The 71,062-nt window shown below is 36.2% G+C and overlaps 8 protein-coding genes across 8 annotated transcripts in view; 3 read left to right on the forward strand and 5 right to left on the reverse strand.

Moving 5' to 3' along the window:
* Positions 1-3,632: 3,632 nt before the first annotated feature.
* On the forward strand, positions 3,633-25,833 carry LOC133337996 (uncharacterized). The gene is made up of 9 exons (XM_061546185.1): positions 3,633-4,118; positions 4,196-4,396; positions 18,689-18,761; positions 23,497-23,710; positions 23,786-23,926; positions 23,998-24,406; positions 24,743-25,278; positions 25,355-25,433; positions 25,639-25,833. Exons 1-9 carry the CDS (start codon positions 3,633-3,635, stop codon positions 25,831-25,833), a joined length of 2,334 nt encoding a protein of 777 aa, XP_061402169.1.
* Positions 25,834-26,673: 840 nt separating this feature from the next.
* On the reverse strand, positions 26,674-29,020 carry LOC133337995 (large ribosomal subunit protein mL62-like). Its single transcript, XM_061546184.1, has 4 exons — positions 28,856-29,020; positions 28,604-28,789; positions 27,916-28,085; positions 26,674-26,767 (listed from the first exon to the last, which is right to left on the reverse strand). The coding sequence occupies exons 1-4, from the start codon at positions 29,018-29,020 to the stop codon at positions 26,674-26,676; spliced, it is 615 nt and encodes a 204-aa protein (XP_061402168.1).
* A 1,905-nt stretch (positions 29,021-30,925) lies between these two features.
* On the forward strand, positions 30,926-34,116 carry LOC133337987 (tRNA (guanine(26)-N(2))-dimethyltransferase). The gene is made up of 5 exons (XM_061546177.1): positions 30,926-30,959; positions 31,213-31,691; positions 31,775-32,321; positions 32,381-32,913; positions 33,924-34,116. Exons 1-5 carry the CDS (start codon positions 30,933-30,935, stop codon positions 34,114-34,116), a joined length of 1,779 nt encoding a protein of 592 aa, XP_061402161.1. The 5' UTR covers positions 30,926-30,932.
* A 137-nt stretch (positions 34,117-34,253) lies between these two features.
* Positions 34,254-34,829, reverse strand: LOC133337988 (cilia- and flagella-associated protein 276). Its single transcript, XM_061546178.1, has 2 exons — positions 34,439-34,829; positions 34,254-34,376 (listed from the first exon to the last, which is right to left on the reverse strand). The coding sequence occupies exons 1-2, from the start codon at positions 34,827-34,829 to the stop codon at positions 34,255-34,257; spliced, it is 513 nt and encodes a 170-aa protein (XP_061402162.1). The 3' UTR covers position 34,254.
* A 5,456-nt stretch (positions 34,830-40,285) lies between these two features.
* Positions 40,286-42,222, reverse strand: LOC133337989 (serine/arginine-rich splicing factor 2-like). The gene is made up of 3 exons (XM_061546179.1): positions 42,148-42,222; positions 40,797-40,927; positions 40,286-40,691 (listed from the first exon to the last, which is right to left on the reverse strand). Exons 1-3 carry the CDS (start codon positions 42,220-42,222, stop codon positions 40,286-40,288), a joined length of 612 nt encoding a protein of 203 aa, XP_061402163.1.
* Positions 42,223-48,820: 6,598 nt separating this feature from the next.
* LOC133337990 (serine/arginine-rich splicing factor 2-like) lies at positions 48,821-50,785 on the reverse strand. Its single transcript, XM_061546180.1, has 3 exons — positions 50,676-50,785; positions 50,354-50,484; positions 48,821-49,226 (listed from the first exon to the last, which is right to left on the reverse strand). Exons 1-3 carry the CDS (start codon positions 50,757-50,759, stop codon positions 48,821-48,823), a joined length of 621 nt encoding a protein of 206 aa, XP_061402164.1. The 5' UTR covers positions 50,760-50,785.
* A 2,774-nt stretch (positions 50,786-53,559) lies between these two features.
* Positions 53,560-59,886, forward strand: LOC133337999 (eukaryotic peptide chain release factor GTP-binding subunit ERF3A). Its single transcript, XM_061546188.1, has 7 exons — positions 53,560-53,968; positions 56,789-56,977; positions 57,051-57,820; positions 57,888-57,974; positions 58,045-58,221; positions 59,524-59,692; positions 59,757-59,886. The coding sequence occupies exons 1-7, from the start codon at positions 53,593-53,595 to the stop codon at positions 59,798-59,800; spliced, it is 1,812 nt and encodes a 603-aa protein (XP_061402172.1). The 5' UTR covers positions 53,560-53,592; the 3' UTR covers positions 59,801-59,886.
* An 8,146-nt stretch (positions 59,887-68,032) lies between these two features.
* LOC133337992 (solute carrier organic anion transporter family member 74D) overlaps positions 68,033-71,062 on the reverse strand; it is a 4,170-nt gene continuing 1,140 nt past the window's right edge. Inside the window, exons 3-8 of the mRNA XM_061546181.1 lie at positions 70,076-70,328; positions 69,690-70,007; positions 69,132-69,483; positions 68,934-69,072; positions 68,245-68,875; positions 68,033-68,178 (exon numbers count right to left, since the gene is read on the reverse strand). Of these exons, the coding sequence (XP_061402165.1) occupies positions 68,033-68,178; positions 68,245-68,875; positions 68,934-69,072; positions 69,132-69,483; positions 69,690-70,007; positions 70,076-70,328 (1,839 nt within the window). The remainder of the gene's footprint in view (positions 68,179-68,244; positions 68,876-68,933; positions 69,073-69,131; positions 69,484-69,689; positions 70,008-70,075; positions 70,329-71,062) is intronic.

Below are 71,062 nucleotides of genomic sequence, written 5' to 3' on the forward strand. Positions count from 1 at the left end.
CTCCACCTTGGGGAACTCTCCGCTTAATTCTATGATTTACTGGTGTCATGAGGAGACAGTCTGTTGCAGTTTTCAAGACGTCATTGGAGCAAGTCTGAACTTCATTTCAGCCTCCCAATGGGTTTGAAATTTCAGAATGATAAAGGTTAAACAGTTCCGGAGAATTAACTTCACATTGGGGAATTTCCTGCTTAATTCTACGACTCATTGAGTCTGGATTCCAAATATGTATTGTTGACAGTATCTCAACTACCCGTGGATCTGAAAGGGTAATGGACACTTATCTGAAGCGGTGATAAGAACTTCTCGGATATCTTGCCAATCAGTTTTTTCATGGTTCGGCGTTCAGAAATGATGAAATCGGAAATGCCTTCCAGCTACCCGAGGATGTGAGGGGGATATGGGCAGCTTTCTGAAGCGGTGATTGGAAGCCACTTTGATTGCTATCAGTTTTTTTCATGATTCTGCGTTCAGAGGTAATGAAATGTGGTGATCTATTTAGTGAAATTTTTCTCAGCTACCACAGGATCTGAGGGAGGGTGGGCAGTTCTCTGAAGCGGTGGTTGAAAAACACTCTCTGATACCTTGCCAATAAAATTTATCATGGCGTTTAGAGGTAGTGAAATAGGCTGGTGTATTTAGTTACTATTTTCCAGAAATTCCTCCGAGCTATCTGGGGATCTGAAGGGGAGTTGAGCAGCTCTCTAAAGCGATGATTGGAACCTCTCTTATATTTTGCCAATCAGCTTTTTCATGATTCGGCGTTCAGAGGTGATCAAATCGGGTGATTTATTTAGTGACAATTTTCCGAAAATTTCGGTCGGCAAGTTCTCTGATACCTTGCCAATCAGCTTTCTCGTGATTTAAGAAAGTTCGGTATCCAGCGGTAATGAAATCTGGTGGTATATAGTCACTAAGACTATTTTCTGGAAATTCCTCTCAGCTACCCGATGATCTGAGGAGGATATGGACAGCTCTCCCTCTCTCTCGCTGCGTTTAAACGTAATAAAATCGGGTGGTCTATTTACAGAAACCGGTCCAAAGACTACGCAATTTATCAGACCCGGTGACACTTTAGTAATGTCTGACGAGCTATGTTAACATCCGCTTATACTCAAAGTTGAGCTATTAATTGCATCGGCCACCGAGGTCACCGGAATGAGATAACTCATAATGGGCATTGAAATCACCTTAGTGACAGGCGGTTATTACCTTCCAAAAAGAATACGTTAAGCACCTCAATCTCTACAGTTCCACAATTGACTGCTACCCTTATCAATTGCATGTATAGGTCGCTAGAGTCCAACTCTTCGCTTCTGGTACGATTCTTCCGCACAACGTTTTAAGCTACATTTCTCGGTCAGCTTTGTTCCCCTGATCTCACCTCAGTTGAACTGCATGAACGATGTATTTTCTAGCCTCGGAACAGCAATGTTTGGTATTTAGTGCTGCGTGTTTTGCTGTAGAGGAGTGTATCGTATTCCTACCACGACAATCCATGAGACCCGCTATAAGACGTGCTTGCGCAGCATGACGTGCTAGTTCTCCTAGATTCGGTTTAGTCAAGAGGAACCTCGAACATGCACCCATTCCACTCTTCCATCGCATCTCTCCGAGACGGATCTGTGGTAGATTCGATTCTGACATACACTACAAAACCAAGGGCCGGGCTTTTTTCTCTATCCCAGCACGGAACAAAAGTGTACTTAACAGGCGTTCTGGGATACATATAATGCCGCAACCGTAACAAAAATGAACTCCACATACTTGTATTTGTTGAGGTGGCAGACTCTGGTCGAAGTTTTCTTTAGAACCAGCTATATTCCCATTTGGTCATTGGAATCGTAGGCACCTCTATTGTGCAAAATAAGTAAGTTCAATTGATGATCTTGGCGCCCAACTTCACGTCAACAGATCCTCCCTATGAGCGGACATTTAAAGCAGCTGTAATCGTTCGGCATCTTTATAGATATCGTGAGCTGTGGCATGGTAAATTTTTGGTAGTACGTTTTGACACACGATGAGAACGAAATTACAGCCAATTCGCGTGTATCGTAAAAAGTTTGAATTCAAAATACCATATTACAGTCAATTTGTACCCAAAATCCCCAATCCGAATATGTGGAGGTACCGTTATATGAAGACTATACTAATAATACAGAATAAAAGCCAGTATTGTTATATGGGGTCTATCGTAAAAAGTTTGAATTCAAATTCGGGTGAAAAACGCCAAAAAGCCAATTCGGTTTAAAAATGTACCAAAAATTCCTAAAATTCGAAATATGTGGAGGTACCGTCTTTTGAAGGCTATTCAAAAGAAAATTGACCAATGTTGATATTGTTCTCGTAGGAAGATGTGTCACTCAAAACACAACATACCAAATTTCAGCCAATTCGGTTGGAAAACGTGTTAGAAATGCCCAAAATACTGAAATTTTGGAGGTACCGTTATATGGGACCTATACCAAAATTGTAGACCGATATATCCAATATATATATATACAATTTTCTATATCAAACATCCTTTGAGTAGTAACAATGTATGTGCAAAATTTCAAATCTCTATATTCAATATTGCGAAATCTATCGTAATTTCGACTAACAGACGGACGGAAATGGTAATTTTTTTATTCTGCTCCATGTAAACATACAGACCTATTAACAAATCAAAGTAATTCTAAAATTTTAACTTCAATCGACCCTAAATTCTGAAATTTTTTCAATCTGAATTGATCACCATTATTGTTCGATGCACGTTCTCTCACGTTTCCCTCTCTCTCTTTAGGAGGATTTTTAATATTGAAAAATAAATCTATAAATATGTATTTCTTATATGTATGTGATAATTTTTTACTCTCACTGTATATGATTCAATAAATTTATTTTCTATTATTTTTTTATAGATTAAAAATTCAAAAATATGTCAAAATCGCTTTTATTATTATTTTGTTTAGTGGCGGCGGTGTTGTAGCACCTACTCCACCGCAGTACTCTCACTCATTCACTCCCTCTCTCCCACTTTGTTATTCCTTTGCTCTCTCTCTCTCAATGTGATATCACACAGTTGCGAGTGAAGACCGTTATCTGTGTTGGCATTTGTTTTCATTTCGTATGACAGAGGTTGGCGGGCAGAGCAAAGCAGGTGGCATTTGTTGTTGATTTTGTTGTTATTGTTTGTGAGGAAAAGAAGAGTAAAATAAGCAGAGTCGTTTGTATTACTATTGGTGTTGTTGTTTTGATTTTTTGCGTTTGGTTCTTTCTGTAAGTGTTGATGGCTGTCTAGCTGGCTGGCTGCTTGGTTTTGTTGAATGCTTGCTTGAACAGGCGGCATCGGCACGCTGGCTATTCGAAGAGCGCCGACCCAACAAGCATTTCAGTCGGTGTTTTTCTTTGGTTGTGCGGACAGGCAAAAAATATTCATTCGAAAACCGAAAATTTTGAAAACAAAACAAAAAAATAAATACTAAAAATGCTGGAGCATTAAATTGTATGAAAGAAAAAAAAATAACGAAACACACAAAATAAAACAACAATTAAATTTTGTTTAAGAAAAAGTGCATATTTTACATAAAAATAAAATAGAGAATTTTAAAAGAATAAAAGCGGAAACTTATATTGCCTACTAACCAACCATGGCCGCGGTATTATTTATTGTGACTATACCCACCGAGGCCGAGGAACAGCGTCTGAAACAGGAAATATTAGCCCATAAATATGATGCGAAATCGGAAAAGGCCGAAACAGCCACCCTTGCTGGTGGTATTTCTCTGAAAAGTGCCACAGGAGTTGTGGCACCCAGTCGGACACCGTCAACGGCTGTCTTGACACAAACACCCACTGGTACCAGGAAAACAAATGGCAGCAGTGAAACGGCCACAGGGGATAGTGCAAGTGTTTCCATTGCCCTGGAACAACAACAGACGATGTCCATGAAATCCTATAATAATACCAATGCCACTGCCAGCGATGATCCCAACTCAACCCCAAATCAATTTGGTACATTTCCCAAACGTCGGCGAAAATCGGAATATCTTATCAAGACCCATGGGGAGGGTAGTTCTCTGAAATCCAATGGCATTGGTGGTAGTTTGAAAAGTATTAATAAAATACACACTCCAGTAAGTCCGGAGACGAGAATGAATCCCCTGAAACAGATCTAATGTGTTTCTTATTCTTCCTCTATTCGTTCTTATAGAGTTTCCTCAAAGAAAGACTTGCCTCTGGCCAGGATAGTTCAACGACAACAAAATCAAAATCCAGCAAAAAGAAAGAACCCTCCGCAGATACGGCCTTGACCTATGACACATGCATGGAAACGGTGTTGAGGGTCATACTCAAACGTTGTCAAATATCCAATGCCATGTGGGCAAAGGATGAAAATGGTCGCATGTATCAGGTAAGTCAAAAAATTAACACACACAAGGCCACCCTCACTCCCAAATTACAATAATGAATGTGAATTATTATTAGGAAGTAAAATCTTCGTTAAGTTCGGTTAAGACGAAGTTTTGATACCCTCCATCAAAGATGGGCATTCAAAAAAAAACCTAATATCAATCAACATTTTTCGTCAGTGGGTTAGGTTGGAAAATGGAAAGACCTTCGGTAAACCGAAAATGAATCGGGATTTTTATATATTGAAGCTATGACAAAACAATTGCAAAGAAGTTTAGTACCCATCAGCGACCTGGAAAATGAAATTTTAGTATCCCTATTGTAAAAAGTTTCTAGTTTCTTTATATAGGTGGTCTATGCATTTTTTAAAAAAATATTAAACCTCTAAAAAGGCGTGGATTTTGAACTATTTTTTCAATGACCAACTGAGGCTTGGTTTTTTTAAAGAATAATTTTTCAATGAACAACAAAGGCGTGGATTTTCTAAAGAATGTTTTTTCAATGGTCAACTGGGGCGTGGAGTTTTTAAAGTATTTTTTCAATGGTCAACTGAGGCGTAGTTTTTTAAGAATATTTTTTCAACCGTCAACAAGGCGTGAATTTGTTAAAGAATATTTTTTCAACCGTCAACAAGGAGTGAATTTGTTAAAGAATATTTTTTTAACCGTCAACAAGGAGTGAATTTGTTAAAGAATATTTTTTTAACCGTCAACAAGGCGTGAATTTGTTATATAGGCTATAAGAACTTATATAGGCTTCTAATGAACTCCAGGCCACCGATGCGGATTCACTACTTCCGAAACGGAACTTTATAAATATCCCTACTACTTCAACACCAATGTTGACTCCTCTAGAGCACTTGATCTTTCTAAAGCGATGCAGAACTTAATAGAGCTATTCACCTCTTATACGGACCAAGCTTAAGCAACCTCTAATGAGCTCCTAGCACCCGAAACGCACCTTTGTAAAGTTTCTTTCCCTCATTATATACATTGACCATTGCAATAAACCTCATTAGCGATGCGGAACTCTATAAAGTTACTCAATCTCCATAAAAGATATCTAATGAGCTCCTTGCCACCGAAATCGCTCTCTTTAGAGTTGTTTCTACCGATAGGAACCTCTATAGGGTTCCTAATCATATTTACTGGCCACTACAAAACATCTCATTACCGATACGGAACTCTAAAAATATACTCAACCACAACGTGGGCTTGTAATGAGTTCCTCACCACCGACGTGAGTCTATTACCTCAGAAACGGATGTCTATAAACATTCCTATAACCTTATCACCAATATATGGAGCAATATTGGTGTATGACTGACAAATACATGGCTTTCGACTTTATTATCCTTATCATATATATACTCACCACGATAAAGAGCCAGGCACATATACGGACATATATAGATTTCCAGCTAACCTACACGAACCCCTATAAAGCACCTTATTACCGATATGGACCTCTATTAAGCTCCTCAACCCCCAAATATGGACTTCTAATGAGTTTCTCACCATCATTGCGAATGTATTACCTCTAAAGCGGACCTCCAGAAATATCTCTACCACCCCCAAACCGATAATGGCCGGCATAGAAAATTTGACCAAATATGGACTTCTTATAAGCTCCTGATAATCTTAGCAAAGTTATATTAAATATAACGTTGACGCAAGAGAGCAATGTGCATTTGGTATGTGGTACTCCGGGACCATCCTTCGTCCAATGCAGTGAAAAAACTTCAGTTACAAATTCAAAGGCGAGCGATTATAGCCCAGTTAAGAAAAGGCTAGTCCAACACCTCTAATTTCTTTCAGTCAAATATTTTGAGGTTTTCCAAACAAAATATCGACTCACTGTACCTGGTGGAGGGTGTAACGATTGAAAATTTAATTAAATGGGCAAGGGGTCATTATTATGGACTTTCACTAACTAAATTACCTAATTACGTTTATATTCGTTTGCGGGTTTTTCAGTTCGTTTCTTCTATTTTTACTTAATCCGCATACTAAAAATAAAAAATCATTTACTAATGTGGTTGTGGTTATGTTGAGATTATTACCGTGCTTTGCAACAATCGAACCAAAACAAAACTGCACATACAAACCAGCAATAGTTTATTTTTGCGTGCACTGTGTTTTTCTTTTATTATATCCTCCTCCCATAATTTTCTTGTCTACCCCTTTCTACCCACATAATGATGTCATCCTCGTAAATGTCGTCATTTGCACAAAAATTCTGCAAAAAAAAATGCTCTCATGCTGAATTGCTTTTCAGGGTCATCATCAACAAGAAGCGCGAAAAAGCAATTTTCCCACCAAAAAATCGAAACTAAAAAGAAAAGTCAGAAACAAAAATGCGACAACAAATCAAGTGTGACAGGCGACTAGTACATATTTTCAAATTCCATAGCTATTTTATTGGTATGTTAATAGTACTTGTTGGCATGTTTCCGAAGCGCCAAATACGCATTTTGGCCAAAGAGAATTTTCACACATTTAAATATTGTGGCGTTCAATTTAAAAACATTTTATTTTTTAAATCAAAGCAAGGCTTTTGTGAAGGAAGTATTACTCAAAAAAATTACCCCTTCCTGTTTATAACGACATTTTTTACCCTATGTAACAGAACTACTCAACACCAATATTTTGACAGCTATAGAGCTCTTGATCGCAATGCAGACCTCAATAGCTAACTAACCAACTATATGGATCACATTCGCACATATAAGAATCTCTATAAAACGGATCATAATCGATACAGGGCTCCTAACCCAATATATATACCTATATATTGCTCCTCTCCACATATATGAATATCTATAAAGCGTCTCATAATCGATGCAGAGCTTCTAACTACTTATACGGACCTATAAAGATCTCCTCCGCACCCATATGAACCTATATAAAGTATCTCAGAAGCGATGCACTTATACGGACCTATATAGATCTACCCCACATCTATGAAGTACCTTAATACTCCTCCCATAACTAAGTTTTATTTGCTAGAGTTATATTGTGTTATAGAAATCAGCTCCAATTTTTTTATTTTGTTTAATGGGAAGCTACTTAACTCCAATAAGGACCTCTATGAAGTCCCTCGTCATCGAAACTAACCTCTATAGAGCATTGCACCGCTTATACGGATCTGCAGATATACCAACCGCGATAAAGAGTCACACAACAACATATATCTCACCCATAATGAATCCCATATAGCACCTTATTACCGATATAGCACATTATTACCGATATGGACCTCTATATTAAGCTCCTCAACCTACAATATGAATTTCTAATGAGCTTCTCACCATAATTGCGAACATATTACCTCCAAAACGGACCTCTAGAAATATCTCTACTACCCCCAAACCAATAATGCCGCCCATTATTGACAACATACATTGACCTCTATATAGCGCTTATAACCTCGCCACCGAAACGGACCTCTACAGAGCTTTTCGCCGTTGATTAGAATCTTTATAGAGTTTCTCACTGCCGATATGAACCTTAAGGGAGCTTTCCTATCATATATATACTAAAAACTACAATAAGGGCTATAAAGCTGCTCACCCTCCAATATGGACTTCTAATAAGCTTTTCGCAATATTTGCAAAGCTATTAACTCCAAAAATCGAAGTATTCCTATCAACTATAGAGCTTTTGATCATATACCTTGACCTCTATAAGACGTCTCCTAACCGACACAGATCTCCAAAGAGCTCTTCACCTCTTGTATGGATCCATATAGATTTTCTCCTCACCAATAAGAACCTCAATAAAATAACTTATTACGGACTCATCCCAATAAAGGACATCTAATGAATTCCTAGCCACCGAAACGGAACTCTATAGAATTTCTAATATCAGACATGAGTATCTATAGAGTTTCTCGCCGCCGATATGAACCTCTATAGAGCATCTCATCTCTCATCCGACCACTACAAAGCACCACCTTACCGATATGGACTATGGACAATGAGCGACTCACCATTATTGCGTACCTCTTACCTCCAAAACGGACCTCTATTGAGATCTCTTAACCGCCTCATAAATTTAGTCTTTAAAGCGCCTGAGAACAGGTACAGATCTCAATAGAACTCTTCACCACTTATGAACGAATTCCTCTTTACCTAGTTTAACCTCTATTAAACCCTTTATAACCGATACGGACCTCTATAAAGTTACTCACATCCAATTAAGGATCTCAAATCTAAGCAAGAATGTTGTAACGGAAATAACGACATTTATTGCACCCCCAGTATGTGGCTAATGATACGACAAAAATGTGCCTTATCGAAAAATTGATTTTAGACCCCATGTTTCTTTGGACCAAATCCGTTTTAAACAATTTGGAGTCAATTTACAAAGTCCGCCCGTCTGTATATCTGTCTGACAGGATTGTGCACACGATAATTCTCGAAGCGAATAACCGGTTTCATCCAAACTTTGAACATCGTAATATTTTTTCTCAACTTAGTTCAAGTTCGAAGATGGGAAATATCGGCCCAGTCCTTCTGGTAAAAAATTAAAATCATTCGAAACGACTGTTCGATTTGAACCAAACTAGATCAAATTCAAAGATGGGATCCATTAGTCCACTCCCTTGGTACCTCCCCTACAAACGGTCAACATTTTCAATATTCATAAATCGAATATCTAGCGAATGGAATGTCCGATTTGAAGCAAACTTTGTCCAACCTATTATCTTTACCAAGCCTTGACAAAGTCCTCCGAAGATGGGACCCATTGGATTTTTAGGGACTTTGAAGGAAGATTTCATAGCCGTTAGGTGTGGATTTTTTAAGGGACTTTGAAGGAAGATTTGATACCCATAAGGCGTGGATTTTTAAGCAACTTTGAAGGAAGATTTGATAGCCGTAAGGCGTGGATTTTCTAAGGAACTTTGAAGGGAAGACTTGATAGGCACAAGGCATGGATTTTTAAGGAAATTTAAAAGAAGATTTCATAGCCGTAAGGCGTAGATTTTTTAAGCCATAAGGCGTGGAAATTTAGAAGTAATATTTCTTAGCCGTAGGGCGTAGATTTTTTAAGGGACTTTGAAGAAAGATTTGATAGCCATAAGGCGCGGATTTTTTTAACCAACTTTGAAGGAAAATTTCATAGCCGTAAGGTGTGGGTTTTTTAGGGACTTTGAAGGAAAATTTCATAGCCGTTAGGTGTGGATTTTTTAGGGACGTGGATTTTTTAAGGAACTTTAAAAGAAGACTTGATAGGGAAGACTTGATAGGCACAATACTTTGATTTTTAAGGATCTTTGAAGGGAAAACTTGATAGGCACAAGGCATGGATTTTTAAGGAACTTTAAAAGAAGATTTGATAGCCGTAAGGCGTGGATTTTTTAAGCAACTTTGAAGGAAAATTTCATAGGCATAAGGCGTTGCAGTTTTTTATCTCACACTGTATATCTGCCGGCAACATAGACTGACACTTTTTAAATTGTTTTTATTATTTTTTATTATACCCTTCACCACACTGTGGTACAGGGTATTATGTCTTTGTGCATATGTTTGTAACAGGCAAAAATAATCGAGATAGACCCATGGTTCCTTTTGAGAATATGCATAGAATCACTTTCTGAGTCGATTTACGCATGTCCGTCTGTCCGTCCGTCCGTCCGTCCGTCCGTCCGTCTGTCCATGTTAAATTGTAAACAAAGTACAGGTCGCATTTATGATCCGAATTGGATGAAATTTGGCATAGGTCACTTATTTGGCCCAAGGACGAACCCTATTGAAATTGGGAAAAATCGGTTCAGATTTAGATATAGCTCCCATATATATATTTAACCGATTTAATGTAAACAGTCCCTATATAACTTTCGATTTGCACGAAATTTAGTACAGCCTAATCATTTAGGTCTAGAATGATGTCTGCCAAGTTTCGTGAAAATCGGTCCAGATTTAGATATAGCTCCCATATATAGTTTCGTCCGATTTCATGTAAATGGTGCCCCAAAGTCCCTATATATCTTTTGATTTGCACGAAATTTGGCATAACGTACTGAATTAAGCCTAGAGTGATGTCTGCCAAGTTTCGTGAAAATCGGTCCAGATTTAGATATAGCTCCCATATATAGTTTCGTCCGATTTCATGTAAATGGTGCCCCAAAGTCTCTATATATCTTTCGATTTGCACGAAATTTGGCATAACGTACTGAATTGAGTCTAGAATGGTGTCTGCCCAGTTTCAAGAAAATCGGTCCAGATTTAGATATAGCTCCCATATATAGTTTCGTCCGATTTCATGTAAATGGTGCCCCAAAGTCCCTATATATCCTTCGATTTGCACGAAATTTGGCATAACGTACTTAATTGGGCCTAGAATGATGTCTGCCAAGTTTCATGAAAATCGGTCCCGATTTAGATATAGCTCACATATATAGTTTCGTCCGATTTAATGTAAATGGAGCCCCAAAGTCCCTATATATCTTTCGATTAGCACGAAATTTGGTACAGCCTAATCATTTAGGTCTAGAATGATGTCTGCCAAGCTCCGTGAAAATCGGTCAAGATTTAGATATAGCTACCATATATAGTTTCGTCCGATTTCATGTAAATTGTGACCAAAATCCATATATATCTTTCGATTTGCACGAAATTTGGCATAACGTACTGAATTGAGCCTAGAGTTATGTCTGCCAAGTTTCGTGAAAATCAGTCCAGATTTAGATATAGCTCCCATATATAGTTTCGTCCGATTTCATGTAAATTGTGCACCAACATCCATATATATCTTTCGATTTGCCCGAAATTTTGCACAACGTACTGAATTGAGCCTAGAGTGATGTCTGCCAAGTTTCGATAAAATCGGTCCATATTTCTATATAGCTCCCACATATAGTTTCGTCCGATTTCATGTAAATGGTTCACCAAAGTCCCTATATATCCTTCGATTTACACGAAATTTGGCATAACGTACTTAATTGGGCCTAGAATGATGTCTGCCAAGTTTCATGAAAATCGGTCCCGATTTAGATATAGCTCACATATATAGTTTCGTCCGATTTAATGTAAATGGGGCCCCAAAGTCCCTATATATCTTTCGATTAGCACGAAATTTGGTACAGCCTAATCATTTAGGTCTAGAATGATGTCTGCCAAGCTCCGTGAAAATCGGTCAAGATTTAGATATAGCTACCATATATAGTTTCGTCCGATTTCATGTAAATTGTGACCAAAATCCATATATATCTTTCGATTTGCACGAAATTTGGCATAACGTACTGAGTTGAGCCTAGAGTTATGTCTGCCAAGTTTCGTGAAAATCAGTCCAGATTTAGATATAGCTCCCATATATAGTTTCGTCCGATTTCATGTAAATTGTGCACCAACATCCATATATATCTTTCGATTTGCCCGAAATTTTGCACAACGTACTGAATTGAGCCTAGAGTGATGTCTGCCAAGTTTCGATAAAATCGGTCCATATTTCTATATAGCTCCCACATATAGTTTCGTCCGATTTCATGTAAATGGTTCACAAAAGTCGCTATATATCTTTCGATTTGCACGAAATTTGGCATAACGTACTGAATTGAGGCTAGAGTGATGTCTGCCTTGTTTCGTGAAAATCGGTCCAGATTTAGATATAGCTCCATTTTATTATAGATTGATTTTATGTAATTGACGCACCAAGGAACCAATAGGAACAAAACGTTCTAAAGTTAGTATAACCTAACTTGTGACAAGTTTGTTTGAAATCGCTTAATATGTGGATATAGCTTACATATATTTTTTCGCCCGATATCAAGCAAATTGGGCATCATACTCCTCATGTTAGTCAGATTGACATCAAATTTTGCACAACGTACAAAATTGAGCATAGAATTACGTAGTTGCGTTTTCTAGAAGTACAGACATAGTCAACCGGATGACCTATTTATATTTGTTTGAAGTCGATTTACACACTTTATGGACAAATCTAGGTAGATTCACATTTAGATAAATATCATATATTTTATTTCATCCAATTTCATGTTAATAGTCCTGTTTAATGTACCCATAGTGGTGAAGGGTATCCTAGAGTCGGCCCCGTCCGACTTTACTACTTTCCTTACTGGTTTTAATTTGAAATGAACTTTTTTTAGTAACAACAATAATTGATATTTATATTTGTTAAATATCGCACTTTGTGTTTACTAACAATTTAACTATTTGGCTTAGGGGCCAATTAAATAAATGATTCCATTCCTTGGCTACATCTGAGGCACGTGAGTGATTTTGACGCCACCGCCATTTATTTATTTCTTTATTATACCCTTCACCACACTGTGGTACAGGGTATTATGTCTTTGTGCATATGTTTGTAACAGGCAAAAATAATCGAGATAGACCCATGGTTCCTTTTGAGAATATGCATAGAATCACTTTCTGAGTCGATTTATGCATGTCCGTCCGTCCGTCCGTCCGTCCGTCCGTCTGTCCGTTTGTAGATGTTAAATTGTAAACAAACTACAGGTCGCAGTTATGATCCGAATTGGATGAAATTTGGCACAGCTCATTTGTTTGGCCCAAGGACGAACCCTATTGAAATTGGGAAAAATCGGTTCAGATTTAGATATAGCTTCCATATATATTTTCGCCCGATTTAATGTAAACGGTCCCTATATATCTTTCGATTTGCACGAAAATTGGCACAGCGTAATGAATTAGGTCTAAAATGATGTGTGTAGAATTTCATAAAAATCGGTTCAGATTTAGATATAGCTCCCATATATATCTTCGTCCGATTTAAGGTAAATTGTGTAATAAAATCCCTATATATCTTTCGATTTGCACGAAATTTTGCACAGCGTAATGAATAAGGTCTAGAATGATGTATGCCAAGTTTCGTGAAAATCGGTTCAGGTTTAGATATAGCTCCCATATATATCTTCGTCCGATTTAAGGTAAATTGTGTACCAAAGTCCCTATATATCTTTCGATTTGCACGAAATTTGGCACAGCGTAATGAATAAGGTCTAGAATGATGTATGCCAAGTTTCGTGAAAATCGGTTAAGATTTAGATATAGCTCCCATATATATCTTCGTCCGATTTAAGGTAAATTGTGTACAAAAGTCCCTATATATCTTTCGATTTGCACGAAATATGGCATAGCGTACTAAATTAAGTTTAGATTGGTGTGTGCAAAGTTTTGTGGCGATCGGTACAAATTTAGATTTAGCTCCCATATATAGCTTCGCCCGATTTTAGGTAAATAGCACACTAAAGTCCCTGGAAATCTTTTGGTATAGCGTACTGAATTAAGTCTAGAATGATGTGTGCAAAGTTTCGTGACAATCGGTTCAGATTTAGATATAGCTCCCATTTATATTTTCATCCGATTTAAGGTAATTGGTGTACCAAAGACCCAATATATCTGGCATTTGGGTCTATAATAATTTGTGCTAAGTTTCATGAAAATCGGTTCAGATTTAGATATAGCTCCCATATATATTTTCGCCCGATTGTAGGTAATTGGTGCACCAAAGTCCCTGGAAATCTTTTCATTTGCTCGAATTTTGGCATAGCGCACTGAATTAAGTCTAGAATGCTGTGGCAAAGTTTCGTGAAAATCGGTTCAGATTTAGATATAGCTCCCATATATATTTTTGTCCGATTTTATGTAATTGGTGCACCAAAGTCCCTATATATCTTTCTATTTGCACGAATTTTGGTATAGGGTACGTTGGTCAGCTAAGTAATTCGCTTTGTTACAAGAGACATTTGGGTTTGAAAGGTTTTTTGTATAGAAGCAATAGCTTCTGGGGAGAATATTTCAACAAAAAACTAAGGGAACTGATGAGGATCAGTGGCGTGATCCGAAACTATAGTCTTCCCTGCCTTTCCCCTCGGCAATCAATGCCATACATTCCCCACTAATAAATAGTTGTTTTTTATAAAAACAAAACACAAATAATATCCCAAATAAACCGCCAACACTACTGAAGTACTGAATTAAGTCTAAAATGATGTTGCTAAGCTGCGTGAAAAGATCCATAGCAAGGCCGAATGACACAACGTACTGAGGTAATATATATTAGTCTCTGGCAATTTTCCCTGAAATCGGTTCAGATATAGATATATAACAAAAACGCGTCGCCTGTTGGGATACATATGTAGAATATACCCAAAGTGGTGAAGGGTATCATATAGTCGGCCCAGCCCGACTTTACTACTTTCCTTACTGGTTTAATTAGGAGTATTTCTGAAGTTTCTTAGGTTACCATTAGTATCTTTTGAAAATCTCTACCCAAATTGGTTACATTATCATATAGTCAGCTCTGTCCGACTATATGGGCCTTTCCTATCTTATTTCAATAAATATTAAATTCCAGTCATTTCTAACCTTTTTATTTATTTTAATAGAATTCATAATCGTTCTGACTGCTTTAATTTCAAATATATTAACTTCTAAATGCAAAATTCTCGCCACAAGGATTTGCTAATTAAAATAACACGAAACTTGATATTGAAAAGCGAAATTGAAATTAAAATGGCATAATAAGGCGCCAATTTATTTTGCCATAACTGGACATATTTTTATTAATTAGCCATTGGACGCAACAATTTGCTTCCCCACACCAAATTTAAAACAACAAACAAATCTTAAATGTTTTCAAACTGTATCTAATGACTACTTTTCGAGTACCTGTCATTTATTCCCCCAAACTAAAAAAAAAAAAAATAAACAAAAATAAAACCCCCAAAACATATCGGAATAAAATACAACAAACATTGAACTTGAAATGCTGAAAAAAAAACAAATCGTTGATGTTGATTATCGTCACATTAGAGTTTCTAGTTTTTTTATTTTCTTGGGTAGTAGTAATACATAATTGATATTTATATATGTATATAGCACATATGTACGTACGTTCGCTTGTGAATCTGATTAAATAAGCAATCGCGGGTATGAAAGTTAACCACACCAAAAAAAAAACCGAAAATCAATCAACCTGTTTATTATCTCTCTTCTTTTTTTCGGACCGGAGTATAACCAAATAACAACAAAAACATTATCTTAGTTTCCAATTGGCATCACACTTTACCTTTTTTTTTTTTTGTTACTTAGCTCTCCTAGCAGTATGTTATTTCAACATTAGTCTGAATTTAGAATAAGGTAGACGGGGGGACTGTCTATTTAATTTTAAATTAACAAAATTATGTTAATTGAAATTTTTGTTTTGCCATTTTTTTCGATTCAAATATTTGAGTTTTGTTACAATTATTTATTTGTTGGCGACAAAAATATTTGCGGTTTATGAAAAAAAAAATAGTTTTGTTATTAGTAACATAAATATACCAGGTTTCGTATTTTTTCAAGCAGATTTCATTGATTTTTTGCAGAACAACGGTTTCCATTGTTGCAAAAATTCAATCTCGAAATGGAGGTTACGGTTTCGATATTAAATATAAATATTTGTCAGTGAAAGTCTTGACTAAATTCGCATTCCTATACGTCAGTTTAGAATGATATGATTTTAATTTGAAATCATTAAGGGAAAGATTGAATGGAAGATTGAATGGGGCCTCAAGGCGTGGATTTTTTAAAGAACTTTGAGGCACAAGGCGATGATTTTTTAAGGAACCTTGAATGAAGACTTAATAGTCACAAGGGTAGGTTTTTAAGGAATTTTGAAGGAAGCTTTGATAGCCGTAAAGAGTGGATTTTTAAGGAACTTCTTTAAAGGAAGATTTGATAGCTGTAAGGTGTCGATTTTTTAAGGAACTTTGAAGGAAGACTTGATAGCCACAATGGAGTGGATTTTTTAAGGAACTTTGAAGGAAGACTTGATAGCCACAATGGAGTGGATTTTTTAAGGAACTTTGAAGGAAGATTTGATAGCCATAAGGCGTGGATTTTTTAAGAAGGATTTTATAGCCGTAAGGAACTTTAAAGAAAGATTTTATAGCCACAACCCGTGGATTTTTTAAGGAGGATTTTATAGCCGTAAGGAACTTTTAAAGAAAGATTTTATAGCCACAACCCGTGGATTTTTTTAAGGAGGATTTTATAGCCGTAAGGAACTTTTAAAGAAAGATTTTATAGCCACAACCCGTGGATTTTTTTAAGGATCTTTGAATGAAGACTTGATAGCCAGAAGGCGTGGAATTTTTTAAGGAACTTTGAAGTAAGATTTTATATCCGTAAGGCGTGGAATTTTTAAGAAACTTTGAAGGAAGACTTAGTAGCCATAAGGCGTGGATTTTTTAAGAAAATTTTGAAGGAAGACTTAGTAGCCATAAGGCGTGGATTTTTTAAGAATTTTAAAGGAATATTTGATTGCCATAAGGCTTAGAAAACTTCATAGCCGTAAGACATGAATTTTTTAAGGAAGTTTGAAGGAAAATTTTCTAGCCGTAAGGCGTAGATTTTTTAAGGAACTTTAAAGAAGACTTTATAGGCGGAAGGCGTGTATTTTTAAGGAACTTTGAGGAAGATTTGATAGGCCGAAGGCGTGGATTTTTAAGAAATTTATAAGGGGCGTTTGATGGAAGATTTGGCGTTTTTATTGGATCGTAAATCTTTCTACCAAAATTGATTGATATCGGTACACGTTTATGTGTAGCCTCCGACATGCAACGTACCTCCAATTTTCGAAAAAAAATTATCAATATCTTTCCATAGACAGGTCCCAAAATTTCATTATGTGGTTCTACGAAATATTATAAGTATCGTATATACATATAGGCGTTTAAATTGGCGCACTTCTAGCCCATATGGCTATATTTTGTCATTACGGTTTCTTAAGGGTAAAAAAGGGTTTTTTTTTTGTAGAAAATTACCACATAGATCCATTTTTCAAATTAAATTAAAATGTGTTGATGGTCCTTGGATCATTTTCCTACCGCATTGTCATTAATATTTATATCCTTCGCCACACTGTGGTACAGGGTTATTATTTCTTTGTGCATATGTTTGTAACAGGCAAAAGGTATCGAGATAGACCCATGGTTCCTTTTGAGAATATTAGTAGAATCACCTTCTGAGTCGATTTATGCATGTCCGTCGTCTGTTGATGTATTTTATGATACGATTTGTATGAAATTTGGCACAGGTGAAATTGGACGGTTCAGATTTAGATATAGCTCCCACATATATTTTCGTCCGATTTTATGTAAATAGTTCACCAAACTCCCAATATTAGACCGATTGAGAGGAAATTTTGCACAACGCATTGAATTTGGCCAAGATTGATGTGTGCGAAGTTTTGTTAAAATCGGTTTAGATTTATATATATCTCCCATATATACTTTCGTTCGATTTTATGTAAATGAAGCACCATATTTCCAATATTTGTCCAATTGGAACAAAATTTTGCACAGCGCACTGAATTAGGCCCAGATTGATGTATGCGAAATTTTGTTGGTTTAGATTTAGCTCCTATTATTCGTCCGATTTTATGTAAGTGGTGCATCGATGAGGCTATGTTTGTTATATATTCACGTATGGAATTTAGTCTAGAATTAATTTTATTAAGTTTAAAATCGGTTCAGATTCCCATTTTATATAAATGGTTCACCATAGATCATGTTCTATTTGCTCGATATTTTGCTGTTGAAATCGTTTCAAATGTAGATATAGGTCTTACATATATTTCAGTACGATTTTATGCAAATGGAGAAGCCTACGTCTGTTCGTTTTCGGAGCACCTGAAATGGGGAGTAGGCGGACCGCTGTATACTGTCTATCTTGGCAACAGCGTTTTTTTCAAGCGCCGGCCACCATACAAGACAACCATAGGTGAGGGTGGGAAGTACAACTGTATCATACAACCAGTACATGATTTTTGGTTGCAACTCCCAACTTTTCCCTATAGAATCCTTGTATGAATAGAGCGTCATGGGACCTCCCTTTGTGCGTTCTTCTACGTTCCTTTTCCACTTTAATTTTTGTCAAGTATAGTTCCGAGGAACTTCGCATCAATGGAGAGTTCTAGGGCTATTCCATACTGTATTGGTAGGGGGACATTGGAATTTTCAGCTTTCTCGTTAACTGTACCAACTCTGTCTTCGTGGGTTTCACCCCTAGCCACTCCGATAGCAGTACCAGTGCATTTTAAATAATGTTTGAGATCGTTGGTAGAAATGTATAGCCTATCAACACGGCCACATCGTCAGCATAAGTCACAATGCTTGTACGAGGCGAGTCAAATTTAACACGAATCTCATTTATCACCAGGAGCCAGAGCAGGGGTTATAAAACTCCACTCTGCGGTGTACCCCTGTTGACAAATTTCCTTATGAAACTCTCTACAATGTTTGCGTTGATTATTCTGCTTCTTAGCATCACATCCAAACCCAATCGACCAGAATAGAGGAGATTCCTGTGATTACGAGAGCTTTGTGGATAGATTCAAGTTTGACATTATTAAAGGCTCCCTCTAAGTTAAGGAAGGATGCTAATGTAAAGTCAGAGTTATTCAAGTTTTTCACGATGCATTCAACCACTTCGTGTAGGGCTTTATCGATTGATTTGCCCTTGTTGTAAGCGTGTTGCGAATTACTGATTTTAAGGGGATCCAAGTTGGTTCTTTTTTTTTTGGGTAACATACAGTCGGCCCGTCCGACCTCATGGTGGAGGAATATAACATCGTTTTTACTTATTTATCATTAATTTTATCTAATTTGGTGTCATTTGTACGTCTCAAGGTCTGTAATTTTAAGTAGTTTTTAAGTTCGTGTATTTTTTTCCTCTCTCTCATATTACATTAGGATTGCGTTTTCATTTAAATCATGTTCAACACGAAAATGGTAACAAATTAAATGTGCAATATCCAAAATTAGATTAAAACAAAGCAACAAATGTAACTCATAGACAATAGGTTTGTTCGAATACATTTTTTATAAAAAATACTATTGAAGGTTATTTCTATAAAAGAGTAAGTCTGTAAAGAAATTGACTGGAAATATTTCATGTAAACAGCTGATCTGTATAAGCCAAATGTAAACTGATTATTTCTTTAGTGATAAATGACACATTTTCAATTAAAAAATTCATTTTTAGATTTTCTACATATGGTAAATTAATTTTGGGATTGAAAAAATTATTTCGACTAAATTACTATTATTTATCCAACGTCCAATATTTTTTTATTATTAATCACGGCATCATTGAACACACCTATTGTTATTTATTAATTGTTGTTTTTCCCATTTTCGGCATCAACGATGACTAGCTGACTGACTAATTTATGTGACTTTTATGTCGTATGTCGGAAGTTCTTTGATTTGATTTTCGTATGCGCTTTTCCACTAATTCACTCTCGTGATTGCATTTTGTATTTAAAATTACATTGGGCACGACGATGACGATGGGGAAATGTGAAATGGATTTTCGGTCGCTTACACTCAAAATAAAATGTCTGTTGCAAAATTAATAGGCGAACAAATGACCTCTCAGTCAGTGGCTACCTAAGAGATTTTCCTGTGACTCAATCTGTTTCCAATTTTTCTAATGCGGATAATAATAATTAAAAAAAATGTTTTCTAGAATTTTTCAGTAGTATTTCGACATAAAAATGGCTTGGGGGATTCTCAAGTACAAATACTAAAATTTCCAAACAGCTTTTACTTCATTGTGATATGACCAAATTGAAGGCAGTAACAGGAATTTTAAAAAATCACCAAGAAATTAGTCATCTCAAATTTGATAAAATAATGTTGTCTCCGATATAGTCTTATAACCGATCATAAAACCCCCGATGAATACTTAAAAAGCGAACATAAATGAAATCTTTATTTAGCAAAAATACAATTCAACTGATAAAATATCATATTTCCTAATGGTATTTGTTTTCATCACATACACAGCTGACAACAGATGGCGTAAGTGATTATTTTTAAAAATTCCAAGCATCACTTGAATTTTTGTCGAAAACCCCTTAGAGATAAATTTTAAAAAAAATTTTGTTTGTTTGATTTTGTCAAAATTATTGCAGTTCATAAATCAAGCTTGCCTCTTTGATAAACGCCACACGTATAGACGAACTTTGTTGTTAAGACATATTATAATCACAAATAAAATCTCAAAACATTTCAGACAATCTGTCGGAATGATATGAAAAAAAAACACACACATAAATGACAGGTTATATATACATATTATTCAGGTTCTGAACGTCATTCATATATCAAGAAAGTGTTTATACCGTTAACACAAAAAAATATCTGAGCTAACAAAATGTTGGTACCCAAAAATCATGTTTGATATGAAAGTAGCCCATAAATTAATAAAAATGAAAATATTTCTTGTTTTCGATTTTTTGACCACATTTTTCGATTAAGATATTGATTATGGATAATGTGAATTTTATTGGCATGTGTTATTGAAAATAAAAGTTAAATAACTTAGCGAATAGGGCGGAAGATTTTCAAATGTTTATTTGTTTGGATTTTTAAATGAATATTGGTTAGGCCGGAGCTTTTTGGTCAATCGTGTATTTTTAAAAATATTCATGATCTAAAGATAGAACAGAAGTATTTTTTGCAATGTAATCCTCAATAGGTGGCCTAACAGACTTCCCAATCTGCAGATCGCCCGACTTGGAACATAACTAATTATAATATTTCCAAAATATAGATTATGATTGTTGAAATCTGTATACATACACCATTGATTTTTTGATATTTTGATTATATTTTCAATTTTGATAACTATATTTTAATTTCTAAAATGGATTTTGTATCGGTCATAAGACCCCACTAATCTATTTTTAGACTATTATTGCAAAAAATCTAACATTACTTATGCCACCTACTACCACCAACCTATAAACAAATATTGGGTATTCTCAGCATGTTACCAAGTGTCTGATATTCTAAAAATGCAATTTAATAAATGAATTATTATCTCTGTTTATTATTCATTAATTATAATCTTAATTTAAAATACCGCGTGTGTATATTTGTTAAGATAATCTGTTGGAAAAAATCTTCCCCCTATTGTCAGCCATATAAATATACGTTTATGCTTAAAAAAATTATGCATTCTGTTTATGTTATCTTCAATTGCTATGTTTTTATAACAAATTGAAATAAATACTTTAATTTTTAGTTTCTTTATTATATTGCTGTACTCTGTAAATCGGTCATAAGACGTCGGTCGCATGACAATATTAGTTGGCAGACCCTGGAGAGGTTGTAGGCTAATGGGTCAGGATTCACTGTTGGAAATAATTATTTTGATATTCTCACTGTTGATGTTTCGCTAGTAGAGAGGGGTTGGCGTCTACTGTGAAAGGCTAGACATTGAGCTTACCTACAAGTCGATTCTGGCCGACTCTGTCAACCAAGAGAACAAACTCACTGTTGCACCTGAGCAAAGCTGAAATTAGAGTAATGACAGGAATCATTACGTGTCATTGCAATATCAGTGCCTTTACCAGTAAATGGGACCATGATGTTACTGATTCCCGCAGACTCTGTGCTGACGAGGAGGAGACGGAGACAATTGAGCATATCCTGTGTCGCTGTCCAGTTCTGGCCTACAGACGCACAGATTAGCGGGTGCTCACTTTCCACAGTCTCTAAGCTACTTTTCAACTATGGAACCTAAAATGAAACCTAAAATGGTTAGGAAATTGCAACCTTACCACATAATATATTTCTATCCAATTTCTTTAGCCATCGAAATTATTCCTACCATCCTCCTAATAATAATAGCTTCTTATTCTTAAAAAGCTGATGTTATTAGTTTTGTTTATGCCGGTACCGAGCTATATAAAATAGTTCACTTATCTCAACACTCAAAATGTTTCATATCTCAACACTACACAAAGTCAGGCCGCAACAAAAATCTAGCTCTATATTAAATTTCTTATTTCTAATACTAATTCCAAATTTCATGATTCGAGCTCTATAGGTTTAAGCAAATCCAAATTTAGTACCATTTAGTACACATTGATATAAATGTCCATAATTACCAACATCAACCATAATCGACTCACCCAAATCCAAATTGTACCAAATTTAGTGCCATTTAGAGAACATAAGTACGAGTTTCCAAAACTTCCTACATACCCAATCCTCCAATAGTAATCTTAATTCCAAATTTTTGGATTCCAGCCCTAATGTTTCAACTAAATCCAAATTTAGTACTAATTAGTACGAATTTCCAAAACTTCCTACATATCTAAGTTCTACAATGCAGTTATTTTCAAATTTCAGCATTTCAGCTCCATCGATTCACCCAACATTCAAATTGTCCCAAATATAGTACCATTTAGTACTTTTCGTACATATAAGTACACATTTCTAAAACTACCTACATATTGCGATCCTATACTCCGATGGTAAAGTTAATTTCAAATTTCAAGATTCCAGTTCCATCTGTTCCTCCAAATTGAAATTGTACAAAATTAAGTACTTTTGATATTTCAAATTTCAGGATTTCAGCTCCATCCGTTCCTCCAAATTCAAATTGTGCCAAATTTAGTACTTTTCGTATTTCAAATTTCAGGATTCCAGTTCCAGTCGTTCTTCCAAATTCAAATTGTACCAAATTTTGTACTGTTTAGTACTTTCGTATTTCAATTTTCAGTACGGTTTAGTTCTTTTCATATTTCCAATTACAGGATTCCTACTCCATCCGTTCCTACAAATTCAAATTGCACCAAATTTAGTACGATTTTGTACTTTTCGTATTTCAAATTTTAGGACCCCAGCTCCATTCCAAAACCACCTTCTTATGGGTGGATTTCGACTCTTCTACTAAACATTGATTCGCATTCCAAATTTCAAGTTTTAAACTCTATCCGTTCATATGCTACGAATTTGTACCAAATGTAGTACATTTTAGTAATTTTCGGATGTTTACTTATAGTTCGAATTTCCAAAAAAAAAAACCTTTGGTACATTTATCCTACACTCCATCGGTGATCCTCATTCCAAATGTAAGATTTCTAGCTGTACCTTTTCGCCAAAAATACAAATGGTACCATATTTAGTACTTTTCGTGCCGCTCTAGTACAGATTTCCAAAAACCCAACATTTTCTGATTCCATCGGACTAAAGTGACCCTCACTAGTTTTAACCGTTTCGTCTGGGCGTTGGATAAATGCGGCTAAAACCTTAAAAATACCGAAACTTCATAAGACAACTCTCTCATATATTTTCTTTTTTTTTTCAATTTTTTGCAGGTCTCTTTCACTGTTGAATTCAATGAAACCTATGAAAAAATATTGGACGATTTCAATGAATGGGGTATTGGCGATCGTGAGGGTTCATCCGTTTCGGTTATGAATTGTATTGCCTCCAAGGCATTTTCAACAAAAGACGAAGATGATGAAGATAATGACGATAATGCTGAGTAAGATTTACAACAACAACAGAACAATATTCAAGGTTATTAACCCCATGCTAAATTACATCTAACTATTTACAGCAATTTCGACAAAAAACAAAGCGCCTGGGAGCGTTTTATGAATTCCGTCCGTAGTCGTTTAAATGTGACACAAATTGTACGAAATGTACGCGAGGATGCATCAATTACATTTGATTTTGTAGTATTATTGATCTCAGCGGCGTAAGTAGGACCCTTTCTATGTTTGACCTAAGAGAAATTCTAGATTTCGATTGTTCTCCCGCTCTTTATAGGGTCCTAGCCGCTTTCGGTTTAATCGAGAATAGCACCATATTCTTGGCATCTAGTATGTTAGTATCACCGTTAATGGGTCCCATTATTGCCACCATCTTCGGTACAGTCATTAAGGATAAGTCACTGTTCCGTTTGGGTATGGTCAATGAATTGTTTGGTATTTGTGCTGCGGTATTGGTCGGTTTTGTATTCGGTATTATTGTCTGTACCACCGATGAACGTTATAGCATTGGTGAAGGTCTAACCGCTGAAATTCTATCGAGATGTGAATTACATTCCTTGATTGTGGGTGTATTTACGGCGATACCATCGGGTGCAGCGGCTGCTATTGGTATATTGGGTGGTAATATCGGATCATTGGTTGGTGTGGCAATTTCAGCTTCGTTGTTGCCACCTGCAGTTAATTCGGTGAGATTTGTTTTTCATTATTTTTTATTAAAAACTGTTAATTTTTTACATTCAGCCAGGCTGAATTGAAAATTTTCTATAGAAATTTCTATTCAAAAAAATTTGAATTGAAAATTTCCTATAGAAATTCCCATTCAGCCAAGCTGAATTGAAAATTTCCTATAGAAATGTCTATTCAACCGGTCTGAATTGAAAATTTCTTATAGAATTTGTTCATTCAGCCAGGCAGAATTCAAAATTTTCTATCGAAATTCCCATTCAGCCAGGCTGAATATGAAAATTTCCTATAGAAATTGAAGTTTTTTGTACTAAATTCATTAATTGTTTTCCTTCCAGGGTCTCCTTTGGGCCATAGCCTTAATCTATAAATGCTATGAAAACGATGAAACTAAATTTCCCCAGGTGGTGAAGACCACCCAATATTCGGAAAATCAAGCCAATGAACTGGCTGTGTTGGCCACAATCAGTATGTGCCTCACCATTTCGAATATTCTCTGCATTTATGTTATGGGCATTGTGGTATTGAAACTAAAAGAAATCGCACCGATTTCCGGAAATAATCGTGAATTTTGGAAACATGATATTAAAATTGCCCGCCACCTTAAACGTCGTCGTCTCGATAGCGATAATGTTATTATGGATGAATATGCTCACCTGCCGCAAGAGGATCAAAAAGCCTTGGGTATTAATTATGATATCTTGAGAACGATACAAATGGATGATGCTGCCTATCAGCATACATGGTCGCCGGTCGGTACTCGTCATCCCTTCGAGACATCATATGAACCGATGCGTGGTAATTATTCGACGGTACATCAAATCGATCAACTGTATGCGACCATAACGCATCAGACAACGATGAAGGAGAAAATGTAAGTGGCAGATTGAAAAAGGAGATTTTCGAATGGAGAGGTTATTTATTTGTGGTTGTTTTGTTTTGAATTTCAGGCATAGATTTGGTTTGGGTCGCCGACCCACTGGACGTATGGTAGATTTTGCATCGTCCTATAAACTGCTAAGTGAAAATGTAAGTAAAAGAAATATTGACATTTTTTCTTAGAAAATCCACGGCTAGTGCTATGATGGGCCTTTAGAAAAAATGCTTTCAAAATCCACCTTTGGTGGTCTTTGAGAAATTATGCCTAAAAATTACACCCCTAGTGCTATGATGGCCCTTGAGAAATTTTTATTGAAAAAATTAATTTTTTGAATTTTATTTTTTTTTTTCTCAGCTACCCCGTTCCCGTTGCTCAACAATGCCCTCCAAGGTTAATCCACCCACCGTTAAAATTGTTACACCCGATTCCTCAAAATTTAACTCCTGCACAAATACACCATCCATGGCCGGAGAAAAGAACCGACGCAAATTTATTGTAACCCCCGCCGAAGATGATCCACTGCAGCCATTAAATCCATCGGATGCTTAAATTAAAAAAAAAACTAAAATCTATATTTATTTGTATATAGAATTAGGTAAATAAAATGAGTATGGATCGGTCTTATGGGCGTGTGCGTGTGACTTACATCATCAGTATACTTAAACCACAACAACAACAATACCACTTTCATATTATAGGTAGTTAATAACTAAAATAAATTAAAAATAAAAAACTAGATTATATATAAACACTCCCAAAATTGTATAAAAAAAAACAAAAATAATAACAATTTACAATTATTGTATAATTTGTATTGTTATACTACTATATTTCATTAAAAATAATGTTTGATTTTTTTCACTAGGCTATTATATTATTATCGAACAAAAAATAAACAAAAGAGAACAACAACAATAATGAAAGAAAAACGCTTAAACTAACAATTAACAAAACATTTATTATAAATATTATTTTTTATTATAATTTTTGATATTTTTCCCAATATTTTCTGTTTTTGTTTAATTTTTCCTCTTTCCCCTTGTCCTTTCTTTCGTTCTGTGTATTTAGGGTAATTTGTTATTTGTTTAGCTAAAAAACACTTTTTGTTGTTTGATATGATTTTTTATAATAATAATGTTGTTAGTATAAAGAGAAAATTCTTCTTGTGTAAAACTTGGTTTTTTGTAACTACACCAAAAACAAAGAAACTACATAACCTATAAAGAAAAACAATAAATAAATGAAAAATGTACTTGATTTCCCTCAGGTGTTTTCAAAAATGAGAATATCTCGTTTTTTATTCTTATTTATTATTTTTTAATAACAACACATTTTTTTTAATGATAACAAAAATAATCGAAGAACTTATATACTGGGGTGTTAATTTTTTTATAAATCAGCTAATGATGGTCCTTGGCGATCAGCCTTGGTTTGTGATCTTTGGCGTTTTTGAAAGAGACGTTCACGGGCGGCTTTTTCTTGTCTGGAAAGGAAGAAAACAACATTGAAATTGTTCATTCAGCCAGGCTTAATTGAAAATTTCCTTTAAAAAAAATCACATACAGCCATGCTGAATTGAAAATTTCCTATAGAAATTTCTATTCAGCCATGTTGAATTAAAGGTTTCCTACAGAAATTCACATACAACCACACTAAATTGAAAATTTCCTACGGAAATTCACATTCAGCCAGGCTGAATTGAAAATTTCCTATAGAAATTCACATACAGCCATACTGAATTGAAAATTTCCTATAGAAATTTCTATTCAGCCAAGCTGAATTGAAAATTTCCTAAAAAAATCACATACAGCCATGCTGAATTGAAAATTTCCTATAGAAATTTCTATTCAGCCAAGCTGAATTAAAGGTTTCCTATAGAAATTCACATAGAACCACACTAAATTAAAAATTTCCTATAGAAATTTGTCACATTCAGCCAGTCTGAATTAAAAATTTCCTATAGAAATTCACATTCAGCCAGGCTGAATTAAAAATTTCCTATAGAAATTCACATTCAGCCAGGCTGAATTAAAAATTTCCTATAGAAATTCACATTCAGCCAGGCTGAATTAAAAATTTCCTATAGAAATTCACATTCAGCCAGGCTGAATTAAAAATTTCCTATAGAAATTCACATTCAGCCAGGCTGAATTAAAAATGTCCTATAGAAATTCACATTCAGCCAGGCTGAATTAAAAATTTCCTATAGAAATTCACATTCAGCCAGGCTGAATTAAAAATTTCCTATAGAAATTCACATTCAGCCAGGCTGAATTAAAAATTTCCTATAGAAATTCACATTCAGCCAGGCTGAATTAAAAATTTCCTATAGAAATTCACATTCAGCCAGGCTGAATTAAAAATTTCCTATAGAAATTCACATTCAGCCAGGCTGAATTAAAAATTTCCTATAGAAATTCACATTCAGCCAGGCTGAATTAAAAATTTCCTATAGAAATTCACATTCAGCAAGGCTGCATTAAAAATTTCCTATAGAAATTCACATTCAGCCAGGCTGAATTAAAATTTTCCTATAGAAATTCACATTCAGCCAGGCTGAATTGAAAGTTTCCTATAAAAATTTGTCACATACAGCCGATAGTAAAGGTAATTATTTACCCATTGCCTTACCTCTTACGCAGTTTTTCCAAAGTCTCTTCGGATGGTGGTGGAGCCTCAATTTCATATTCTCTAATAAGGGCACGTAATTTCTCCAAGGCATCGGCCAAATTCATTTGCTGGGAACGGGTCAAATCACTTTTGACAACATAGTAGCCTTCTTTGGTGATTTTATTTTGCAGCTGTACAAAAAAAGGAATAAACTTGAATTAGTTATATTAATAGGAACTAAAAAATATATATACGAATTCTATATGGATTGTTCTGAAATCTTTTAATTTATGGACTCTAATACTACATTCGAGTTTTTTGTCTGACTGTCAGTCCACGCATTTTTATTAACAAAGTACGGTCGCATTTATTATACGAATGAGATGAAATTCGTCACAGTTATTTGGTCTTTGGCCGATTCCATTTCCGATTTAAAATTGGAAATGGATTCACCGTTTAGATATAGGTCCATGTGTATTATGGTCCGACAGGGTGTCAATGGTCCAATGTTTTTCCGATTGAGACGAAATTTTACATAGCGTACCAAATTGAGCCCATAATGAAATCGGGTTCTGATTTAGATAAATATATATAGATAGGTCCATATCTCACGTATATATTATAAGAAAGAATGCTTCTGTCAGATAGATTTCAGAACAATACCAGTTGAAGTATAACTCGGATTTAAGATTATTATAATCATCCTTACCGAATTTAAAAGCTTTTGACGTGTTTTCTCTGGTATCCAATCGGCTTCGGACAATTTAAAACGTACATCAACTTTTGTATTGACCGTATTGACATGTTGACCACCCGGTCCCGAACTGCGACTGTAGGTAATTTCCAATTTATTTATTGGTATAAAACCGGAAAATTTCTCATCTTTATTGGCGGGCTGAAGATAAGCACAGATCATTAGATATAAAATTCCCACTCAAGAATTGTAAAATCGTCTACTTACCGGTGGCGGCGTGTACATTTGCAAACGACTGCCGGGATAGAGTTTGTCCAGCGACAAATCGCTTTTAAACGATAGATTTCTACCTAAAACGGCAGCTGAGGTATAGGTTTTTTGCATGTGGCCATGACTTAGCATGGATATAAAACTTTTGCAAATTTTATTCATGTTAGAAATCTGAAGAAAATCGCGACACAAAAACTCGTATTTCAATTTTTTCTAATAGTTCCCAAAAAAGTAGTGGTTAGATGGTTGGTTTTCGTAACACTTGATGTTAACAACAGCTGATTGTGAAACGTTTGACGTTTGAACACAATCAACGAGCCGCGGTAGTACCGTATGAAATATGAAAACTGATAAAAGTAAGCAGTATGTCAAAAATCAGTTTACACATGGATAATTATTAAACATTTTCAAATGTAAAAGCTCGAAATAAGAATAATTATATAATTTTTGATATTTATTTTTTATTTATCATAATTATACGTTGCACTTAATACAATTTGAGTCATCCAAATTAAAATGTAGTACAAAATAAAATAAATATGGCTGTTTCTTACTGATAGAACGTATATACATGTCATATTAGCAAGCTTGTGACAGAAGTCGAGCTTAAAAAAGATTTCAAGTCGCGTCGGTCTGATGCGCAGCTTCTTCCAATTTGAAAGACCATGTTCCTAAAAGTTGTCTTGCACTTAATCTTTCCGTCGAATTCGTGGACTTTCCCTATTGCGTGAACCATCTGTAGGCTTGTTTTTATATGCCTTTTGAGCTGAAGCATCTTAATCCATTCTCACAACATGACCTAGCCAACGTAGTCGCTGCAGCTGGATACGTCTGACTATGTCGATGTTCGAGAATAGATGGTACAATTCATGCTTCATTCGACGGTGATATTCACTGTGTATGCAGAACGGTCCATAGATATTTCGGAGAATTTTTCTCTGAAAGACTTCAAGAGTTGTCTCATCTGCTTGTGTAAGTAACCATGCTTCAGATCCATATAACAGTAGATCCCGCCCGACCATACTGAAGGCCTTGTTTCTAAACTGCTTACTTAGGACATTGTAGCATCTGTTGGCCAACGCTATTCTTCTCTCATCGGCACCTGCTGCTTTACTATTCTTCAGCCGATTGATTACTATTCTAACCTCATCCTGACTAGGTGGTATACACTCTATACCGTCATCTATTATTGGTTCTAGGGTATCCTCTTCACCGCTACTATTTGATACCAGAAGCTTTTCAAAATGCTCCTTCCAGATCCTCAACACGCTGTTTGTATCTGTCACCAGATTTCCTTCTTTATCTCTACAGGAGGTTGTGCCTGCACCATAGCCTTCGGTTAGGTGTTTTACTCACGCTCACGTTTTTCTTGTTCTTCCTTTTTTTGCATATACGTTACTCCTTTTCTCCCGATAATTCTCCATCGCATTAAATGTTGCTACTGTCTGCAGTGTTGCCCTATACGCTGCGTATTTGACATCAGTAGCATTACGACACTCCTGATCGTATCATGGGTTTCTTGATGGTGGTTTTTGGTACCCAAGTGTTGCTTTTGCTGCAGTTTGTAGGACGTGGGCAATTCTTTGCCATTGTGCTTCTAAAATGTTATCGGGACAAGAAGTGTTAAGTTAGGAAGAGCGCGGAGGAGTGTTTGGTTTTTTTTTCGTTGATTTTTCATAGAAAAAGTGGTTTCAGAATATTAGGTCTACATTTGCTAAATGCTTTGCAATAGGACTTTAAAATTGATTTTATTAATTTCTGTCCGCAATAAAACCACCACATTGTCGTGCAGGATCCTACTCATCCACGAAACATCAGGTAGCCCTTCGCAAAATAGATCAATACCCAAACTAAAATCAATTTAAAGTTCGATTTTGTCTGCCCTACTTTGAAGCGCCATACAGCTGACAATTTCAAACTGTTAAACTGCTTTATCGACCAACTATTGTTGAATGCATGACAACGTAGTTTGAAAAGCATTGTTTGAGGGAAACGTGGAATAGTTTGTTTTGATTTCGTTTCATAGCTTTAAAAATACAAAAAATATTGGTTTTTATAGAGAAAAAGAAAAAATATGGACACAGAAAATAATAATTCCAAGGTATATCGCTCAACAATGTGTATAACTTATTATAGAAGTGCGGGATAGGGGAACATAATAATTACAATGACCAGAGGGACAGAAAGACATTGCAAAGGATTCCCAGGGAACAATAAAAATATCTTGAGGAATTAATTAAACAACCGGAAAGGCTTAATTCCTTACCCTTCAGGAGTCATGCAAATAATATAATTTTTATTTATATTTTCTTAAAATTTACATAATTAATATCGTAAATGTATTTCTCTTGCAGACAACTATTAAGAATCCCATAAATAAAATAATACGTGAACGTTCCGCTGAAATTGTATCCGGTGGCAATGTCTTCTATAATCCAGTACAAGAATTTAATCGTGATCTGAGTATATCAGTACTCAACGTTTATTTCCAACAATTGCTTAAGGAGAGGTCGAGCATATCGAAAAAGAACAATAACAATAAAAAGGATAGCAATGGTAATGCGGATGATGTAAACAAAACCGTGGAGGGAGAGGAGAAGGAATCCCCTGCAAACAAGGTTTATAAGGCAGGCGAGAAATATGAAGATGGTTTACGTATTTTAGAAGCTTTATCGGCAACTGGGTTACGTAGTATTCGTTATGCCAAGGAAATTGCCGGCGTTAAAGAAATTATTGCCAATGATTTGTCCAAGCAGGCTGTCGAGGCGATAAGGGAAAATGTCAAACACAATCAAGTGGAACATCTGATAGAGCCAAGTCATGCTGATGCCATGTTAGTAGCCAAACATTTCATAAATATTTATTTAAAATATTTTTATTTTAAAAATTTTTTATTTATTTTTTTTTTTCTTGTAGGACCCTAATGTACCTTTCAACCACCAAGGAGAAACAATACGACTGCGTCGATCTGGATCCCTATGGTTGTCCAAATCGTTTCCTTGACGGTGCCATGCAATCAATTGTTGATGGTGGTCTATTGCTGGTCACTGCCACTGATATGGCCGTCTTGGCGGGAAATGCCCCCGAGGCATGTTACGTTAAATATGGCAGCGTACCATTGCGTATGAAATCATGCCACGAAATGGCATTACGCATACTCCTCCACTGCATTGAGACACATGCCAATCGTTATGGCAAATATATTGTACCTTTACTTAGCATTTCAGCTGATTTTTATGTTCGAGTTTTTGTACGCATCTTTAGCAGTCAAGCTAAATGTAAATTTAGTATGAGCAAACAATCGATGATATATCAATGTACGGGCTGTGATACATACACTTTGTACCCGTTGGGTACAATCAAACCAAATCCAACACCAAGTAATCCGAATCAAGTGAAATTTGGTATACCCACAGGACCGCCAGTTTCAGAGCATTGTGAACATTGTGGGCATAAACATCATGTGAGTTTTAACTGATATTTTAAATAATTTAAGAACTAATAAAAATAGCCTCATTTCAGTTGGGTGGTCCCATTTGGTCGGCGCCAATACACGACAAATCATTTGTCCAACAACTACTTAGTGCAATACAATCGTCACCCCTCGACGAACTGGGTACACAAAAACGTTTAGTTGGCATGTTGACGGTGGTCCTCGAAGAGCTGGAAGATGTCCCTCTCTACTATACATTGGATAAACTTTGTTGTGTCCTTAAATTGGAAATAGTTCCTATATTGAAGTTCCGTTCAGCTCTATTACATGCCGGTTATAAAGTGTCATTTTCTCATGCCTATAAAAATTCCATAAAAACAAATGCTCCCGCTGCCGTGTTGTGGGATATTTTAAGATGTTGGAATAAACGTCACCCCGTAAAGGAGGAACGTATGATTGATGGCACACCAATTAAGGCAATACTAAGTAAACCATGTACCAGAGATTATGAATTTGATAATATCCATCCCGAGGCAAATCCGAAAAGTAGAAAACAGGCACTGTCAAGATTCCAGGCGAATCCAACACCTCATTGGGGACCAGGCACGAGGGCTACAATAATGTAAGTTTCAAAAAAATTTGAAAATTTAATTTTTCATTTGGTCCTTTAAAAAAATATTTTTCAAAAATTCTTGGTGCTTGGAAAAATATCTTTAAGAAATTCTTTGTCCTTGTGATAAAAATTCTTTAAAAAATTCTTTGTCCTTGTGATAAAAATTCTTTAAAAAATTCTTGGTCCTTGGAAAAATATTCTGTAAAAAATCCACGCCTCATTTGGTTCTTGGAAAAATATTCTTTAAAAAATCCACGCCTCATTTGGTTCTTGGAAAAATATTCTTTAAAAAATCCACGCCTCATTTGGTTCTTGGAAAAATATTCTGTAAAAAATTCACGCCTCATTTGGTTCTTGGAAAAATATTCTTTAAAAAATCCACGCCTCATTTGGTTCTTGGAAAAATATTCTTTAAAAAATCCACGCCTCATTTGGTTCTTGGAAAAATATTCTGTAAAAAATTCACGCCTCATTTGGTTCTTGGAAAAATATTCTTTAAAAAATCCACGCCTCATTTGGTTCTTGGAAAAATATTCTTTAAAAAATCCACGCCTCATTTGGTTCTTGGAAAAATATTCTTTAAAAAATCCACGCCTCATTTGGTTCTTGGAAAAATATTCTTTAAAAAATCCACGCCTCATTTGGTTCTTGGAAAAATATTCTTTAAAAAATCCACGCCTCATTAGGTTCTTGGAAAAATATTCTTTAAAAAATCCACGCCTCATTTGGTTCTTGGGAAAATATTCTTTCAAAAATCCACGCCTCATTTAGTCCTTGGAAAAATATTCTTTTAAAAAACACGCTTCATTTGGTCCTTGGAAAAATATTCTTTAAACAATCCTTGGTCCTTTAAAAAATATTTTTAAAAATCCACAACTTGTGGATTTTTGATCCTTGAAAAAAATATTTTTAAAAATCCATGCCTTCTGTTCGTTCTTGAAAAAATTTTTTTAAAAATTGAAAATCCAAAAATAAATCCTTTAATTTAATTACATTTCTTTATTTCAATTTTTTTACAGGATTGGGGAGGATAAAATCGAAAAAAGCCATCGTAATCAGAATAAGAAACAAAAACATAAGGCACATGACACCAATAATGATGGCGGCAAAGGTCCTGAAGATGACGAAGAGGAGACACAGAAAAGTAAACAACCCAAAATTGAAACCACCACCAGCACCCCCAATACAGACGACTGTAAAATGGAGTCATGATAAAATAAATTTAAATATTTTTTCTAGAAATTTTACAAAAATGTTTTACTAAAGTATGAAATAATAAAAGAAAACGATTCCTGTTTTTCGATGACCACCAACATTTTCAAATATTTCTCTTCACCAATAGTTCTTGTTTTAATAACGGAAGAAATTGCCATCAGCCGGTTGACGAGAATATCCATTATTAACCAATTGCGTGTGCGGTCCGCTATTAATTAATTTGACACTGTGGGGTGATAGTTTCTCTTTGATGCCACCTGACAAAGAGGTAAACATTTTTTTTAACATTTCCAGTTACAGAAATTTTTCGATTACTCACCAATTTTCAATGGGTGGCCCATTTTATCGGGTTTTGGCAGTTTTATATCTTGAGTATTTCGCAACACACGAAATGTCTGTGGCATTTGACAGCATGTTTCCGTTTGCAAAACATAATCGACCAATTCGGGAAAATTCTCTCGCGAGTGAACATAGCGTGCTTGCAATTGAAAATCTAATGAATCCTTGGGTATCTGGGATGTGGCCACATAACGTTTACTGCTGCGTACCGATGACAGGGTTTGATGATAGAATAGCCGTTCGTAGGGTTTTAAATTGGAATACCATTCACCACGATTGGTGTCTACATTTGGTGGTGATGGTAGTGGACAAATGAAACGACCCTCTCTTTCCAGGTGGGGAGCGTAGGAATAGTTGCGTACCCTTATCATTTTACGGAATTTTTTTAGTTTTGGAAAATTTAGGTCTGAAGAAATTAACTTTTTTTTTGTTGAGAAGACAAATATTTTCTATTTGTTAATGGAAAATAACAACAACCTGCAACAAATGTTGCTTGGTTACAACAAAGTAGCACATGTTGCTAGGAGGATTATAATTAACAAATATAAATCCACGACTTTGATAGACCGTGAAAAAATATTCGTTAAAAAATCCACGCATTTCAAGATCCAGAAAAAAATATTCTTTAAAAAATCCACACCTTTGGTAAACCCTGAAAAAAAAATCTTTTAAAAATTCACGTCTTTGGTAGACCCTGAAAAAAATATTCTTTAAAAACTCCACCCCATTGCTGCTTACTTAACTTATTTAGCTGGCTTGTTACATAAGCCAAGCTTAAAAACGATTTCCAAGCGCGTCGGTCTTATGCGCATCTCCTCCACGTTCCAAGATGTTGTCTTCGACTTGGTCTTTTCAACTAATTCGTGGCCTTTCCCTTCTGCGTGAACCATCAGTAGATTCGCTTTTGTATGCCTTTTGGGCTGGGGCATTCTCATTCATTCGCACAACATGGCCTAGCCACCGTGGTCGCTGCAGCTTAATACGACTATGTCGATGTCCGCATATGAATTGTAAAGCTCGTGGCTCATTCGACGCCGATATTCACCGTCGACGCAGATCGGCTCGTAGATCTTTCGGAGAATTTTTCCTTCAAACACCCCAAGAGCTACCTCATCTGCTTGCGCAAGTACCCATGCTTCAGATCCATATAACAGCACGGGTAGTATCAGCGTCTTGCAGTGTGAGTTTGGTCTGGCGGGAGGTGACCTTGTTTCTAAACTGCTTACTTAGACCATAGTTGCATCTGTTGGCCTTCACAATCCTTCTCCGAATTCGAATTTATTTATGGCGTTTTATTTGTCCGCCATTCGTGTTATTTATGGCGGTAACAAGGTATATAAAATCTTTGACTCGATGCTGCAGTTTTCAAATTCACAGTTGGTCCAAGTCTACTGGACGTCGTTGCACGTTGATATCATCAACTTGGTCTTCTCGCCGTTTACTGCCAGACCCACTTTGGCAGACTACTTCTCAATTTGTTCAAAGGTGGCTGTTACCGCTCGCAATGTTCAATCCATTATATCGATGTATTCGGCGTAGGCACGTAACATGTGTTCTTTAGTGTACAGAATACCATTTCTGTTCACCTTTGCGTCTCGTATGACCTTTTCCAACAGGATGTTAAACAGGTCACACGACAAAGTGTCACCTTGTCTGAATCCTCGTTCGGTATTGAAGGACTCCGATAGGTCCTTTCTGACTTAAACGTCTGATCTTGTGCCACTTAATAACCGTATTCATTTTGCATGAATACAGAATGCAGACATGGCTTTAAACACCTCTGAACGGATAGCGCTGGCTTTATAGTCGACGAATAGATGGAATGTGTCGATGTGTTTTTCGTCGGTTTGTTCCAGGATTTGGCGCAGAGTGAAAATCTGGTCAATGGTGGATTTACCAGGTCTAAAGCCGCATTGGTATGGTCCAAAAATGTCATTGACCATTGGCTTCAATTGTGTATATCGAGATGTTTAAATCTGATGCTGGTAACTACCGTGTTTCATGCACCTCATGCCGTTGTCGGATGTTCCTTCATGAAGGCTAAATTTTCCGACGGTGGGGCCAAAAATATTTTCCCTTCCGATTTTTGCATTAAAATCTCTGTTTCTGCTGTTTCTAGGCGCTCGTAAAATATGTCTTATGTCTGTTTATCTTTGTCCTCGGTCGGAGCATGGGCGCAAATAAGACTGATGTAGAACTTCGCTTTTATGCGGATTATAGCAATTCGCTCATCTACTAGAGTGAATCTGGAGCCAAATCCGCAGCCAAATCCATGTCTCGTTTCATGGCAGCTATAATACAGTGCGTAATCGTCTGATTTACTTACACCTATTTTTTATAGTTCTTATGGGTGAACTCGCGGTACATTTCAGCTCACTATTTCAACGGGTGATGAAAATAGCTACCCCAGGTGATACCGCGGGGAGGTCAGTGTCCAGAATTAGATGAAAGAGGGACCAAGATAAGACTGAAAAAATATTCTTTAAAAAATCCACATCTTCTGTAGACCCTGAAAAACCCACTAAGGTTTCTTAAAAAAATCCCAAATAATAAAAACTCATTTAAATTTCCTGGTTAATTTCTTTATTTCAAAACTAATTAATTTTTGTTTTATAAAAAGTTAAATGATTTTTTTTTTCTATATTTTTTTTTGTTCCTCCACTTCCCTGAAAAAAATCATAAAATTGATTAATAAAATTTCATTTACACATACCTTGAGAGTTCTGCGAGCCGGGTAGAGACCAATTTGCCACAAAAAATCACCAGTCGCCATCATCATAAAACCTGGACCACCTGTCATATATGTTTACATATGTATGTATGTTTTTTGAAGAAAAAATTTTGGAAATCGATCGAGAGAATGGAATCATCTCCACCACACACCGAAAAAAACGAACACCGCCGCTGTCGCCAATTACAAGGAAAATACTGATTGACACTGCATATTTTGAAGTTATGTGAATTAATTTACAGATTGACTGGCGGTTTTGTCGTCGTTGGCTGAAAACTCAGGAAGCCTGCCACCAAAAGTGCTCTTGTAAAAACTCGGCAAATTGTCTAGCTCTAAATATCAAATGCAATTGAAAATACACCACACGCCAGAAGATACCGACGACGACACATTTTCTGCCATTATATAGACCAGTTTTTTTTTCTTTTTTGTACGATGAAACGCACGAAACTAAATTAAGATCGTCAGCTAAATGCGCGTCAATTCGAATTCAGCCACTATCAGTCAGCCAAATCAACAGTTTGTTATAATGCCGCCGCCAACGCCTTTTTTGTAATTTTGAAAAATGGTTGGAGGAATTACAGCATTAAACTCGGAAACCGTAATTGAAGAATCTCAAAAGACGAATAAACGGCAAACCACCACCACCTACTAAAACTGCTGATGCTGACTACATTTCTGGACAAGAAGAAGATATTGGCTGGTGAGATGATTTGTTGTACAACAGCGCGCACGCACACACCCACCACCACCAGGCCGCCACGCAGAGATGTCACCAATTCTTATTGAATGATCGATCTAAGAGTGACTTGGCAGCAACAGCCGACCACCATAAACAATATTTGTTCGTTCGTGATTGGCCCTAGATGAAAAGATGGCAGCATCACACAATGTGGCCGAAAAATAGGAAGAAACAGCAGCCAGCCGGTAGATCAGCAGCTTTAGGTGATAGGTCTATATAAAAGCATGCTCAGCAGCAGTAGTAAAACGCCATACAATAAAACCGCTTGCTCGTCGCACACCCACCATAATTATTTCTGGTTAACTCCCACACACCAAACAATCATTACACTCCTCTTCACTTCACCTTCTCCTGCTTCTTTATCTCCTATACTCTTATATATTTCAGAATTTACATATTTTTTCAATCATTCACCTGCCTTGTCTTTCCTGTCTGCTCATTTCTTGCATTCTCTGCTCTGCTTAAAAGAACAGCCAACAAACCGCTTTTTATTATAGTTTGGCCTGTATTGTATATAAAATTTTGGAAAATTATTAAAATTGCAAAAAAACACATAAAAAAGAGATTAGAAAACAACAAATAGGTAGATAATTGAATGGAAACAAAAAATGAATATATATTTTTTTAAAATATAAAATAGAATATTTTTTTGGTTGGTTTCATCCCTCCATTCTCTTTGTAGAGACCTAATCAAAATCCTCAAGGTGGATGGATTATATAGTGTGTTTTTTCACTCATACAAGTAGCAGTATAATATTTTTTATTATTAGTAAAACGTGTGTGTATTTTCTTTTTGTTTTTGTATTACAACTAATAAAAGCTACTACTAATATTAACCTAAAATAAAAAAGAAACCTAACCATAAAGGAACAAAAAATTTAAACAAATCGAAACACTGTGGATTAATGTATGACCAACTCAAAATATAGCTTTTAAATTAATGATTTGTTTTTTTGATTTGATTTTGTTTTCAAATAATTGCAAAAAAAATTGATTTCGTATGATTTTTTGTATGTATATATTTGTATGATGAAATTTATTTATATTAGTTGCATTATTATATGTTATAATATTAAATGTTTTAAAACACTAGGTATTATGTCATTTGGAAATATCAATTTCATCCCATTAAAAAAAATGCAGGATGAAATTTTGTTAAAAAATATTTGTTTTGACATTGGATTTGGTTGTTGTTGGGGGATGATGGAGGATTGAATGAATTACATGAGAATATATAATACCAATCAATTGTTTAATTAATTATTAATGATGAAAAAAGAATTAAATTAAATTCACAGAAAAAAATGTTAAAAAAATGGTTTTGATTTCTTTTTGAATAAAATGTACCTTATAATATGTTATTCTTTACAATATTATATCTTCTGATTTTTCTCTAATGTTAAAGAAAATCATTTACTTTTAGTTTACTTTTTTTGTTTTAGTTCTAATATATTTTTTTAAAAACAAATTAGGCTTTGTTTTTCTTTCTGAATTACTATTTCGTTACCGTAATTAAAATTAAAAAAATGTTTTGTGTGTGTGTGTTTTTTTTTCTCAAAATTTAAAGGATTTGTTTTGTTATACCTGCTGATACAACAGCAACGCAACATATTTTAAATGTGGAGGTTAAAATGGGTATTAGAAAGTTGAGTTGTCTCTCCAGCAAGCAACAGCCGCCAATTGAATTTTCTGTATGATGAGGTTAAGGGGGATATCTGAAAGAAATAAATATACACCAATGTTAATAAGGTATGGATAGATATCAATCAAAAGACCTATGGTCTCTATACAGACCAATTGATTTTTATAAAGACTACTTAAATATAAGCGACGCGTTGATTTGAAATATTTTCTTTTTAAAATTTTTGAAAATTAACTTTCTTATAAAATATTCTAAACAAATTTTAGTAAGGTTCATCGTGGATTATCGATTACAAAACAGGTTCCTCTGAATAGACTAAAATACCGCCAATTTTTCAAGAACATAAATACTACTACCTAAGTATTTATATTTACATTTTAAATAAAAGGGTATCTAATCCTAGTTTATTGTAAAAATTTTCAAAGACATGTGGTCTCTATACAGACCAATTGGTTTTTATAAAGTCCTGTGGTCTCTATACAAACAAATTGGTTTTTATAAAGACCTGTGGTCTCTATACAGACCAATTGGTTTTTATAAAGACCTGTGGTCTCTATACAGACCAATCTCTTTAGTATAGCAATTCTCCATAGCACTCACCTTCATATCTTTGCACTGTTTGCACACATTTGTTTTTCTTGTGCCATTGTGTCATTTTCTCTGTATATAGGTGTATGTGTGGGTGTTTTTGTATTTATACTGCTGCGACTTCTTATGTCGATCTACTACGTGAACGTGACAAGCTACGTCCTCGATCGCCAATACCACCCAAACCGGCACCAGATAGCCCGTTACGGCTACCACTACGGCTGAGGGAACGTCTTACCGGACTGCGTGAAAACTTGTTACGTCTGACGGGTGATCGACTTTGTGGCGAACGAGAACGTGAATATGAACGACGACGTGGGCTACGTGAACGACGACGTACTGGTGAACGTGAACGGCGACGACCGCCACCACTACCACCGCCTCCACGACGGCCGCCATTGCGGCGATTGTTATTGCTGGGTGATGTGGGACGGCCATAACGTGCCATTTGAACACGCAACTCCCTGCCGTCAAATTTGCGACCGTCCATGGCTTCCAAAGCCTCTTCGGCATCGCGTTTGTCATAGAATCTGTAATAGACATTGGGGGAGTTAATTTAATAAATTGTTTGAAAGGTATTAAAATGTTTGCTTGTCTTTCGTGTCATTTCGATTTCTTGTGGATACTCAACTTACCTAACAAAGGCGAAGCCGCGGCTTTCACGAGTATAACGATCGCGTGGTATATAAATGTCACCAACATCACCACATCGTTCAAAGACACGTCGTAAATCTTCTGGCGTGGTACGATATGGTAAATTATCAACCTAAAATTGAGAGAAAAAATAATTAAAATAATAAATAATATAAATAAATAATAAATCATTTTTTGCAGAGGCATTTTTAACAAAGGCAGAAATAATTTGCGATATAATGGGCCTGACGGTAACAGCCACCTTTGAACAAATTGAGGAGGAGTCTGCCAAAGTAGGCCTGACAGTAAACGGCGAGAAGACCAAGCTGATGGTATATCAACGCGCAAGACGTCCAGTATACTCGGACGTCTTCGAGGTAGTTAAAGATTTTATATACCTTGGTACCGCCATAAGTAATACGAATGACATCAGTTTTGAAATTCGGAGAAGGATTGTGATGACCAACAGATGCTACTATGGTCTAAGTAAGCAGTTTAGAAACAAGGCCATCTCCCGCCAGACCAAGCTCGCACTCTACAAGACGCTGATACTACCAGTGCAGTTATATGGATCTGAAGCATTGGTACTTGCGCAAGTAAATGCAGCAGCAGGCGTTTGAAAGAAAATTTCTCCTAAAGATCAACAGGCCGATCTGCGTCGACGGTGAATATCGGCGTCGAATGAACCACGAGCCAGCTAAGTAATTTTTACCATGAGGATATATTTTTCCTTGTGCGACGCACTCGATTAGCCGGCCAAAATACATCTCCATTAAGTGGGGATATGAAATGGTTGTCTCAAACCGATTGGGATATACAATCATGCAAACCGGGGTTTGGACCAAAAAAGATAAAACCCAAATTCGCACCATTTCGGAAAGCTCAATATGTAGTCTATCGTTTGGGACATGATTTGCGATATACTATAATGGACTCTTGTTGTTCGACGTTTAGGTGGTTATCAATATTTATTGACTATACCTCCCAAACGCCCCCACTTAATGAAATTTATATAAATCTGTTCGGTAATACCGGCTACCCATACCCCACGTTTCCACGACAGAGGGGTCTACGATCCGAAATGTCCCTAGACTTACTGGGCCAACGTCTGTCACCTCAGTCCATTGTCTAAAAGCAATAGGGCTGCTACAACAACAACAACCCATACCCCAACTTCTGGGTCACACAACCGCATAACCGGATGTGTCCTCCAAGTGAAAAATATAGCTCCATATAATTGGCATAGAAGCTTTCTTTGTGTTGAGTAAATAAATAATTGGGGGAAAACACCCACCTCTGAAAAAAATCTGATCGTTCTTACAAAAAATGGAGTTAAGCCAAAATTAGCGTTACCTTTAAGGAAATCATTCCATCTATACGTGGTGGTGCACGTCCTCCATTGCTGTTTCCACTCATTCTGCTGCTCATACAAATTTGACACGGAAATTAATTTGGAAATCTTCTTCTGATGTGGTATCCTCCTCCTCTCACTAATAAAATATAGCCGTGGCCGCGCGGTCTTTGACCACTTTATATTTAATATGGCGGATGTGTGACAGCTGCAGAGAACAATTAACTACGCCACGAAATGCCCTACAAAACTCCACCAAAAAACACGTCCACACGGCAAGAAAATCAAATACAAATGAACGAATTCTCTCAAAATTCTCTCTCTCTACTAGGGATATGCAAGTCGATTTATGTTCAACAACGTTAGAATGGTGTAGTTCATACAGGAGGGAACTAGTTCATTGAAATGTGTTTTAGTGAATAGATTAAATGAACAGACCCATTACAAACAGCGTATTTAAACGGCATTTACATTACATTTTGCACGGTTAACCGACTTTATGTGGATTAATTTGACAAATAGCCAATTGAATTGACAATTGAAACCCCACTGTGGATTTATGGAATTATTTAAATAGATTAAGATTATTTATACTGGTTTTGAGATTATTTTTAATGATAATTGTGTACATATACACACAAAGGCACTCAATTGTTAAAAAATATATTTTTATTAACAAATTAAAGTACATTCACTTGGTACTGGTTCTTGTAAATGTCAAATAAATTCCATTGTAAATCCCCATGGTACTATTATAAAAGGTAACAGCAAATCCCAGCTGATTTGATTCCAACGTAATACTAGTGTCAATATGAATTTGACAAATTATGTTTTTAAAAATCACCCAACAGGAAAATTGGGAACACATACAATTTGAAATTGTTCTTTTTTAAATGTGCTCCTGTATTCAATTTACTCAATCTGCCTGCTGGGAAAGTTTGAGGAAGCAAATCATTCTTCAAGGAATAACTCGCTATTCCCAGCATTTTCATATGTGTTACACATATATATGGCAATGGCTCAATTATAGGAAAGATGTGGAAGCAATAGAAATATAAATTTGATAGATTTTCATTCATGTTTTTCAATTTTTATTTTGAGGATTCGAAAATATTTCATTTTCAAAATAAAAATAATATGATGATAATTTGTTTGTTTACATTTTTCTGTCAAATGTGTTGACACTAGTAGAACTTACAACAACAAATTTCCATGTGGTTGTTGTATCGTTTTTTGTACAACAACACTTGCTGTTACCTTCTATTATTATACCATGGTAAATCCCTTTTAAAATGGAAAAAATTATAGTACATTTACATTGACTGGATCGCCCAAAATTAATTTATATGCCGTTTTACAGGTGCTTTCGAATTTACGAAATCCACTTGATTTGAAAAGTCAATTCCATGGCTAATACTTACTTACTTAGCTGGTTTATGATAGAATATTCGTTCTATAAGCCGAGCTTAAAAACGATTTCCAGGCGCGTCGGTATTCGGCAATGTTATCTTTCACTTGATCTTTCCATCTAATTCGATGCCATCAGCTGGTTCGCTTTTATAAGCCTTTTGAGGTGGGGCATCTTCATCCATTCTCACAACATGACCTAGCCAACGTAGTCACTGCATCTCTATACGTCTAACAATGCCGTTGTTTGAGAATAGCTGGTACAACTCATTGTTCATTCGACGGCTATATTCACCGTCAACGCAGATCGTCCAATAGATTTTTCGGAGAATTTTTCTTTCAAACTCTCCGAGAGCTGCGTAATACGCATGCAAATGAGGCATGCGCATTGCGTAAGTACCCATGCTTTCGATCCATATGACAGCAAGGGTAGCATCAGCGTCTTGTAGAGTGCGAGTTTGATCTGGCGGGAGGTGGCCTTTTTTCTAAACTGCTTACTTAGACCATAGTAGCATCTGTTGGCTATAACTATTTGATATCATTAGTTTTATTTATGGCGGTACTAAGGTATATAAAATCTTTGACTACCTCGAAGCTGTAGTTTTCAAGTTCCACAGTTGTTCCGAATCTTCTCGCCGTTTACTGCCAGGCCCATTTTGGCAGACTCCTCAATTTGTTCAAAGGTGACTGTTACCGCTCTCAATGTTCTACCCATTACGCCGATGTCATCGGCGTAGCCGAGTAACATGTGTTGTGTGGTGTACGGAGTACCATTTCTGTTCACCTTTGGCTCTCGTATGTCCTTTTCCAGCAGGTTGTTAAAAAGGTCACACGACAAATTGTCACCTTATCTGAATCCTTGTTCGGTATTAAAGGGCTCCGACTTTAACTGCTGATCTTGTTATCGTGCATAGCTGAATTAATTTTCCATGGCGTATAAGTTTAAAAATCCACTGGATTTATGGCTAGTATTAAAATACCGATTTTGTAGAAAATTTTGCAGGTTCTGTAATTGAATACTGGTCTCACTTTCAAAACAAAAGATGCCATCAGGTGTGAAATATTGCATGCCGTTAAGTTGATAAGCCAGTGCTTCGAAGGCAAGGAAGAACGAATGGCGACCAAAAGTCTAAGAAGGCAACCAGTGCCTTCTTAGGCGACCAAGAACCCAACACAATTAGCGAAAAGAAATTAACTCAGATTAGGAAACATCTAAAGGTCGTGAGGGTGAAGTACGCACGTAAGTATCCTTAAAAGGCCAATAGGTAAACCCGCTATTCGAAATAATTCCTACATCGCGTACTGGGACTATCCCTCCTGTCATTACGTTCAGCAAGTTGGTGACTTAAGGTACCCAGAGTACAGAAGCAAAAGTCTCAAACATATCCGAGTCAGAAGGTAGGAAAAGTGTTCGTAACACCAAAACGGCGAACGATTTATTCCACCTTAGAGGGAACACCTTTTGGTAGTCGTTAATAAATTATTGTTCAAAAAATCCCCGTCTGTGATAATCCTTAAAAAAAGGATTATTAAAAAAATTTACGCACGGACCTGCTGGTCCTCAAAAAAATATTCTATAAAAATGCACGCACGGTTTTGCTGGTCCTAAAAAAGTATCCAAAGAATGAACGTACTACTCACATGGTCCTGAAAAAATATTCTGTAAAAATCCAAAACCCTGAAAAAATATTTTTTAACCCTTTCAGTGTCAAAAAAATTTTTGTCGGAATAAAAATCTAAAATTTTGTACTTAAAATTATATAAAAGCATAGAGTTTAGAAAAAAAACAATTTTCATTTTAAACCTCGGACAGTTTTGTCTGTTTTTCAGCAAAAACAAAATCATGTTAACGGTACATAGGGGATAACCGAAAAATAGCAAAGAGAGAATTTTTAAATGTCGAATATATTCAACAAAAACACTGAAAGGGTTAAAAATCCACGCCTAATATAGACCCTGAAAATATTCTTTAACAAATCCACGCTATTGTTAGACCCTGAAAAATATTTTAAAAAATTCACGCCTTTGGTAGGTTCTAAAAAAATGGTCTTTAACAAATCCATGCTCCTATGAACCCCGAAATATATTCTTAATACCCCGAATAACTTTTTTTTTTTAAATCCTATACCAAATCTGTTCTCCCAAATAATAAAAACACACATTTATATTTCCTGGTTAATTTCTTTTTATTTCAAAACTAATTAATTTTTGTTTCATAAAAAAATTAAACGATTTTTTTTCATTTTCTTTTGTTCGTCCTCTTCCCTAGAAAAAATCATATAATTGATTAATAAAATATCATTTATACATACCTTAAGAGTTCTGCGAGCCGGGTAGAGATCAGTTTGCCACAAAAAAATCTCCAATCGCCATCACCATAAAACCTGGACCACCTGTCATATATATTTACATTTGTATGTTTTTTGAAGAAAAAATATTGAATCGATCGAGAGAATGGAATCATCACCACCACACACCAAAAAGGAAAACGCAGCATTAAAACGAACACCGCCGCTGCCGCCAATTACAAGGAAAATACTGATTGACTCTGCATATTTTGAAGTTGAATGAATTAATTTACAGATAGACTGGGGGTTTGTCGTCGTTGACTGAAAACTCAGGAAGCCTGCCACCAAAAGTGTTCTTGTAAAAAAGTCGGCAAATTGTCTAGCTCTAAATATCAATGCAATTGAAAATACACCACCACAGGAAGATACCGACGACGACGCTACATTTTCTGCCATTATATAGACCAGCTTTTTTGTACGATGAAACGCACGAAATTAAATTAAGGTCGCCAGCTAAATGTGCGTGTCAACTCGAATCAGCCGCCATCAGCTAAATCAGCAGTTTGTTATAATGCCGCCGCCGCCAACGCCTTTTTTGTATTTATGAAAAATGGTTGGAGGAACTGCTGCAGCATTAAACTCGAAAACCGCGATTGAAGAATCTCAAAAGACGAATAAACGGCAAACCACCACCTACTTAAATTGCTGCTGCTGACTACATTTCTGCACAAGATATTGGCTGGTGAGATGATTTGTTGTACTGCAGCGCGCACGCACACACCCACCACCACCAGGCCGCCACTCTGAGATGTCACCACAATTCTTATTGAATGATCGATCTAAGAGTGACTTGGCAGCAACAGCATTTAGAGGCCGGCCACCATAAACAATATTTGTTCGTTCGTGATTGGCCTTAGATGAAGATGGCAGCATCACACAAAGTGGCCGAAAATTAGGAAGTAAACAGCAGCCAGCCGGTAGATCAGCAGATTTAGGTGATAGGTCTATATAAAAGCAGGCTCCGCAGCAAAACGCCAAACCAAAAAACCGCTTGCTCGCTCGCCGCACACCCATCACACACAACACCATAATTATTTCTGGTTAACTCCCATACACCAAAACATTATTACACTCCTCTCCACTTCACCTTCTTCTCCTTCTTTAACTCCTATACTCTTATATATTTCACATTTTACATTTTTTTGATTCATTCATTCGCCTGCCTTGCCTGTCTGTCTGCTCATTTCTTGATCTCTGCTCTGCTTAAAAGAACAGCCAACATAAACCGCTTTTTATTATAGCATTGCCTGTATTGTATATAAAATTTTTGGAAAATTATTAAAATTGTAAAAAGCACATAAAAACAAAAAAAAGATTTTTGTTGTGACACAACAACAGTAGTAAGTAGTATACAGTGTAAATAAAAACAGAAAAAAGGAAAAATATTAAATAAAATATAATTTTTTTATATGAAATAGAATATTTTTTGTTTGTTTCATCCTTTCTATTATCTTTTTAAGATACCTAATCAAAATCCTTACGGTGGATGAATGATATGGTGTTTTTTTTGTCACTCATACAAGTAGCATTACAATATTTTTTTATTAGTTAAACTTGTGTGTATTTTCTTTTCTTGTTTTGTATTACAACTAATAAAAGCTACTACTACTAATATTAACCTAAACAAAAAAAGAAACCTAACAATAAAGGAAAAAAATTTAAACAAATCGAGAAACTCTGCGGGTTAATGCATGACAAACTCAAAATATGGCCTTTGAATTAATGATTTACAAAAAATAGATTAATTTCAACATTGATTCGATTTTGTTTTCAATAATTGCAATAATTTGTATGATTTTTGTATGTATATGTATATATATTTGTTGTACGATGAAAATTTTGAGACTACATTTATATTGGTTGCATTATTATTATTAAGTGTTATAATATTATTTTTAAAACACTAGTATGGTTAATTTTAAGAAATATCAATTTCATCATCCCATAGCAAAAAATTGCAGAATGAGAATTTTCGTTAAAAACGTTTTGTGGAATTTTGGATGGTTGGAGAAGAATTGAATGAATTACATGAGAATATATAATACCAATCAATTGTTTGTTGTATGATTGAAAAATGAATGATTAATAATTATGAAAAATAAAAAATTAAATTAAATTCAAAATTTTTTTGAATAAAATGTAATTTATACTATGTTCTTTTCTTCTTCACAATATTATATCTTCTTATTTTTTCTCTAAAGTTAAAGAAAATCATTTTCTTTTAGTTTACTTTTTTTGTATTAGTTCTAAGATTTTTTTAAAAACAAATTAGGCTTTGTTTTTTTCTGTATTACTATTTTTTTTACCGTATGTTTAAAATTAAAAATGTTTTGTGTTTTTTTTTTCTAAATTTAAAATATTTGTTTTTGTTATACCTGCTGATACAACAGCAACGCAACATATTTTAGATGTGGAGTTAAAAAAGTTGTTGGAAATCTCCCCATCAGCAAACAGCCGCCAAATGAAGTTTCTGTATGATGAGATTAAGGGATACCTGGAAGAAAATAAATACATAGATAAAAACAATTGTAAAAAAGTCATTGATTAATCTTCATAAAAATTAATCAACCGAATAAGACCCTTTTTTAATTTAAACTTTAACTTTAAACTGACCAATTGGACTTTATAAAGACCTGTAGTCTCTATACAGACCAACTGGTCTTCATAAAGACCTATCGTCTTTATAAAGACCAACTGATCTTCATAAAGACCTATGGTCTCTATACAGACCAATTGGTCTTTATAAAATCCATTTAGTATAGCAATTCTCCACAGCACTCACCTTCATAGTTTTGCACGGTTTGCACAAATTTGTTTGTTTTTCATGTGCCATCGTGCATTGTAGTTTTCATCTTTTTTTCTGTTACTCTATGTATATATGTATGTGTGTGTTTGTTTATATGTATACTGTTGCGACTTCTTATGTTGATCTACTACGTGAACGTGATAAACTACGTCCTCGATCGCCAATACCACCCAAACCGGCACCAGATAACCCATTACGGCTACCACTACGGCTGAGGGAACGTCTCACCGGACTGCGTGAAAACTTGTTACGTCTGACGGGTGATCGACTTTGTGGCGAACGAGAACGTGAATATGAACGACGACGTGGGCTACGTGAACGACGTCGCACTGGTGAACGTGAACGGCGACGACCGCCACCACCACCACCGCCTCCACGACGACCGCCATTGCGGCGATTATTATTGCTGGGTGATGTGGGACGGCCATAACGTGCCATTTGAACACGCAACTCCCTGCCGTCTAATTTGCGACCGTCCATAGCTTCCAAAGCCTCTTCGGCATCACGTTTGTCATAGAATCTGTAAGTGAAAGGGAGAGTTCATTTAATTGTTTTAATAGTTTACTATTAAAAAAATAAATAAATAAAAAGAAGTGTTGCTTTCGTACGTAGGTCATCTAGTAATAGTTTGGTAGACAACAGTTGCAAATTGAAAACAATTATTTTAGCACTTTCCTGCATATGTAATCATTACTGGGTTTTTATAAAAGATCACAATTAAAGGCAGATGGTGCAAATTTAAATGAGGCTTCTATATATTTTAAGTGAAAACAACAAAACGTAATGATAAACAAAGAAAAGGGTCGTTATTTGTTTTTAACCTGCACGTATTCCAAATACCTAAAATCGATCGGGGCACTTTGTATAAAATGGGATAAAATACATATATGGAAGCTATATCTAAATCTGAATCGCAATTCAATTCTTAATCGGACAAACTCCGGGTATTTGGTGCACATTTTGTATGAAATCGGACAAAGATACATATGTAAGCTCTGTCTACATTTTGCAGGGTTTATCCTTGTGATTCAAATAAATTGGCTGTGCCGCCAATAATTAGGATAATAAATGTAAACTTCATATTGTTTATAAATATACATTGATCGGTAGATAGGATGAACGTACCGGCAAATGGACTCAAAAAGAGATTCGTAACTGTGGTGGGTCTATTACGTTTCATTCTGTACATTGCTATGGTCATTGCCCTGTACTATGTACTGCCCTATACCATAGTGTGGTTTAGTGTATAAAATCACCCATTGATTAGGCGTATGTACCCCAACCATACGGTATAAAGAATTGCAGTATCCAACCTAATTATATAAAAATTTTTTGATTTGAATTTGAAATATTTGCATTAAATTAAACAAACCCAAAACATGGTACATTATCTTGGATGATGATGCCCTCCAATAATCAATTTTTTTGCTGTTTATCTCGCATTTTGTATGTATGTATGCATGTGTGTGGGGTGGTTAATAGGTATACACACACAAAATTCGGTGGAAAAAATCAAACCGCACCAAACGTCAACATTCTTATTCAATAATAATACAAAAATATGTTTTAGAAACCCTTTTCAATTCTAATAAAAAAATTAAAAACAACTTAAAGCATATGGTTTTTTCGTTGGATACACAAACTTACCTAACAAAGGCGAAGCCCCGGCTTTCACGAGTATAACGATCGCGTGGTATATAAATGTCACCAACATCACCACATCGTTCAAAGACACGTCGTAAATCTTCTGGTGTGGTACGATATGTTAAATTATCAACCTAAAATTGAGAGGAGAAAAGGAAATGTTTAACTTTTTGTTTTCAAATTTTGCCACCATTCATATTCATTCAATGTGAAAAACCGCAGCAATTTGCATTTTTTTGTTGTATCAGAAAGAACCGCCGCCATCTTGTTTTTACCACACCAAGAAGGCGTCGTCATCATCATCAAATAAATTGATAACAATTACCTTTAAAGAAATCATTCCATCTATACGTGGTGGTGGACGTCCTCCATTGCTGTTTCCACTCATTCTGCTGCTGCGACTAGTCATACAAATTTAACACCAAAATTAGTTTGGAAATCTTCTTCAGATGTATTCTCCTACTAATAAAACCGTGAACACTATATATATTAAATATGGCGGATGTGCGACAGTTGTAGAGAAAAAAAAAAATTAACTACGCGACGAACTGCCCTATAACTCCGCGAAAACACGTCCACACGGCAAGAAAATCAATACAAATGAACGAATTCTCTTCTCTCTCGGCTAGGGATATAAGTCGATTTATGATCAACAACGGTAGGGCTGTATAGTCCATAACAGAGGTAACTAGTTCATTTAATGGATGCAGTAAATAAATGCAATGAACGAGGCTAATTTAACGCGCGTTTAAATTAGCCTCTTAAATCGACTCGATGTGTAGATGAACTGGATTTGTCATCTGTTATTTGTTTACGTATACAACCACATTTCACTGCTGTCATAATCTAAGAGGCAAATGATTAATCATTATTTTCATAACTTTGTTAAACGGCATATACATTACCGGGTTAACCTACTTTATGAGGATTTATTTGACATATGTGCAAAGGAATTGACAATTGAAACCCACTGGGTTAACGAAATCCGATTAAATGTAAACGTACTATTAGTATATGCTTTTTTATATTTTACTGGATTTCGTTAACCCAATGGATTTCAATTGTCAATTCTTTTAAATATATGCCAAATACATCCTCATAAAGTACGTTTACATTATATCAGATTTAGTTAACCCAGTGGATTTAAATTTTGAATTCCTTTAAATATATGCCAAATAAATCCTCATAAAGTTGTTGTTGTAGCAACATAATACATGCGGTGGATTATTCATTGACTGGTTCTGCTTCCTCTATCTCCAAATTCAAGAATGTTGCGTCCATAGTGAATTCGGCGATAGAAGAGTCGGCCTTGCTGGGAATTGAAGAGGTGCAACGTGTCGTGTGGTCCTGGTCCACATGCAGGACGTGTTATAGGTATCGAGTCGTCAATTCTTGCCCAATATGAATTGTGGCGGTTACACCATCCTGATCTAAGACTACTCGTGTTGAGCTAAGACTATACGTGTTTGTCTTGGCAGCTACTTCTCCTCTGCTGCCATGGACTTTGGTAAAGACGTATAAGATGATAGGTCTTTCCATCCAAACAACTCAAAATAATGCACTCCGAATTGCAACCGACTGTGTCCAGATGACGAGCGTCGAGTCGAGCAACATAATGTGTTGTTGACTAGACAGTTCCTGCTGGCATGCTATCTGCCGTGTCATCCTAATCGCCTGGATTTTAGGCGCTATCGTGATGGGATTCAAGACGTAATTGTACCGGAAGTCAACAGAATGTCGATAGCGAAAGTGATGAAATTTGTGCATCAACTGGCGGTCTCTGAAGTCATAAATGGCTACAGATGCAATAAAGTCCTACAACAACATCCTCCTGAAATTTTGGAGAGTGAGAGGCTTCATCCAAGGCAAACCCGTTCAATTCTGGCAAAACTAAGGTCTGGATACAGCAATGTTCTCAACTCGTATCGCACAGGTAAACTTCCTGCCAGCAAGTCGATCACGACACACACCATCTACAAGTCTATTGCCTATAGACTTATGACCAAAGCCAATAGAGGGGGCACAGTTTCTCCGGCTACCCTCTTCAAATCCGATTTCCTAAAAATTAAAATATTTTCCTTTTCCTTCTTCGGTTTTTTCTATCCAACCAACCTATTACAACCAACCAACAATAGTAATTGGTATGAATTTGATGTATTGCCCTGACTCTATTGCTTTTGTTTATTATCTGACATTTGTGCCTGTGCCAAATCATTTGATGACTTTTTAATCAGACCAAGATCTATTAATAAGGTCACCAAGATAGCAATCGATATCGGAAATCAGCTGTTTTTTCTCAAGTCTGTTGTCAAAAATTTCGACTTTGTTTACGTTTTCATAATGGAAGTCAATTCACAATAATGCATTTTGACAGCAAACTTGAGAGGTATCGATAATCCGCTGGTATCCCTTGGTGACCTTATTTATAGACCATGAATCAGACCTTTCTCACCCTATTTCGATTAATCATCGATAACAACACCGACATAACTTTCGACTTTCATATCCCTATTTCCTATCTGCGTGGCTATTGAAATTGTGCTGCTGGTGGATAAATTTTTTTGAATTGTGTTCATTCAGTACTACTACTTTTTTTTACAATAAATCCCATCCGGATTAAGTGCTACACTTCAATTTTACATTCATAATTATTCGTGCGGTGACAGATTTACATACACCTTGTGTAAAAGTTGAACAGTGAAAGTAACAGCAAATAACCCCGTAGCCGAAAACGAAATTCCTTTGTCGTCGTCGGTCAGTTCAGTTCTTTTTCAGTCAGCCAGCCAAGACAAGTCAGTGAAAAACGTGATTTTCGCGTAAACGAGACGAGAGAAGAAAAAGGAATAGAAAGCGTTGAAGAAGAAATTCGTATTAAAAGGGGCCGCTTTTTGGAACGACGACGGTGCGTGGCGTGTGTTATTTTTCGCAAGTTGTTACAACATTAACTTAAAAAAAAAAATAGATTACAAGCGCCCCATTGAAGGTTATATTTTTCTGTCATTTGGATTGGAATTCTCACGGCAAGTGAGCGAGCGAACGGACAAACCGGAGTAGTGGTGTTGTTGTGTTGTGTGAGAGAACGAACCATACAACGTGTTGTTGTTACGTGTGCATGTTTGAGTGCGCCGCGTAGAGAAGTTAACCGGAGTGAACCGCCTCAGAAAAAAACTATTTCTGAAAGTTTTCTTTAAAAAAATAATAGAACAACAAAAAGAGGGAACGAAAATAAATATTCAAACAAAATGGCTCAAGAAAACTCCGATATGTCCACAAAATTCTCCACACTAAATGTAAATGCTGCGGAATTTGTACCCAGTTTTGGTAGTTTCAGTGCGGCCGTTGTCAGTTCCATGAATAATGACAATAGTGCGCCGGCTGCCGCTACCACTGCTGCTGCTGCTCCCATGGATACAACCAGCGTGCCCGCGTCTACCAGCGGCACTCCTGCCACCACACCTAATTCGGATGCATCCGCTTCGGGTTCCCTGAGTGCACTTAATCAGGCGGCCGGTGATGTTGCACCAGCGGAATCGCCCATGCAAACGTCACCCGTAAAGGTTGCTGCTGCTGCACCTGTGGAAAATATCAATACAGCCGATAAAATTGCAGCCAATAATGGTAAGAATGCTTCGATGTAATTAGAGCTCCAAAAGTGGTGGGGGGAGGTAGGGGAAAGGATTGTGATGGTCTATGGGGGGTAATTACTAGAATCCAGTACTTTTGCAGTAGGTGCAAAAAACATGACGTCATGAACAACCAGTCATTCAGTTGTAGTAATCTGTTGTCACAGATGTTGCAGGTCTTCGTCGTTGTCGTCTTCTTTTTTATAACATACCGATGTTGTTGTTATTGTTGTTGAGTTACTTTTTGTCACCGCCACTTGGTGGTTTGGTTGGTTGTCAGCCAGCCTGGTCATTGGCCACTAGTTGTATGTCATTAATTTATTGGCCTAACTTTCAGTTGTGGCCACCACCACAACTACTTCTCTTTTAGAGGTTTGCACCTTTTTTTCATTCATTCAATACTTTCTTCTGTTCAATATAACCTCAAAATCTATATGCAGGCAGGGTGGTATTTAATAATTAAATTGTGGTGACTTTGCTTTCGGCCTTTTATTGTAAAATGTGTTTGTCCCTAATTTTTTTTTTTATAAAAAATTAATATTGTAATATTTGGAGCTGTCCTCCTCCATGTGTTTACTCCAAACATATTTTTTCGGTTTCCATTCTTCTTTGCCAAATTCCATTCCATTCACAGTAATCTCATTTCTCTTTTTGTTTGTTTCTCTTACTTTGTCTTGAAGTGTGAAGGGGGGACTCATTTTGTTTGTGTGCGGGGTCGTTCCGATTTTGCTTTGAATTTGTGCTATTGTTGTATTTGTTGACACGTTAACTTTTTTTTTTTGGTTATTATTGAATATTTTTCTTGTTTTTGTTGGTTTAATTCAATAATTGAATTTGTTAAATTAACTCGTTAATTTTATATTTTTGGAAAATATGTTGAAAATTAGATACAATTTGGGATAACTCTCAAAAAAATGAAATGAAAATTAGTTCAAAATCTGGTTGTAAAATATGCCCTTCGTCTCTTTGGAAAGAAAAGGGAGTGGATTTTGTAAAATTGAAAATATATATCATATGGGATCATATGGTTGGATTAATACTACGAATCCAACCATATCCCATATGATTTATATAAGGTATACTACGATCTGTTTCAATTTCACCTGTTGGAATATATCAGTGGAGCTACTAGATCAACAGGCCTATCAAGCAGGATTATTCACATGGATGAAGTTGTGGAAGAAATTCAAAAATATGGTGTGAATACAATGCTCGGTGATCACCCGTCTACGGTAGCAGCAGAAGAGCAGCAGCTACATCGACAAACCAGAGTATGATTGTCCGATTATGGCGTCAGGACCAAAAATTGATGACATTTGCGAGAGGCTGAACCACTATCTCGTGGATATTGCAGACTTTTTCCGGCCGAGGAATATGGAAATATCCGCCACTAAATCAACGACCACACTGATGAGAGATGCGGCAAGGTTCTAGGGGTCACATTCGATTCCACATTGCCTATCTCAATGGCAGACAGCAGGCATATGTGGATTTCAGAGTACGGATATCTAAATACCGCAAGCTTAAAATGGGCGTCCCGCAGGAAGGAGTACTATCTCCACTGCTATTTAATCTTTATCTTACGTCGCTTCCTGTGTCACCCCCCGATGTTAAAATTGAATATTACGCAGATGACTGCGTCGCGTCCTCTGGAGTCGACATAGATGACGTAAGCGCAAAAATCAGGATTAATGCAGGAAAGAAAATTAATTATATCACCATCCAAATCTACTGCGACGTTATTTATTTCCTGGACACGTAAGCTTAAGACAAAGCTGAATATATCATAGTCGTCGATGACCGAAGAATTCCGACAGTCCAACTTCCCAAAATACTGGAAGTAGTTTTTGATAACCTGCTCAACTTCACCAAGCACGCCGCCTATGTCAAAGGGAAAGTCCTCAGCAAAAATAAAGTCCTGAAAGCTCTGACAGGTATCTCCTGGGGAAAGGATAAAGAGACGCTCATCATGACATACAAAGCCATTAGTCGCTCTGTACTGAGCTATGCCGCCCCGCGTTTGCACTTCATTCCTAAGCGACACCCAATGGCGCAACACCTTCACGACAGAGGGGTCTACGATCCGAAACGACCCGAGTCTTACTCGGCCAACGTCTGTCACCTCAGACCGTTGTGTAAATGCAATAGGGCTGCTACAACAACAACCACCTTCAAACGATCCAAAACAGTGCTTTAAGAATTGCTACCGGATATGTCAAGATGTCGAGCGTGGATCATCTTCATGAGGAGACAAGGATACTGTCAGTACAGCCCGTCATCTGCCAAGTCACCCCAACCATCACATTGTGGTGCAGGATCCTCCTCCACGACACATCCGGAAGGATATCAGACACTTCCGCCCAGACATCCAAGTCGTCATACCATCCGACCTCAACAGATCGTCAATAGCTGTAGGTCTGAAACAGCTGGATATTGCCTAAACAAAGTCCTTAACGAACATCCCCCAGCAATCCGTGACTCTGAAAAGCGCCTCCCCAGATCCACGAGAACAACTCTAGCTCAACATAGATCTGTTTGGAGTTCCAGCGAATTATTTATAGCACATGCGATCAGTGCCCAAACAATCAGAGCGCTCCTCATGACACAAATCACATATAAGTTCAAATAAGTTCACGAAATTATTGTCCTTGTACCATTTTCGATGCCCTTTCCCAAAATGCATACCGAAAAGTTGTAACCCTCGCCTTTTTCCTACAGTGGGGCCTAAACTATCTATATAGAATTAAAATCACGCCACTTTGGTCTAATTTGACAATGTTAATGATAATTGATTTTATTTTTTTCCAATTTTCAGAAAATGATCCTGCCGATAGCTGGGACGTTGAAGATGAACCTGTCATTACACCCGACGACGAAGAAGTTGAAGATATCGAAGAAGTCGAAGGTGATGCCACACCAAAGGTGTCAAAGAAAAAGATACCCAAAGTAGAAGACACAAAGAGCAAAAAGGAACATGTGAATGTCGTATTCATTGGTCACGTTGGTAAGTGAAAATGACGAACGCAGCAGTAAAATATTTCATTTTCCAAACCTCTAACTTATTTTTCTATACGCAGATGCTGGTAAATCAACAATTGGTGGTCAAATTATGTCCCTTACCGGTATGGTCGACAAACGTACTCTGGAAAAATACGAACGTGAAGCACGTGAAAAATCTCGTGAAAGTTGGTATCTCTCATGGGCCTTGGATACAAATCAAGAGGAACGTGACAAGGGTAAAACTGTTGAGGTCGGTCGTGCCTATTTCGAAACGGAACGTAAACATTTCACAATTTTGGATGCACCCGGTCACAAAAGTTTCGTACCCAATATGATTGGTGGTGCGGCACAGGCTGATTTAGCCGTGTTGGTAATCTCAGCGCGAAAAGGTGAATTCGAAACTGGTTTTGATCGTGGCGGTCAGACTCGCGAACATGCTATGTTGGCCAAAACCGCCGGCGTCAAACATCTGGTCGTGCTCGTCAATAAAATGGACGATCCCACAGTCAATTGGGATGAGGCACGTTACAACGAATGCAAAGACAAAATCCTACCATACCTCAAAAAATTAGGTTTTAATCCAGCTAAAGATCTAACCTTTATGCCATGTTCAGGTTTAAGCGGAGCCGGTTTACGTGATGTCATACCCGATTCAATTTGTCCATGGTACAATGGACCAGCATTTATACCATTTATTGATCAGTTGCCTTCATTAAATCGTAAAGCCGATGGTCCCTTCATAATGCCCATTGTTGATAAGTACAAGGATATGGGTACGGTCGTAATGGGCAAGGTTGAGTCGGGTACTGCGCGAAAAGGACAAAATTTGTTGGTGATGCCTAATAGGGTAAGTTGTTATAATGAGTGTTTTTCTTTATAAAGAGTCGAATAATGATTTTTTGTTTTATTCTTAGACACAAGTTGCCGTTGATCAACTGTGGTCCGACGATGATGAAGTCACATCTGTGGGTCCTGGCGAAAATGTTAAAATCAAGCTGAAGGTGAGGAGTGCTTGTGGTTTTAAATTTTTTGAAATTATCTAATGTTTTATTTTTGTTAATTTGCCTTCAGGGTATTGAAGAAGAAGATGTCTCACCTGGTTTTGTTTTGTGCGATGCCTCTAATCCTATTAAAACTGGCAAAATCTTTGATGCTCAAGTTGTTATTTTGGAGCATAAATCAATTATCTGTGCTGGTTATTCGGCCGTTATGCACATACATTGTGCAGCTGAAGAAGTTACCGTTAAAGTAAGTGTGATAAAATGATACAAAAAATTAATCAAGGACCAGCTATAGGTAGAGATTTTTTAAAAATATATTTTAGATGATAGCCATAGGCCCAAATTTTTATACCCTTCACCACACTGTGGTACAGGGTATTATGTCTTTGTGCATATGATTGTCACAGGCAAAAGAAAACGAGATAGACACATGATTCCTTTTGAGAATATGCATAGAATCATTTTTTTAATTCGATTTATGCATGTCCGTCCGTCCGTCTGTCCATGTTAAATTGTATGCAAAGTACAGGTCAAATTTATAAACCGATTTGGTACAAAATTTTGCACTACGTACTGAAGTTACTATAACGTGTGGCAAGTTTTGTTGAAATCGGTTTAGATTTAGATATAGCTTCTATATATAGTTTCGTCGGATTTTAAGTAAAAGGTGCAACAAAGACCAAAGTTAGGTCGTTTGCTACAAAATTTTACAAAATGTACTGACCGTGAGGAATGTTTTGAAGTCGGTTCATATTAGGATATAGCTCCTATATATATTTTCTCCCGATTTTAAGTACATGATGCACCAATAACTCAAATGTGGCCGATATGCACAAAATATACTGAAATTAGTATAACTTATCTTATATATATATGCTTTAAATTGATTTCCATAATTTTGTCCCATTGTAAGAAGCAACCCTATATCTGACCAAATGAAAAATTTAGTATATTTTACTGGTCCTTCAAAAATACGGCAAAAATTCACCACTTTGTGTATATTCAACAGATGAATCATAACCATCTGTTGAATATAACCAAAGAGGTGAAGGGTATCATATATGTTTTAAGGATTTATTAGTGTGGGGATTAAAAAAAATATTTTTAAGAATCTACTAAGGCTTGGATTTTTTAAGAATATTTTTAAGGACCTACTAAGGGGTGGACAAGTTTCGATTAAATCGGTTTGGATTTCGATATAGCTTATATATGCTTTAAATTGATTTCCATAATTTTATCCCATTGTAAGAAGCAACCCTATATCTGTCCAAATGAAAAATTTAGTATGATTTAATGGTCCTTCAAAAATTCGGCAAAAATTCACCACTTTGGGTATATTCAACAGATGAATCCTAACCATCTGTTGAATATAACCAAAGTGGTGAAGGGTATCATATATGTTTTAAGGATTTATTAGTGTGGGGATTAAAAAAAATATTTTTAAGAATCTACTAAGGCTTGGATTTTTTAAGAATATTTTTAAGGACCTACTAAGGAGTGGATTAAAAAAAATATTTTTTAATATTTATTTTTTTTTTTACTTTTCCAGGCCCTCATTTGCTTGGTTGACAAAAAGACCGGCGAAAAATCAAAATCACGTCCAAGATTCGTTAAACAAGATCAGGTGGCAATTATGCGAATTGAATGTTCCGGTATGATTTGTTTAGAACAATTTAAACTATTCCCACAGATGGGAAGATTTACTCTGAGAGATGAAAGTAAGTATTGCTAGCATTTGAAAACAGAAATCAAAACTAATTTAATTTCCTTTTTATTTTACAGACAAAACAATCGCTATCGGCAAAGTGTTGAAGGTGATCGAGTAAATTGAGCCAAGCTTGATTTTTCTTTTTTGTAATTTTAATTTTCTTGAGTGCTTCAAGCCCCGCCTTTTTTAAAAAGAAAAACAAAATATTAAATTTATAAAAAATCAACAACAACATATTAACATCTAATTTTTAATCTGGCTTTTTAAGCCCGGCCGTCGTCGACAACTAGGAAAACAAACAATTGAATAAATAACGTTATGAAAATAAATTCAAAAAATTGCAAACTACCAACCTATCTTTAAAGAAAAAAATAAACCACAACAACAACAAAAATGCAAAATTAAGTAAAACATGAACTTTAAAAAAAGAGAGAAAAAATAAAACAAATAAAGGAAATAAATAAAAAACGAAACAAACGAATAACAAGGATCTTTAATAAATTACTGATAAAATTATATATATATAACAAAAACAAAATCGTCGTATATAAAATATATATTATATTATTACAATTATTAAATATGAGAAAGAAAAGAAAAAAAAACAAATACCAACAACAAAGAAAAAAGCGAACCAGAATTATATATGATTATTAATAATGATTATGTTTTTCCTTTATTTACATATTTTTTAATTCATTTTCACTGTTAAGCTATACAACAAACAACAACAACAAATAATTGATAAAACAAAGCGAGTGGATGAAGAGAAATCATTTAAATAGCATTTATTATTATTGTTTTTTTCTTCAGAGATCATTTAGTTAGAGATGCAAAATAAAAAAGATCACATCGTTAGGATTTGTCACGGAATGTTTCTACTTGATGATTATGCAAATATAACATTTAGATTCAATATTTTTTGGACTTTATTTTTACAAATAAAAATTCTGAGCATTTCTTAAATAATAGCAAAAATGAGAGTTTCAAATCAACCACCTTTAATTTGTTTTATTAAATATTTTTTAGGGATTTAAATTTTTTTCAAAGAATCTCCCAAGGCGTGAATTTTTTAAAAATATTTTTTTAAAGATCTCTAAAGGCATGGATTTTTTAAAGATCGCCTAAGGTTTGGATTTTTAAAAAATAATTCTTTAAAGATCGGGTAGACTTTTTAAAGATCGCCTAAGGTGTGGATTTTTAAAAAATAACTCTTTAAAGATCGTGTGGACTTTTTAAAAATAATTTTTTAAAGATTGCCTAAGGTGTGGATTTTTCTAATTTTTTTTCTAACCACACTGTGGTACAGGGTATTATGTCTTTGTGCATATGTTTGTAACAGGCAAAGGGAAACGAGATAGGCACATGGTTCCTTTTGAGAATATGCAAAGAATCTTTTTCTGAGTCGATTTATGCATGTCCGTCCGTCCGTCTGTAGATGTTAAATTGTAAACAAAGTACAGGTCGCATTTATGATCCGATTTGGATGAAATTTGGCACAGGTCTCTTATTTTGGCCCAAGGACGAACCCTACTGAAATTGGAGAAAATCGGTTCAGGTTTATATATAGCTCCCATATATATTTTCGTCCGATTTAAGGTACGAAATTTGTCGATTTGCACGAAATTTTGCACAGTGTACTGAATTAAGTCTAGAAAGATGTGTGTTGAATTTCGTGAAAATTGGTTTAGATTTATATATAGCTCCCATATAGATTTTCGTCCGATTTCATGTAATTGGAGCACCAAAGTCGCAATATATCCCTCGATTTGCACGAAATGTTGCACAACGTATCAAATTGAAAGCTTTGATGACGTTATGGCGTTTTGTTGAAATTGGCGCAGATGTAACCATAGCCTTTATATGTATTTCGAAGGGGTGTCCGATTGAAATTAAATTTTTAACAGTGCGACGTACCGAATAGTGTGCATCAATTTAGCTATAAATATTTTTTTCATAAATTTGTTCCATGGTACGCAGACGACTCTAAATCTGCACGAATGAAATTGCATTTATTATAGGTTGCAGATTTGTATGTTCCTTGGAGGGAACATTGACATGCAATTGTATGGATACATATTTACAATATACCCAAAGTGGCGAAGGGTATCATATAGTCTTTTCTTACTGGTTTTAAAGATTGCCCAAGGCGTGGATTTTTTTTTAAAATAAAGATCGCCATGAGACTCCATATATGCTTCTTTTATGATTTCTCTTCCCTCTCACAAGTTACTTTTTCAAAACAAAATTTTAGAAAATTAATAAAATACGGTTTTCTCAAATAGATCGGCTGTTCTTTTTTTTTTGTTTCTAGTTTTGTAATTATTGTGTGAAAAAATAAAAATTGTTTATTATCAACTCAAACAAATGCATTAGCAAGGGAAATAACACTAAAATTACACCCCACATACTTCACACTAACACTCATATATACACACACACACCTTACATACCGGAAATGAAGGAAACAAAAACATAAACAACAACTATAGTCACTAAATTAACAGTTAAGCAATTTGCAAAGAAAAACAAAAGGCCTACAGTCAGAGTCCGTAAGTCACCGTTTTGTATACATCTTTATAATTTTTCAATATTTATTTTAAATAAATTTGGTATATGCAACATGCATATAGCGAATCTATATAGTGCTTACATTATTGTTAAATTTATTGAATATTTTAAAAATTTGTTTTCAAGGACGAGATATAGGCGTTGATTTTTTAAAAAATATTTTTTAAGGATCCACCAAGGCGTGGAATTATAAAATAATATTTTTTAATGATCCTTAAAATTTCAATTTTATATTCTTATCCTCTCTAAAATTCTTCTTCCCGAAATCCTTTCCTTTCGAAAATGCATTTATTTATTTTTGCATTTTGTTTCAAATAAAAACAAAAATAATGTATTTATCTACAGCTTTAAAAAAAGTTAAAATCGTTTCTTTCGAAACGGTACAACACACACAACATACAAATATCCCATTAACAACTGATGTATGTATGTACTATATATATATACATATTCATTACAAGAAAAAACTCAGAACCAGTACGTAAATTGCACACCCATATAAATGAGAAAAAAAAAACAAAAACAAATAATTGGTTAATTAAATTAACTTTAAATACATAGAAAAAAACAACAAATCTATATTCATTAAAAACCCAAATCACAAGTCATATTTCAATACTACTCCCCTTATTTGTAGTAGCAAAACAAATCTCAACATTTTTTAACATTTTCTTTTTTCTTTTGGGTTTTATTGAAAAACAGTTTGTAAACGAATTCCTAGAGTCTTTTTTCGATTTATTTTTCAAATTTTTTTTTTTAAACAAACTCTCTTTGTAACTCTAAAATAACAACAACAACAACAGCATTTTACATGACCGCCCGTCGTTTCGTTTTGTTTATGTAATGAATGATGATGACGTTAATAAAACAAAAACAAAAAGCGATTATTTATACACTGAAAAAATATAAAAAAAAATAATAAGAAAAAGAAAAAAATTATATATAAAAATATGCCTAAAAAATAACGATAATAAAACAAGAACAACAACAACAAAACAAAGAAACCATTTTTTATTAATAATAAATAAAAATGAAGAAAATTATATTATGAAAATCGAAATGAGTGGATTTTGAAATTTATTTAAAAACCAGTGAGCGGAGCAGTATAGTCGGACAGGGCCGACCATATGATACCCTACACAACTACCACGGAACTCTAACATTCCGCGGATGTTTTTTCCGAGACTGGTCAATATTTCGTGATATTTGACCCTCTTGTCCGATTCCTTACACAGACATTTTTCCGAATATGACTAATATTCAGTACAGCCCTTGTAATTACTTGTCTAGATTGTCTTCACGGTGGGTTGTGTTGTGATGTTCGGCTTTCAATTGTGCCCTATTGATCGACTCGAAAAAGTTTGACCCGCTAAATATTGACCGATCTTTATCAACACAGGCATGCTTATTCTTTGGCCCGATCCCATGTTTGGGCCACAGTTGCGGCCTCTGGAGCGACCAGAAAATCAGACAAAAATAAAGTTTTTGGTCAATTTCATTCCCTAAATATTAACCGATCTTTACCAAAAACAATAGGGATCTTCATTGGCCAGACCCGTCCTACATGCAAAATTTCGTGAAGATTGATCCATAACTATGGCCTGTATCGTGTTTACAAATTATAATGGACAGATGGACGGACACACATTTCTAGATCGACTCAGCTCTAGGACCAATATTTCGCGGCGTTACAAACTCTTTGGGCTGCACAAAGCTATAATACCCTGAAGACATAGTTGTGTTAGGTATAAAAAGGAAAATAATTACTAATTTAGAATAATTTTTTAAGGGCCGTGGATTTCTAAAAATAATTTTTTCAAGGAGCTACAAAGGCGTGGATTTTTTAAAATATATTTTTTTAAGGACCGTGGATTTATTAACGAATATTTTTTTTAACCTTGTTTAAGGTGCGGATTTATTAAAAAAATATTTTTTTAAGGCTTCCAACAATGCGTCGATTTACTTAGCTGGCTTTTGACAGAACTTTCGTTCCATAAGCCGAGCTTAAAAAATATTTCCAGGCGCGTCGGTCTTTTGCGCAGTTTTTCCAATTTGAAAGACCATGTTCGGCAATCTTCCACTTGATCTTTCCATCTTATTCGTGTTCTTCCCCTTCTGCGTGAACCATCAGCTGGTTTACTCTTATATGCCTTTTGGGCTGGGGCATCTTCATCCATTCTCACAACATGATCTAGCCAACGTAGTCGTTGCAGCTCAATACATCTAAAAATGCCGATGTCCGAGAATAGCTGGTACCGCTCATGGTTCATTCGACGGCGATATTCACCGTCGACGCAGATCGGCCCGTAGATCTTTCGGAGAATTTTTCTTTCAAACAGCCCAAGCACTGCTTCATCTGCTTGCGCAAGCGTCTTGTAAAGTGTGAGTTTGGTCTGGGTGGAGGTGGCCTTGTTTCTAAACTGCTTACTTAGACCATAGTAGCATCTGTTGGCCACCACTATCCTTCTCCGAATTTCAAGACTGATGTCATTAGTTTTAATTATGGCGGTACCAAGGTATATAAAATCTTTGACTACCTCGAAGCTGTAGTTCTCAAGTTCCACAGTTGGTCCGAGTCTACTGGACGTCGTTGCTCGTTGATACCATCAGCTAGGTCTTCTCGCCGTATACTGTCAGACCCACTTTGGCAGATTCCTCAATTTGTTCAAAGTTGGCTGTTACCACTCTCAATGTTTGACCCATTATGTCGATGTCATCGGCGTAGGCGAGTAACATATGTTATTTGGTGTACAGAGTGCCATTTCTGTTCACCTTTGCGTCTCGTATGACCTTTTCCAGCAGGATGTTAAAAAGGTCACACGACAAACTGTCACCTTGTCTGAATCCTCGTTCGGTTTTCAAGGGCTCCGAGAGGTAGTTTCCGACTTTAACTGCTGATCTTGTGCCACTTAAAGTTATCTTGCATAGCCGTATTAATTTTGCAGGAATGCCGAACGCAGACATGGCTTTAAATACCTCTGAACGGATAGGGCTGTCGAATGCGGCTTTATAGTCGAAGAATAGGTGGTATGTGTCAATGTGTTTTTCATGCGCCAGGATTTGGCGCAGAGTGAAAATCTGGTCAATGGTGGATTTGTCAGGTCTGAAGCCGCATTGGTATGGTCCAATAATGTCATTGACGATTATCTTTAGTCGTTCACACAGCACGCTGGATAGCACTTTATATGCGATGGGAAGGACACTTATTCCTCTATAGTTGGCACATATCGTCTTGTCTCATTTTTTTTGTACACGGGACACAGGATGCTGAGGTTCCAATCATTGGAATTTCAGCATTCCAATTCCTCTAGCCAAATTGTACTAATCAGCTAGCGCATGCTCCTGAACAGCATCTGACCACCAGTCATGAATAGTTCGGCTGGTAACCCATCGGCTCCTGCTGCTCTATTGTTCTTCAGCCAATTAATTGCTATTCTGACCTCATCTTGGCTAGGTGGTATACACTCTATACCATCATCTCTTATTGGTTCTGGGGTATCCCCTTCGCCGCTACTATTTGATATCAGAAGCTTTTTAAAATGCTCCTTCCAGATCCTCAACACGCTGCCTGTATCTGTCACCAGGTTTCCATCTTCATCTCTACAGGAGGATGTGTCTGCACCAAAACCTTCGGTTTGGTGTTTTACTAGTTGGTAAAATTTTCGGACTTAATTCTGACTCCTGTACATCTCGATTTGCTCACGCTAACGTGTTTGTTGTCCTTTTTTCTTTTTTTCTGAAAACACGTTTCTCCTCTCTCCTTTTCTCCCAATAATTCTTCCTAACATTACGTGCTGCTACTGTCTGCAGGGTTGCCCCGTTTTTCACATCAGTAGCATTACGACACCCCTGATCGTACCATGGGTTTCTTGCTGGTGGTTTTTGGTACCAGGGGTTGCTTTTGTTGCAGTTTGTAGGGAGTGGGCAATTCTCTGCCACTTTCCTTCTATATTATTATCGGGACAAGGGGTGCTTTTGTCAAGCTGTTGGGTAAGTTGAGCGGAGTAGGCTTCTGCTATCTGTTGTGTTTGCAGCTTTTCGACGTCGAGTTTCCGTGTTACATTAGATCGCACCTTTGCTACTACATTAATATTGGTGCGAACCTTGGCTGCCACAAGGAAGGGGTCAGGATCGATATTCGCCCTTCGGATCGATTGAACGTCTAATACACTGGATGAATGCCTTCCGTCTATCACACAACATGGTCAATTTGATTTCTCGTTGCTTGATCAGGAGAAATCAAGGTGACCTTGTGTATATCGAGATGCTTGAATCTGGTGCTGCTAACTACCATGTTTTTTGCTACCACGAAGTCAAACGACGTTGTCGGATGTTTCTTCATGGAGGCTGAATTTTCTGACGGTGGGGCCAAAAATATTTTCCCTTCCAATTTTTGCATTAAAATTTCCTGGCAGAATTTCAATGTCATGGCCAGGACAGCGGTCATATGCTATTTCTAGGCGCTCGTAAAACTGTCACCTTGTCTGAATTCTCAGTTCGGTATTGAAGGGCTTCGATAGGTCCTTTCCGACTTTAACTGCTGACCTTGTTCCACTTAAAGTTATCCTGCATAGCCGTATTAATTTTGCAAGAATGCCGAACGTAGACATGGCTTTAAACCCTCTGAATGGATAGGGCTGTCAAATGCGGCTTTATAGTCGACGAATAGGTGGTATGTGTCAATGTTTTTTTCTGGGGGTCTTTTCCAGGATTTGGGGCATAGTGAAAGTCTGGTGCTGCTAACTACCATGATTTTGCTGCCGCGAAGTCAATCAACCTCATGCCGTTGTCGGATGTTTCTTCATGGAGGCTGAATTTTCTGACGGTGGGGCCAAAAATATTTTCCCTTCCGATTTTTAGATTAAAATCTCCTAGCAGAATTTTAATGTCATGGCTCATATACTGTTTCTAGGCGCTCGTAAAATATGTCGTTGGTCTGCACATCTTTGTCTTCGGTCGAAGCATGGGAGCAAATAAGACTGATGTAGAAGAACTTCGTTTTTATGCGAATTATAGCAAATCGCTCATCTACTGGAGTGAATTTGGAGACGAGGTCTTTTATTCTCCTGTTGACCATAAATCCGCAGCCAAATGCATGTCTCGTTTCATGGCAGCTATAATACAGTGCGTAATCATCTGATTTACTTACGCCAGTCCCTTTCCATCGCATTTCCCGTAAGGCAATAATATCGGCTTTGTACTTCTTGAATATATCCGCCAAAGCGAGAACTGCGCATGTCCTGTACAACGTGCGCACATTCCAAGTGCTGACTCGCAGATCGTGGTCCTTTATACGTTTGCGGGGGTCGTCAACATTAGGGGGGTTTGGTTTTCTTTTTCTTAGCTTTTTCATAGTAAGTTGAGGTTTCCGAGAGTGGGCAACTAACCAGACGCCTTAACCAATTTTTTATAGTTCTTATGGGTGAACTCGCGGCACATATTAGCTTACTATTTCAAAGGGTGATGAAAATAGCTACCCCATGTGACACCGCGGGGAGGTCAGTGTCCACAATTGAGCTGAAAGAGGACCCAGATAAAGCTGGCCATGTTAAAGTCGATCAGAGCCGTTGCTTGGTATCTATTCTTTATTAAAGAATATTTTTTCAGGGGTTCCAACAATGCGTGGATTTAAAAAAAATCTAGTTTTTTTTAACTTTTGTGTTTATATTTTTATAAAATCTATATTTTCCTTAATAGCTTAATAAATAATACATAAATACAAATTCGTAACAAAAATTATAACCAACATTTTTTTATATATATTTGTACAAAAAAAATATTATTTTCTGGACAATAACGGAGTTATGGGTCGATTTTTACGTTCAATTTCCTGTGAACGTTCCGCCTCCCGCTCACCATATAAATCCAAGTGTCTTCCATGGTACCACACCAAGACATCAAAGAATACACCAATGGCTGTGAAACCTGAAAGGAGAAAAAGTGACCTTCAATTTCAGAACTCGGAATCGGAATTTCCATCTCAAGACTTACAACACGCCACCGCATTAATGTTCACCCGGAAAGCATCCTGATCATATAGCTGACAATTGCCATTACCCGTACACGTCTTGGTCCATTTCAAACATGTCGAATCAATGATACGACCAAATATAATTGGTCCCGGTATCAGACCAAATAGACTGACCATCATTAGCATTAGGCCTTGTGCGAATGATTTATCTTCGGTTGCAACGGCTCGATAATTTACCAAGATATTGCCAATACGTCCCGACGAGCCGAACCAATTGAGGATCATCGAAACAATGGTGAAAATCCAAAAGGCTTTGGTACAACCTTTCAGACAGACACCGGGTTTTAAAATCCCAGCCGTTAAAGCATCCAAGGAACGTCGGGATCTGCTAAGGATGTCATCGTCGTTGCGGGAATTTGGTGTTGTTGTAAAATCATCAAAATATGTTGTCATATCTGGCATGGATTTTGTTGTTGGCCTCATGGTAGTGGTGGTGAGTAGAGAACTTGTTACAAGAGGCTGCAATAAATCGGAATTTATGGCGGAGGTTGGAAGTAAGGAAGTTGGTGTTGTTGTTGTGGTGACTGTGGGTATGATTGTTGTTGTTGTAGAATTATAACCATATGCCAGACAGGAACAATTTGAGTAATACTAAAAAAATGGGAGGTTAGTAGGAATCTCTTTAGAATAAAAAAAAATGAAGACCCACCTTGAGATCCGAATTCCACGATTGACACCCAGCATGACAGGGTGAGAAAAATGTCGTCTCTGTTTCCTCATGACAAATGGGTGAATAGGGTACATCTTCACAGCCACAATTTGCATTACACGAATTGGAAAGATTTAATCTGAAAACAATTCGATTTTATTTAAATCGAAATTTCATTGCCTTCATTTCCGAACTCACCTTCCATTTTGATCCAATACCACCGAATCACTGCAATACAAAAACATATAACCAATTTGTCCAAGTATAAAAACAAATCCGACGATAACATTCCACATTAGGACTTTACTGGGTGCGGGTTTCTTTTTGGTTAGTATTAAGCCTGACCCGACTAGGCCCACAACCATGCCGAGTATGGAAACGGGACCCACAACAATTGTGGCACTCTGGGAATTTCTATGAAATTGTACTTCCATATATTTCGTGAGGAATGTCATGATTGCTGAGGCACCCAAAATATAAAAGATGCCCGAAGTTATGTTGAAGATTAGCAGCTTGTTGCGCAGCAGGCGCATAAGGGCTCGAGGGAAATCTGGAAGGTGGTAAAAATATACAATAAAACAAAATTTTAAAATGTGTGGATTTTTTAAAAATATTTTTTCAAGGATCTACTCTAGACCATAGAATACCTCTGGGTTTATTATAGACCATATCTGTGTTTCTATAGGCGTTAGAAGACCTCTGGGTCTCTATGTTGATCTTCTATAAAATGTAAATATCCGTCAATCCTTCCCTTACCTTTCAATTGTGGAAAGTCAGGTTTATCCACCACAGGTGCATCCAATGTGGCATTCGACGAAAAGCTTCTGCCCAGCGGTAAACATTCATCCATTTTCAGCTCTTCATGTCTTAAAACATGCGGTACATGAGAATTACGCAAAACTGGAGCTTTCTTCGGTAATTCTTTGGGAAAGAGGCCAATCAAACCGGAAAATACAATCATTAGGGTGCCCAAAATCATCCAACCAAACCACCAGGCACCCAACCAACGAGGATCTTTATTATCGATCAGGGGTGTCTTTGCGGGATCAATGAACATATTAAGGGAAACATAACCTAAAAGGGAATTTTAAAATTTATTTCAAAATTTTTTTTTAGAAAACAAACTAATTTCGGATACATACCCAAAAAGAAACCCACAATGGGTCCAATCAGACGCAATGCAAATGCCACCGAGAGCATTAACGGGGTATTGGTTTTCTTGGTATTATCATCCAAATAGGATTGACCCAATGAATAGTAAAGGGTATTACCAATACCTAGCACGAATTGTGAGAGGAATATAAGAACCAATGGCAGTATCGATAGCAAGGATTCACACTCCTGAGGGGTTTTCAAAACCCCACATAATTGTTGGGAATTTTTTATGGTGGCGTTCTGAAAGAAAGAAATTGGAAAATTAAAGGATTTTGAATTGAATTTCGGGGAGAGATCTAGGGAGGTCTTTTATGGTCTATTGAAGACGAGGAGGTTTTCTGTGTGATATAGAAGACTCAGTAGTTTTCTATAATCTATTGAATACCCATAAGTCTCATAAAGTCCCTATAAAAACGAAGATATCTTCTAAGGCTTAAAGAAGATCCAGAATTCATCTGTAGTCTATAAAATACCCAGAGTTCTTTTTATATCCGATAGAAGACGAAGATGTCTTCCATTTTCTATAGAGGTCCAGAGGTCTCAAAGGGTTAAAAACAAAGAGGTCATCTATAGTCTAAATACGACTCCGAGTACTTCTATGCTAAATAAGAGGCCATATAAGACCTCCCGGTCTATTTGCCATGTAAGACTTCTCCAAGTCTACTATATACCTTAGAAGACCTTCGGGATGACCTCCGAGTCTTATAGAGGTCATATAAGACCGGTGGGTCTTCCATAGACCATATAAGACCACTGGGTATTCTATAGACAATAGAAGACCTTTGGGTCTTCTATAGACCATAAAAGACCTCTGGGTCTTCTGTAGACATTAGAAAACCTCCGGGTCTTCTATAGACTATAAAATACCTTTGTGTCTTCTATAGACCATTGAAGACCTCTGCGTCTTCTATTGACCATAGAAGACCTCTAGGTCTTCTACTGTCAATGGGAGACCTATGGGTTTTCTATTGACT

Source organism: Musca vetustissima, unplaced genomic scaffold, assembly GCF_032173495.1.
Source record: "Musca vetustissima isolate MV318-11 ecotype Yass unplaced genomic scaffold, APGP_CSIRO_Mvet_v1 utg19267, whole genome shotgun sequence".
Taxonomy (NCBI): domain Eukaryota; kingdom Metazoa; phylum Arthropoda; class Insecta; order Diptera; family Muscidae; genus Musca; species Musca vetustissima.

Bases quoted from the DNA above. Each gene is read 5' to 3' on its own strand.
- LOC133337996 (XM_061546185.1), top strand. From the start codon at position 3,633: ATGGCCGCGGTATTATTTATTGTGACTATACCCACCGAGGCCGAGGAA. The intron at 18,762-23,496 runs GTTTGACATTAT...AAACTTCATAAG, and splicing joins AGCTTTGTGGATAGATTCAA to ACAACTCTCTCATATATTTT. The intron at 24,407-24,742 runs GTGAGATTTGTT...TTTTCCTTCCAG, and splicing joins TGCCACCTGCAGTTAATTCG to GGTCTCCTTTGGGCCATAGC.
- LOC133337995 (XM_061546184.1), bottom strand. From the start codon at position 29,020: ATGAATAAAATTTGCAAAAGTTTTATATCCATGCTAAGTCATGGCCAC. The intron at 28,086-28,603 runs GTAAGGATGATT...TTTTTTGTACAG, and splicing joins GTCAAAAGCTTTTAAATTCG to CTGCAAAATAAAATCACCAA. The intron at 26,768-27,915 runs GTAAGGCAATGG...CTTCCTTTCCAG, and splicing joins TTGGAAAAACTGCGTAAGAG to ACAAGAAAAAGCCGCCCGTG.
- LOC133337987 (XM_061546177.1), top strand. From the start codon at position 30,933: ATGGACACAGAAAATAATAATTCCAAG. The intron at 32,322-32,380 runs GTGAGTTTTAAC...GCCTCATTTCAG, and splicing joins ATTGTGGGCATAAACATCAT to TTGGGTGGTCCCATTTGGTC. The intron at 32,914-33,923 runs GTAAGTTTCAAA...ATTTTTTTACAG, and splicing joins GGCACGAGGGCTACAATAAT to GATTGGGGAGGATAAAATCG.
- LOC133337988 (XM_061546178.1), bottom strand. From the start codon at position 34,829: ATGATAAGGGTACGCAACTATTCCTACGCTCCCCACCTGGAAAGAGAG. The intron at 34,377-34,438 runs GTGAGTAATCGA...CCTCTTTGTCAG, and splicing joins GGGCCACCCATTGAAAATTG to GTGGCATCAAAGAGAAACTA.
- LOC133337989 (XM_061546179.1), bottom strand. From the start codon at position 42,222: ATGAGCAGCAGAATGAGTGGAAACAGCAATGGAGGACGTGCACCACCA. The intron at 40,928-42,147 runs GTAACGCTAATT...TCTCAATTTTAG, and splicing joins ATGGAATGATTTCCTTAAAG to GTTGATAATTTACCATATCG. The intron at 40,692-40,796 runs GTAAGTTGAGTA...TGTCTATTACAG, and splicing joins CGCGGCTTCGCCTTTGTTAG to ATTCTATGACAAACGCGATG.
- LOC133337990 (XM_061546180.1), bottom strand. From the start codon at position 50,759: ATGACTAGTCGCAGCAGCAGAATGAGTGGAAACAGCAATGGAGGACGT. The intron at 50,485-50,675 runs GTAATTGTTATC...TCTCAATTTTAG, and splicing joins ATGGAATGATTTCTTTAAAG to GTTGATAATTTAACATATCG. The intron at 49,227-50,353 runs GTAAGTTTGTGT...TTTCACTTACAG, and splicing joins CGGGGCTTCGCCTTTGTTAG to ATTCTATGACAAACGTGATG.
- LOC133337999 (XM_061546188.1), top strand. From the start codon at position 53,593: ATGGCTCAAGAAAACTCCGATATGTCCACAAAATTCTCCACACTAAAT. The intron at 56,978-57,050 runs GTAAGTGAAAAT...TTCTATACGCAG, and splicing joins CGTATTCATTGGTCACGTTG to ATGCTGGTAAATCAACAATT. The intron at 59,693-59,756 runs GTAAGTATTGCT...TTTATTTTACAG, and splicing joins ATTTACTCTGAGAGATGAAA to ACAAAACAATCGCTATCGGC.